The sequence below is a fragment of the Hylobates moloch genome, unplaced genomic scaffold (assembly GCF_009828535.3).
Source record: "Hylobates moloch isolate HMO894 unplaced genomic scaffold, HMol_V3 SCAFFOLD_1, whole genome shotgun sequence".
NCBI classification, from domain to species: Eukaryota; Metazoa; Chordata; class Mammalia; order Primates; family Hylobatidae; genus Hylobates; species Hylobates moloch.
The window spans coordinates 204,894,993-204,967,081 of record NW_026652276.1 but is presented as its reverse complement, the minus strand read 5'-3'; the positions used below and the strand labels follow the sequence as shown (position 1 = coordinate 204,967,081).

Below are 72,089 nucleotides of genomic sequence, written 5' to 3'. Positions count from 1 at the left end.
AATTGCATCATCTAATGCTAGCAATTGGGCTTTTCTGTGGGAGGAGTTTCTGGCTTGTAACTTCAACTTATGTCTGGAAAGTCCCATTTCCCCTTAGAGCTCTCTACTCACTGTTGCCATCCACATGTTAGTCTCAGAGTCAGGGCATATGGTTCTCCCTTTAGATATTCTGGTTCAGTATGCACCATCGTCTCTTCCCTTTGATACCCCTTAACACAAGTGAAATGAGGCCAGGATATTTAAATAAGACTTTGCCAGGGAGTAACAAAAGGGAAATTAATCCACGAAGTAACTTGAAACTATTTAATTTGCAATACAGGATACCACATGCTCTTTGAGCTCAAGGCTTTATTTCCATGTAAAGGGGCTGACTGGTAGCCCACATTCAAGAACTAAAGTCTCAATCTTTGCCTCCCTAAAAGTCTAGCCTAGAGAGGAAAAGGCCAAGTGTGGGGGCCAGAAATTCCTTCTCCAGCCTGACCAAGGCCAATCTTCTTCGTCCCAGTTTCCTGCGTAAACCCTGGTCTCTTTAGGGATTAACATTAACCATGTTTATCCCTTTCAAGGGAGATTCCATCCCCTAAGCACTGGAGTGTGGCTTTACACTCTCCTTTCATGAGGGCATCCAGATTGGAAAAGAGGTAAATTCATATAATAATTTTAAAACAGGCTATGGAGTGAAATCCTGGATTCAAATCTTTACTCTGCCAAGTAACAACTGTGATTTGGGGCAAGTTACTAAATCTCTCTGTGTGTTAGTGTCCTCTTTTGTAAAATAGCAATAATAGAACTTACCTCGGATGGGGTCATGGTGAGGATGAAGTGAGATAATAGACATCAAACACTCGAAACAGTGCTTGAGGCATAGCAAGGACTCATCATTCTAACTAGCTGTAATGCAGAGATGCGGCTGCCATCCACGCACAGAACGCACACAGGTGATCAGGAGCTCTGTTCTGTTGCAAGAATACTGAGCATGAAAGACAGAGTCAGAATATATCTGTTAACTTGAGAAGGAAAATGAAGGCAGAGCATTGCAGAACCTTGAAGGACAGATAAGGTGATCCCCACACTGCTCTGCAAACATGCATCTGGGAATGACGGCTCCCAGTTCCTTCATCCCCATCCCCTTGTCTCATTCCCACTTAAAATGGAAAGCTAAGGACCTTCCCTGCTTTACCAGGATCTTTTGAAGTGCAGATTTTATTCTAATCTTTAGTGGAGCTGTAGGGCTTCAGTCATTCATCTGCTCCCTTTATTATGCTACAGCATTTCTGATCAAACAGAATTTGAGAAGACAGAATCTGTCCTGTCAAACAGTAAACAAAGAAACTCTCATAATAGCCCAGTGTTGTCACATGGCCTCCAGGCTTAGGTGTCCTGGAATGCTCCAGATTTGTAGAAAGGCACTAAGCCATCTTGAATGTAGAAAAGGGACAATGTAGGACAAATTTGTTAAATATATCTTTGTCTTATAGAGTCATGATTATACAGATGATTAAGGTTTTTTTAAAATGCTTTCATAGTATAGCCTGGTAGAGAGGTCAGCAAACTTTCTGTAAAGGGCCAAATGGTAAATATTTTAGGATCTGGGAGCCATACGGACTCTGTCTCAACTACTTCACTCTGCCACTGTAGGAGAAAGTAGTCACAGAAAATAGTTTGAATGGATGTTACAATAATATGTTACTTCAAAAGCAGGAGCCAGTTGGATTTGGCCCAAGGTCCATAATTTGCCAAACACTGGCCCAACATACTGTTTCTTATACTTGCATTATATCCATAATACTTTCATGGTTTTTGCCAAATCTACAAACATATGTAATCTTATTTATTATAAAATTTAAGTTCACTCTATTTTTAAATACATTTTAAAATAAAAAATATAATTATTATTAATATAAAACATAAGCTAGTTTACTTTTAATAAAAAGATAACTTTAAAAACTACATAAAAAGAAACCACACAATTAAAATGCTAATTAAAATTTGAAGAATATTAAATGCTTACAATATAATTATAGAATAATTTTATAATATAATATAATATGATTAATATAATTATTATAGAACAATATTACAGAAGAATATTAAGTGCTTATATTATAATATGATAGAACCATATTGGGAGGATGGGAGTAGGAAAGTATACAGATGATACACAGGAGATGAGAGAGCTAAATCCTCATCTTTTATGATATACAAAATAATAGAAAATGAATGAATAGTTTCTAAAATGAAAAAATAAGAAATAGCACTATAAGCATATTATAATAGAAAAACAGAGGTAAATACCTGAAGAAACTTCTGAAATAATTTAAAATGATCGACCCTGAAAGTGGGAATTAGAAGGCAGCAGTTGAGAAGTCTAGCAAGTTACCATATTTTCAATCTTCTAGAACTATCTGACTTTTAAAACTCTGATAAGTATAAAAATGAAATTTTAAAAAGCCAAGGGTGTTGAAAAAAGTGTTTCCTTTCAAAGAAGGAACATTTTTGAATATATAGTTGACTTGAAGAGATCTACCATAATTTTTTAATTATTGATTTTTCTGTTAGGTATTAAACAAAATTCCTCAAAAAAATTTTTGAAGAAGAAATAAGATTTATCACTTCAAGCAAAGCTGCTTAACAAAGCTAGTCCCATATTGGACCTTGCTCAACCCCCATGCTGTTCTCTGTACCTTAGCTACGGTGACGTTCTTTAAATCCCTCCTACTTGTGTTATCTCTACCACTGTCAGAAGCATTAGAACCAGAGTGACTCCATCTTGAATAGGGCTGGGTAAAATGAGGCTGACACCTCCTAAGTTGCCCTCCCAGGAGGTTAAGCATTCTTAGTCACAGGATGAGATAGGAGGTTGGCACAAGATATCGGTCACAAAGATCCTGCTGATAAAACAGGATGGTGTAAAGAAGCTAGCCAAAACTCATCAAAACCAAGATGCCTACGAAAGCGACTGCTGGTCATCCTCACTACTCATTATATGCTAATTATAATGCATTAGCCTTCTCAAAAATACTCCCACCAGCACCATGACAGTTTATAAAGGCCATAGCTATGTCCAGAAATTACTCTATATAATCTAAAAGGAGAAGGAACCTTCAGTTCCAGGAAATCCTCTTCCTTTTCTTGGAAAACTCATGAATAATCCACCCCTTTTTTAGCATATAACCAAGGAATAACTATAAGTGTGGTGAACCCTGAATACCTGAGACAGGTCTCAGTTAATTCAGAGGTCTGTTTTGCTAAGGTTGAGGAGGCAGGCCAGTGACAGCCTCTAGAGTTCCTGACGACAGGTGCCCAAGATGACCAAAGCACAACTTGGTTCTATACATTTTAGGGAGACATGAGACATCAATCAACATATGTAAGATGAACACTGGTTTGGTCCAGAAAGGCGGGACAACTCAAAGCTGGAAGAGGGCTTCCAAGTCACAGGTAGTTAAGAGACAAATGGTTGCATTCTTTTTGAGTTTCTGATTAGCCGCTCCAAAAGAGGCAATCAGATATGCATTTATATCAGTGAGCTGAGGGATGACTTTGAACAGAATGGGAGTCAGGTTTACCCTATGCAGTTCCCAGCTTGACTTTTCCCTTTAGCTTAGTGATTTGGGGGCCCCAAGATGTATTTTCTTTTCACAGTATACTCAGCCAAGCAGCCCATACCGCTGATTTCCCTATGGAGTAAACATTCTTTTGTTTCTTTATTTCTCTAATAAACTTGCTTTTACTTTACTCTATGAACTTGCCCCGAAATCTTTTTTGTGCGAGGTCCAAGAAATGTTCAACTGTTTTCAGGAAAGTCAGAGGCAGGGATTACTTCCTCAAGACATGGAGTAAAAGTGAGTGATTCTAAGTTTTAAGGTTTAGCTTTCTCCAAATCTTCCAAACATTTCCAGATATCACCTTCCAGATGTCAGGATTCCTTTCTTTCTTCGTCAATATCCCACATTTCATGAGACCTAGCTATAATATAAATTTAATAATTTAAAATATATACACAATTCTTAAAATAAAAAGTGTTTATGCTACTTCAATTTCGGGATCATGGCAGACGGGAGGCAGGACTAGATTGAAGCTCCAGACACAGCAGCATGCGGAGACCATTAGCAAGATTAACCAAGAAAAAAAGAGAGAAAATCCAAATAACCTCACTAAGAAATGAAACAGGAGATGTTACAACTGACACCACTGAAATGCAAAAGATCATTTAAGGCTACTACGAACACCTTTATTGACATAAACTAGAAAATCTAGATGAGATAGATAAACTCCTGGAAAAATACAACCCTCTTAGCTTAAATCAGGAAGAATTAGATACCCTGAACAGACCAAAAACAAGCAGCAAGATTGAAACGGTAATTTAAAAATTACCAACAAAAAAAAAGTCCAGGACCAGATAGATTCACAGCAGAATTCTACCAGACATTCAAAGAAGAATTGGTACCAATCCTTTTGACGCTATTCCACAAGACAGAGAAAGACGGAATCCTCCCTAATTCATTCTATGAAGCCAGCATCACCCTAATACCAAAACCAGGAAAAGAGACAACCAAAAAAGAAAACTACAGACTGATATCCTTGATGAACATAGATGCTAAAATTCTTAACAAAATACTAGCTGACCGAATCCAACAACATATCAAAAAGATAATCCACCATCATCAAGTGGGTTTCATACCAGGGATGCAGGGATGATTTAACTCAAACAAATCAGGAAGAAAGAAACAAACAATCCCATTGAAAAGTAGGCTAAGGGCGTGAATAGACAGTTCTCAAAAGAAGATATACAAGTGGCTGACAAACATATGAAAAAATGCTCGATATCACTAATGATCAGGGAAATGCAAATCAAAACCACAGTGATACCACCTGACTCCTGCAAGAATAGCCATAATCAAAAAATCGAAAAATAGTAGATGTTGGCATGGATGCAGTGATCAGGAAACACTTCCACACTGCTGGTGGGAATGTAAACTAGTACAGCCACTATGGAAAACTGTGTGGAGATTCCTTAAAGAACTTAAAGTAGAACGACCATTTGATCCAGCAATCCCACTACTGGGTATCTATCCAGAGGAAAAGAAGTCATTATTCGAAAAAGATACTTCCACACACATGTTTATAGCAGCACAATTCACAGTTGCAAAATCGTGGAACGAACCCAGAAGCCCATTAACAAATGAGTGGATAAAGAAACTGGTATATATACATGATAGAATACTACTCAGCCATAAAAAGGAATGAATTAACAGCAATTGCAATGACCTGGATGAGATTAGAGACTATTATTCTAAGTGAAGTAACTCAGGAATGGAAAACCAAACATCATATGTTCTCACTGATATATGGGAGCTAAGCTATGAGGATGCAAAGGCATAAGAATGATACAATGGACTTTGCAGATTTGGAGGGAAGAATGGCAGGGGGGGTGAGGGATAAGACTACAAATATTGTGCATTGTATACTTCTCAGGTGATGGTTGCACCAAAATCTCACAAATAATCACTAAAGAACTTGCTCATGTAACCAAATACCACCTGCACCCCAATAACTTATGGAAAAATAAAAAAAAAAATTAATTCTAAAAAAAAAATAAATAAACATAACACCAAAGCCAGAAACTACACAGGAAAAGGTCGATCATGGCTCTGAGCTAGTGTATCACTTTCCAAGTTTTACCTTCTATGTAGGGCATAAGTTCTGGAAGCCACACTTTTTTTTTTCCACTGAATTTTTTCCCAATTTTTAAGTGCTTAAATATCTGCCTATTCAAAGAAATAATAAGTAATTGTAAAAACACCCCAAATCTTGTCGAAAAAAAGTCTAGAAACACAGGGAATATGGTGTATTTTTAATATCATACTTTAGATTAACTATTGGATTTATTGCTTTAGAGACACGCGAGATGGTATATGGAAGTTGAAGGAAAATATATTGAGCATATTCTATCAAAATGTTATGAATACATTGTTTGAAAATAAATTAGTGCTATGTTTCTGACTTTTTAAACACTCTATGAAGTGCTGTTTTTAACTATAAAAAAATCAAACAAGGTCAGTTGTGGTGGCTCACACTTGTAATCCCAACACTTTGGGAGGCCAAGGTGAGCAGATCCCTTGAGGCCATGAGTTTGGGAAAAGCCTGGGCAACATGGCAAAAATCTGTCTCTCCAAAAATACAAAACTTAGAAGACGTGGTGGCACGTGCCTGTAATCCCAGCTACTCAGGAGGCTGAGGCATGAGAATTGCTTGAGCCAAAAGGTGGAGGCTGCAGTGAGCTGAGACCATGCCACTGCACTCCAGCCTAGGTCTACAGAGTGAGACCCTGTCTCAAAAAAAAAAAGGAACGACCTAAACGGTCAATAAAGAATTGTTAATAAATAAATTATTCATAATGAAATAAATAAATAAATACATTCCTGGAGAAGTGTTATAAATAATTGTTCTAGAAAGACTGTAGGTAACTCTTTTTTTTTAAGTTGAATTGATCTGTGATATGATTGGACTGAAGCCATGGACCCCAAAGAGCAAGGCTCCATTGAAGCAAACAGTCCCTACAACTTTACATGATATAAGCAAATCAAGAATCTTTACAGAATTTTTAAAAATCTGTGTCCTCAAGGGAACTTTTCCTTTAAAATGTAACAGTGTACCAAAGGAAATTGCAAAGCAATTTGTAAATATTACTCTATTTGTGGTGAACTAAATAAAATTATATATGTTTATTTATATGCTTAAAATGTAGTCCAAAAGAATTTTTTAATTTACTTATGTACTTCCACCCTGCTTACATTTTTTTCAGTATCTACTATTTTTATACTTAATTTTTAAATTAATGTTAAATCAAATTTAAGTTAGTCATATACAAGCACCAAATGATAAATTGTTTTTATAACAGCATAAACTTACGTGTTTTAATATCTACTCCATATTTCTACTAAATAAAATTTTAAGCCATAGCACACAACCAGAGAAGCCCAACAATTCAATCTTTTCCTTATCTGAGTTTTGTATTAATAGACTCTTTCTTATCTACAGAGAGTGCCAGACGCATTAAAAAACAGCTAAGATTAGAATCGCAAAACATTAGTGTTTGTAAAGAACAACACTCAGCAATTATTAAGTGTTTAGTATTTACCATTCGTTGTTCTAAGAATTTTTAAATTGTAAGTTATTTTGTCCCTAAAAACCTTATTGTTATCTCAGTTTTACAGTTAAAGAAACTGAGAAACACAGTTTGAAAAACATAACCAAGGTCACAACTCCACAGTGGTGGAGCTAAGGTTTGAACCAAGCAGATAGAGTACTATTAACCACTCACTTACTATTAATCACTCACCACAGCACTCATTCCAGGGTAATTTTTAGAGAGTTTAAATAATGGACTGAAATCATAATAGAGTCTATTTTATAGGGGTAGTTCTTGGTATTTGATGGTTTTTGGTTTTAATCATATTGAGTCAAAGTCTGCTTCCCTGTGATTTATACCAACTGGTCTTAGTATTTCCATCTAGAAAAAATATAACAAGTCAGAGAATCAGTAGACAATGAGTTGAAAAAAAAACCTTAACAGTTACATTGTCCAAATATCAAGTGCTTCCTCATCTAAATGGAATTTGAGGAGAGCTATCATATCTCTTGTACTATTCCTGTACTATTTCCCGAGCTTCTTTTTTCTAATTTTTTTTTGAGACAGAGTCTCATCTGTCACCCAGGCTAGAGTGCAGTGGCACAATCTCGGCTCACTGCAACCTCTGCCTGCTGGGTTCAAGCAATTCTCCTGCCTCAGCCTCCCAAGTAGCTGGGATTACAGGCATGCGCCACCATGCCTGACTAATTTTTTGTATTTTTAGTAGAGACAGGGTTTCACCATGCTGGCCAGGCTGGTCTCGAACTCCTGACCTTGTGACCCACCCACCTCGGCCTCCCAAAGTGCTGGGATTACAGGTGTGAGCCACTGTGCCCAGCCACTCTCTTTTCTAATTTTTTCAATCTGGCTTTTTGGGAACCAGATTGGGAACCACAGTTAAGATGTACTTCGGGAACCACAGCAGTTTGTCAAAGTTTCTCTTGAGTTTTGATATGCAGAATTGAATATAACATTTTAGAATAAAATTTGTATACCACAGAATGAGAGATATATTATATGTGATATATAATGTAATTAAATTATAATATGCTAATAATACGGCTTGAAGAAGACATCCCTGCTCTGCCCACATGTGTATATCTCATACTAATCTTGGACTATTGCATTATGACACAGTTGTCCTAATGAGGCCACAGTGTATTGTAATGCCAACCACATGAGTAGAAACTGAGGTATCACTGTAATGAAGTAGTTGCTCTCAGTGCCAGTTATCCATGGAAAAGATAAATCCTGGGAATCGAATTATAACTTGGCAGAGAGTCTACAATGAAAAAAAGAAAAGAATCATGTTCTTCACTCTACTCTGAGCCTTCAGAAGTGTTTGGAGGGCTCTTGGGTGATGGGGAAAATAGACACTGCACAAGGAGGCAGACCAGGTAGTTAACAAGGAGATATAACCCTCTCACTGTGCAGGGGTCACACCCACAGTGGACCCAGAGGACAGCTAGGGTTCTGTTATTAAGAAAAGCCATTCCCAGAGGCCAATTGTATATGTTGCTCCTTATATAGAAATTCTCTCCAGTTTCCTGAAGGCTTTAAATTATAGTCAGAAGACTATCCTATCTGCTTAAATTATGGCTGTGCCAGAGTAAGAATATACAGAGTGCAATTTGTTGGTGCCGGTGAAGTTTCTTAAAAGGTAAGAGAAGAACTGTGAGGTCCAGCTGCCCTTCCCTATTTGGAGACTCTCTGTCCATGACCAAGCCTGGAGAATCGGAAAATTATTCTATTAACGGAGCTGGCAAGTTTCCTTGTAGCGTGCTAATACTTTTAGCTTTTCAACAATCATATTACATCTTATAATTACAGTAAACTTTAAATCAACTAAAATGCTCAAGACTTTTTCAGATAACTGTACATATACCATACTTTTCAAATTTTATATATAATATATATATATGTTTTTTTGTTTGTTTGTTTGTTTTTGAGACGGAGTCTCACTCTGTCACCCAGGCTGGAGTGCAGTGGCGCAATCTCGACTCACTGCAAGCTCCGCCTCCCTGGTTCACGCCATTCTCCTGCCTCAGCCTCCTGAGTAGCTGGGACTACAGGCACCCGCCACCATGCCCGGCTAATTTTTTGTATTTTTAGTAGAGACGGAGTTTCACCGTGTTAGCTGGGATGGTCTCGATCTCCTGACCTCATGATCCACCCGCCTTGGCCTCCCAAAGTGCTGGGATTACAGACGTGAGCCACTGTACCCAGCCTTGAATTATATTTTTAACCTAAATATGAGACTTCACAGTTTTCAGTTACATAGGGTTTGTTTTTGCCCTAATATCCCAGCATGTCAAGATCATATAGTCAAACTCCATTTGAATTGTTTTAGTACTAGTGAGCCCTCCCAGCCTTGGCCATATTCAAGTTGGACAAACATGTGTTATTAATAGATAAGGCCAAGGGTATAACCTTGCTTTATTTATTTGCCCAGCCTTGAAACTTGAATTTGCTTACTATTAACTAGTACATATTTCATCATCAGGTACTCAAGGATATCATAGGAGGCTTGTCAAATGCCTTGCAGCACTTAAAATACACTATATTTATATCATCCCTGGATAACCTAGTGATTTTCCTTGCAAAATAAAAACAAATAATTGGTTAATTTAGCTGTTATCAAATCTATCTTATGGTTTTTGTAATCAACTTACTCTTTTTTAAAATACCAAACTATCTGCTTAATACTTGTTTTATACTTTTTGCCAAGAATCTATTTCAGCATTAATAGAATTCATATTTCCAATTTTTAAAAAATGTGAAAAGCATTATTCCATCAATCCATTTTCTCCTTATGAAAGATAAAAAAACAGCAACATACCAGGTATCTCTTCCACTAACTTCTCCTTTTGCTGGTTCTAGGTATTAGGCAACAGAAGCAGAACAATAGAGATGTAAAGCCAATTATCAGAGATGGGCTTCCTCTGTTCCAATAGTTTTCAAATCTGAGTGACCATCAGAACTAAGTGGGGAGTGTTTTTTCTTAATTGTTGGCTGGCTTATTTTCGTATACATTCCTTGGACCCATCCCCCAGTATTCTGACACAACAGGTAAGAGGAAACCAGAAACCCCCAGGTAGTTCTGTTTAAGAGCCAGGTTTGGGGAATACCATGCTCATATCTATAATCTTTTCTTGGATATGATGGAACAAATTATTTTGACAAAAAAATAATTATTACTGTATTTCATAGATTCCAAGACACTTTTTATGCATTTTAATATTTTCTAAATGGGGAAATATTTTACAATTGGTAATGTTAACAGTTTAATTGACAGCATCTTCTTTTGCTGTGCTTAAAATAATGGTTCATCTTACAGTTGATGGCATATTTGATACAATGACATGGTTGGTACAAGTTGTCAATTAATCTCACTATGTTTTATAGTCACAAACTTATCTTTAACCTTCAATCACGTAGCAGATAAATACATGCCTTTGGTCACAAGGTGGAATTAGTTGAGAATGCTTAGGAGACACCACACATTTCCTTAGGACTGCTAGAAAAATCAGCAATCATCTTTATGTTGCAAGAAAAGCCAAGAATATCTAGGTCTTTTTGGTAACAAAAATTGAGGGGGAAAAAAAGAAGACTTATTAGGAGTTATAGGCAATTCTAAGCTCTCAGCTTAATGTGGCCAAGAGAAAGCTTTTAGGAGTAATAACTCGCCTGTAATCTCAGCACTTTGGGAGGCTGAGGCAGGCAGATCACAAGGTCAGGAGTTCGAGACAAGCCTGGCCAACATGGTGAAACCCCGTCTCTACTAAAAATACAAAAATTAGTGGGGTGTGGTGGCGGGCACCTTTAATCCCAGCTACTTGGGAGGCTGAGGCAGGATAATCACTTGAAACCAGAAGGCAGAGGTTGCAGTGAGCCGAGATTGCATCACGGCACTCCAGCCTGGGCGACAGAGGGAGACACCATCTCAAAAAAATATTATTAATCAATTAGAGAGAATGACACTGCATTGGTACATAGGAGCCTTTTATTTCCTTGCTTTCAGGAAAGCTTCCTTGAGGTGGAGGTAAAGCTGGAAATGAAACTAATAAATAGGGGTCAGACTGTGATCCATGCCAGCACATAGGGGTAGGCTGCATCATGAACCATGTGTGACATAGTCATAGCAGGAAAAGAATTCAGGACTACCAATTTGGCCCAATTAATTGTAAAAAAGAAGAAAATGAAGAAGAGTTGCAAAGCTGCTTTGTTTCCTGCTCAGGAAGAGGAACCCAGGAGCATGGCTCTGAGTCCAGTGTTCTTCACATTATGTTACATCTCTTGACATCTAAGCAGAGTGTACAATTTCCATGAACCTTAGAAGTCAACACTTTAAAAAATATGTTTAAATTATTTCAATAATCTATGAAACTTAATTATCTTCCAGATACATGATGCTAACTACATTTCAGTGACTAGGCTGCTTCTTTTTTCTTTGTAAAGAAGTCCAGAATTTTTCAACAAAAATATGCTTTATCTTGGGAAAAATATTTGACCTTAAGCATTTATCCATTTTATTTCTTGACAAGTATTCAAAAAGAAACAAAAGCAAAACAAAAATCAATAAAAGTCACTTTCTCAAGACCATAGTCAGACCTTGCTGTCACCTTGCTTTAAGAATCATTAAAATTTAAGACTGCTTAGTCTGTATTAGCAGAAAATAAAAACTTTAGAGAAATCTTTTGCCATAGATTTCAGATACTTACATAAGCAAAAAGATACAGTATAAGTGATGAAAAAGAACATTTTTCTCAGCTTTTACTTCCTGTGGTTAGTGTTATTTAAAACCAGTTGATTAAGATGATACTGAAGAACAATGGTCTTATCAGTAAGTGGCACTGGTTAAATTGGATATCCATATAGGAAAATAAATTAATTTTGACCCCATCTTCCATGATAAAAAAAAGTTCTAGGTATATTCCAGATGTAAACATGAGAGGTAAAACAATAAAGCTTCTTGAGAATAGCATAGTGATATGGTTTGGCTGTGTCCCCACCCAAATCTCATCTTGAATTCCCATGTTTTGTGGCAGGGACCTAATTGAGTCCCTTCACAATTGAGTAAGGGGGCAGTAATTGAGTCATGGGGTCAGGTGGGAGGTAATTGAGTCATGGGGGCAGGTCTGTCCTGTGCTGTTCTTGTGGTAGTGAATAAGTCACAACGAGATCTGATGGTTTTATAAGGAGGAGTTTCCCTGCATAAGGTCTCTCTCTCTCTTTGCCTGCTACCATCCATGTAAGATGTGACTTGCTCCTCCTTGCCTTCCACCATGATTGTGAGGCCTCCTCAGCCATGTGAAACTGTAAATCCATTAAATCTCTTTCTTTTGTAAATTGCCCAGTCTCAGGTATGTCTTTATCAGAAACATGAAAATGGACTAATACATAGTTATCTTCTAGATAGTATTAATGGCTTTGGTTTAAACAAAGATTTCTTAAGCAGGACATAAATATACTGTCCTTACAGAAAAACGCTGTTAAATCAGGCAACACTGACATTAAGAACTTCTCTTTCTTTCTTTTTAGGAAAAAAGAGGGGGATCTTCCTGTGTTGCCTAGGCTGATCTTAAACTCCTGGCCTTAAGTGATCCTCCTGCCTCAGACCCCAAGTAGCTGGAATACAAGCATGTAGCACTGCATATGGCAGAACTTTTGTTCTTTAACATAGACTGTTAAGAGATAAAAAGGCAAGCTGCCAGAATGGGAGAAAATGTTGACTAGACATTTAAGTTGGACTACTGTTGCTATAGGCATTCTTGAACCTCTTCTTTGGTGCACATTCTATACATTTCTCTTAGGTATAACCTAGGAATGGTTTATTATATAAATCACATATGTGTGTGTGTGTGTATTTGTATGCAATCAAATATTAAACAGCAGTGAAGATGAACTACCATCAAAACAGCATGAGTGAACCTCACAAAAATAATGTCAAAGGGGGAAAGGCAGGCACAAAAGGGTGTATACTATTATGATTTTATTTATATAAATTTATAAAACAAAAAATCTAAGGTAATAGAAGTCAGACAGTGATTACCTTTGATGGGGAGGGTGACAACTGGGAAAGAATACAAAAAGATTTCAATGTAAAACTGCTTGACACTACAGATGTGTAATCTGTATACTTTATGTATGCTATACTTCAATAAGACTATTGTTATAAAAAGAATAAAATAAAAACATTATAGTAATAATCATGAAGTGTAGAACTGATTGTGAATTAATAGAGTTGTGAACTGGAAATGATCCAAAATAATCAATAAATTTTAGCTAAAACAATTACTGAAGGTGACTCTACACATTTCTGGTGACAGAGGATATTTATTAGTATATTAATCTTATACCAGATAAAATTTGTTTTATTTTGAAGTAATTAATGTTTATGAGGTGGTATTTTAATTTTTAAATTTATTATTATTATTTTTCTTTTTTGAGATAGGGTCTCATTCTATCACCCAGGCTGGAGTGCAGTGGTGCAATCATGGATCACTGCAACCTTGACTTCCCAGGCTCAAGTGATCCTCCCACCTCAGCCTCCTGAATAGCTGGGACCACAAGTGTGTGCCACCATACCTGGCCAATTTTTTTTTATTTTTTCTGAAGATTGAGTCTTGCCATGTTGCCCAGGCTAGTCTCAAACTTCTGGGCTTAAGTGATCCTCCCACCTTGGCATCACAAAGTGCTGGTATTACAGGTATGAGCCACTGCACCTGGCCTATCATTCTTATTTTTATTTAGTTTGCTTCTATAACATAAATTAATCTGGAGCAATTTGATGAACTGCAAATTTTCTTCAGACTTGCTTTTTTCCTGGTTAATTCTCTAATATTAGGCTTTCAATAGAAATTACATTCTGTAGTTTTCTCTGATCATAAAGATAAAAAATTCAGTAGTTCATATGTTTAACAGACTATGGAACCTTTTAATCTCATTTTTCTAGGGAATACATACTTGCTATGTCTGTGTATTTCTGTCCTCGCAAAATTCATATGTTGAAATCCTAATCCCTAAGGTGAAAGTGGGCTTTTGGGGCACTTCTCTCATGAACAAAATTAATGTCTTTATAAAAGAGCTCCCAGAGTGCTGCCTTGCCCCCTTCTTCCATGTCCTCCATGTGAGGACACAACTAGAAGGTGCTGTCTATGAACCAAAAGAGGACACTCTCTGCAGGATAGCGTAGTGATATGGTTCGGCTGTGTCCCCACCCAAATCTCAAAGCACCTTGATCTTGGACTTCCCAGCCTCCAAAACTGAGACATAAATTTCTGTTGTTTAAAAGCTATGCCAATTTATGGTATGTTGTTACAGCAGCCTGAATAGACCAAAACAGCACTACTATATCTACTTGATTTTGACAGACAGAGAAAGAAAACAAAAATCTTCAAAATAGAAGTACTAGAGACATGGAGACCAGGTAGGAGGCTGTGGCAGTCAGCCAGGCCAGATAGCATGGTGACTCACACTAGGTTAGCAGCAGCGGAGGTGGTGAGAAGTGGTCAGATTCTGGACATATTTTGAAGGCAGAGCCAACAGTACTTCTGATAAATTGAACATGTGGTGTCAGAGAGATGTCAGGAGTGACTACAATGACTCAGGCCTGAGCAATCAGAGGAGTTGCCATCAACTATGTGGGGAGAACAAGTATGGGAATAGAAGGAGGATCGGGACATCAGGGCTCCAGAAAGCCTACAAGGAACCTAGCTTTGTGGAATGCTCTATTGATCTCAGACCAAAGAAGGGATCGATGAATAAATTATCAAATTAGAAATGATCACTGAGAAAGACACACATCTGTCATCAAGACTGTTCCTCCTGTGGAGTAATTTTCTCAGGGGTTAGAATGTGGTTAGCAGCTTCCTAAATATGGATGACATCCTCATCAAAATTTAGAAGGTGGGTTGCACCTTTTTCTACCCTCTGGAGACTGAGGCCTAAGGAGAATGAGTATCTTATCTAATAGTAGTCAATAGTAATTTCCAGGTATCCTACTAATCCTAGAATAAACACATCTTTGATCTTTAAACACTTATTGTTTATCAAATAGGAATAGCAAGCTAGACACAGGAAATTTGATTTGAAAAAATTCTTAGCAATGATAAAGCAGAAGTTATACATAAACTAAGTTGGAAATTATCAGTTGCAATATTCCCAGTAATAATAATAAATTCAGCAATTAGTAATTCAGCAGTAATCATTAGTATTATGAAATACTTCTTCTATGCAAGGCATCACATTAAGTTCTTTTACGCTTTATCTCATGTAAACTTCGTCACAATTTCCTGATTTTACAGATGAAAAAACCTTAGAAATGGGTTCACAGCTCAGAAGTGTGCATCCAGATCTTAAATATACATCTGTCTGATTCCACAAATCCATGCTAGCTAGTTACACTGCAAGAATAAGTTTAACAATTTAGAATTAGGTATGTATCTATCTCTTCTTCTCATATTGCTTCATTTTGATATATATCTTCATTGGACGGACTTAGGAGTTTCCATAAACACATCTTAAAATAGAAAGCGTTAATTTGAGTTGGCATGGTCACTTTTCCAGTATCATGTGACAGCTACCAAAGGGCTGCTTTATCTTGAGCAGAGCCTCCTCATGACAGAATAGTGTAGAGGAGGGGGACTTTCTGGGAGACCTTGAGGTCCTATTCCAGAAAGTGACATTCTTTCATTCTTAACTTATTTTCTCATCTATTATTCATTATCTTAACTTGTCCTTACAATAATTACATGTGTTAGACTTTTATTAGCAATCTCATGTTAGTGAAGAAAATTGTTGCCATAAATATTGAGGTGATTTGCCTAGAGTCTGAGAGCATGTTGGTTCCATCTCTGGAACTAGAACAGTTAGATTTATTTTTTAAGTGAGCTGTGCATTATTTTTCTCCTTAAAAGCAAATTTATTAAGTTTTATTTTATATGTAATAAAATTCATCCATTCTAAATGTATAATTCAATGAGTTTTGTTACATGTGTATGGCTGTGTGACCATCACTACAATTAAGAAACAAAACAGCTCCTTCTTACCCTCTATAGTCAATTTCCCCTCCTGACTCCCAGCACCTGGAAACCACTCATCCACTTTCTGTCACTAGAGTTATGTCTTTTCTAGAATTTCATATAAATACAATCCCATATTCTATAATTTTTTGTGTCTGCCTTCCTTTGATTGCCATAATGCTTTGGATATTTACCCATATTATTACATGTATCAGAAGTTTGTTCTTTCTTATTGCTGAAGAGTATTCCCTTGTGTGGATGTACCACAACTTGCTTATACATTCATCAGTTAATGGACATCTGGGTTGTTTAGAGTTGTTTTCTGTTATGCATAAAGCATAACATAACATAAATTAATATGAACATTCACAACAAGTCTTTGTGGGGATATGTTTTTCGACTTTTTCCTTAGTAAATGCCTGGGAGTGGAAAGGCTGGATTGTATGGTAGATATAATGTTTAACTTCATAAGAAACTGCCAGGTTTCTAAAGTGGTGGTAGCATTTTAAATTCCCACCAACAGTGTGTGAGAGCTCTGGTTGTTCTATACTTTCACCATCATTTTGTATTTTGGCCATTATGGACAAGTTACTTAATGCCCTCTAGGCCTGGTTTCCTCATCTTTAAATTGCAGCTAATAATAGCACCAACCTCATAGGATGGTTGTGAGGATTAAATAAGTTAAATATATTCATATGTCACACCACTGCATTTCAGTCAACGAAAGACTGCAAATACGAGAAGTTTCCATAAAATTATAATGGAGCATATATAGAAACCTGATATATGGCACTTGATATTGGCATTGCAGACCAAGGTGTGGAAAAGACTGATATTCAGAAGTGGTGTTGGAACATTTGGTTTTTTATATTAAAAAAATGTAAATACAAATATGAGCCGGGTGCAAAGGCTCATACCTGTAATCTTAGAGCTTTGGAAGGTGGAGGCAAAAAGATCCCTTGAGGCCAGGAGTTTAAGACCCATCTGGTAGAAAGAGCAAGTCCCTGTCTCTACAAAAAAGTAAAGAACAATTAGCCAGGGGTGGTGGCACACACCTGTATTCCTAGCTACTTGGGAGGCTAAGGCAGGAGGATCACTTGAGCCCAGGAGTTCGAGACTTCAGTGAGCTATGACTGTGCCACTGCACACCAACCTGGGTGACATAGCAAGACCTTGTCTCTAAATAAGTAAAAGCAAATATACATATCATCTAGGTTTGTGTAAGTACATCCTATGAAGTTCACACAATGACAAAATCTCCTAATGATGCATTTCTCAAAATGTATTCCTGTTGTTGAGTGACTCATGACTGTATGTGCAACATTTAGAACAATGTCTGGGGCTTGGTAAATGTTTAATAAAGATTAGCTGGGTTTTTTTGTTATTGTTGTTACTGTTATTATTATCTTAATTCAAAAAGGAGTTGAAAACTTTTGCTATGTGGTCACACTGTAAATAATCTTCCTAGAGATGTGAGACTTGTTGCAACTCTTTTATAACACTAGTGGGGAGAGTGTAATAAAGAACGGTTTGGGAGCATGTCCACTTCTTCCATCCCGACATACCACAGATACCAAATCCACTGGCAACAAGCAAGATGGTGGTTTACCTGTTTTCCATATGAAGAAGGGGGAAACTCATTTAACGATTCACACACAAAGGCAATACAATATTGGGATTGGAGTTTAAGATAAAAGACAGAGAAGGAGGAGAAAACCACTTCAAGATAGATGCTCCAAGGACAAGAGAGGAAGGAAGACTTAGGGAGTAGAAGCAAGTCAGTCAGTCATGGACAGCTCTGGGAATGATGGTTAGAATGAGGGGAAGACAGGTAGGATGGTAAGGATTTCACAAGCAAGATCTAGGATCTAGACCCAACTAAAGAGAAGATCAAATTGGCGCTAGAGAATTAAATCAGATTTGAGAAGGGGTAACCTGGTAGTTTTCGTAGGCTGAAGATAGAATCTTTCTATAGTTTCTCCACACTGAGAATTATAAACTCCATTATACCCCCAAGAAAGCCAGTAAATATTTCTACAGACAAAATAGTAAAACCCTCATGATGGATACATCACATCTACATCAGGGAAAGAATGTGAGTCCAAGTCTTTGGCAAATAACTTCCCACTCTTACCCTTGGCATGGTAGTCTCTAAGCATCATAGTCTGTATGATCTTAAGCCACGTACCTACCCACTTCGACCTTCCTACCTTGACTCCTAGGCCAATCAAATCTCTTCCTCCATCTTTCTAGATCTATTTCTGATGGATTTTTCTATCCCACTCTCCCCATCCTCATCACTTCTACATTCAGCCTCAGTCTCTCTCTCTACCTGCTGCTTATCCTGACACACGGCTTTTGATCTCTGCTTTTTCCTCTTCACCTACACTGGCCCATCTTCATCCCACCCTATTATCTGAGCCTCTTCAGTCTAAGGAAAGGCACAAGGCATACATTTAGCATCCTTGTTTGCTGAATTGTATTATCATCACTGTGAAAAACACCGACTGCACTGCCAAGTCCCCCTGTGCTCATCTCCTTGACTTTGTTGAGCTAACAGGGCTTGGCTTCACATCAAGCTCAGTTCTTGTTTTGGTCTTCTCTGGCACTCCCCCTCTCTCTCTGTGATCTTAAGTCGAATAGATGTTTTACTGCTTGCTTGGAGGCAGATAAAAAATGTCCTACTTCATGGGAGAGTTGTGACGACTAATTAAAAGCTCCTGAGGTCTTTTGAGAACTTGCTTGGTTCTTAGGAAACCTAAGTTCTTGACAGCCGGGCTGCACAGGTTCCTTGTAAACATGTCTAGGTTTTAGGTGCAACTTCCTCAAGGTAGGAATGGACTAAAATGAAACTGCAGTGTGACCAGCCATCACTTCAAATGCAACCCTAATGCAAGTATCCGTTTGTATAGCACCACTTTTTGTGTTCAAAGTGATTCAGATATAAATATTTTCTTTATTCTGATTTCCTCATTTAGAGGCTTTCATGTGGGAGACCCAGTGGCTACTACATGCAAGAGTATGTAGTAATACTTTTTTTATGGTAAAGAAAGTAATCTAGGAGAGAGGTTTCAGGCCAAAGTGTCTCTTATGTTACTTGGCTGAATGAAATCCCTTGCTAATTTATATCTACAAATATGCCTTTGAAGTGACAATAATCTAGCTCAAAATATATGGTATAAACAAAATGTGGGTGGGGGATACTAAAAGAAGCAGATGATGCCACCCAGAAAGTCCATCTGTGTGACTTTCAACGTAACTATCTTAAGCAGGAAAATAGTTCTGCCACCACTGTGGCAGGAAGCCTCAGACACTGTTTTAGGATCAGAATCAGAAAGGAGTCCAGGGGATTTACAGGGCTGTGGACAACAGCACCCTTAGCCCTAATCTTCCTGAGAGTAGTAGAGTGGTGAGCAAGCCCCATTTTCTGCTCTGTCCCGGTTTACTCTACCATGCTACTTTACAGAATCAACCTAAATAAATAAAAACGGCAGAAATCAACACTCCCTTTCTATAACCTTAAGCCAGATGGATAATTTTATAGGAAAAGATATGATGGAGGAAATTCAAAAATATAAACAACAGATAAATCAAGCTGGATCTAGCTGGAGTCATTTCCCCCAGGCGGAACAGGCTCCTCCATTGATTGTAGCCTGACAGAATTCCTCAGAAAAGGAACAGCAGGTGTTTGTATGGACCCCAGAAAAGTACTATGCCCCAATGCTATGAGCCTCTTTTAAAAGAATTTGTTTTATTATTTGGTGTTCTTTTTCTTTCTCTCCTCTCTGTGTTTTGTTTCCTGATGATAAAGTGAAACCCAAGGCAGTTACAATACACTTTCATGCTACACAGAGGTATCGGGGTACTACTGGGTTGGTGCAAAGTTACTGTGATTTTGGCCATTACTTTCAATGGCCAAAAGTATTTTACTCAGGCCTGACAATAGCTCACTAGTCCCTCAAATTCCTTCTCCCAGACAAGCAGGGTCCTACCCCCCTGGGCTCTAGCTGAAGCTGTTTCCTCAATCCCAGGTCGAGTGGAGGCATGTGTTACTTGCACTCAGACTGAGGTACGTGCAGCCAGCAGGGCAGGATGATCTGAGAAGCAGCTTCATGGAAAGAAGCCAATCGGATGTGAGCAGATCATCCACGGGAGGCATCAACCTGAGGGGCAGAGCATGAAGTTCATTGAATACAATTGAAAATCAGTCACCAGGTGAAATTTAAAACACAGCAGAGAGGAAAAAATTTGATTTCAGTCCCAACTCTCTTACTGCTATCTGTGTAATTGTGGCTATGTCACTTAGCATATCTAAGCCTCAATTTCCTCATCATGGACATAATGACAGCTTCTATCTCAAGTATTATGAGGAACAGATGTGAGGATACATGCAAAGCACTTATTAGAATACTTGGCATAAAGTAGAGGTTCCTTATATTTCATCTACTAGAATTACTACTATTATTGTTGTTGTTACTCACCCTTAACAAAGAGGAGAGGGCATTCATGTATTTAGTGTGGCAAGGAGGGATTAAAGAAATCCTACGTGGGCAAACACAAGATGCCTAGCACATGTTGACCCCAACTGCTCTCCCATATTAAAAATGAGAAAACAGAGGCAAAAAGAGATTAAATGAAATTATCGGCCAAGCACAGTGGCTCACTCCTGTAATCCCGACACTTTGGGAGGCCGAGGCACAAGGGTCACTTGAGGTTAGGAGTTTGAGACCAGCCTGGGCAACATATCGCTACCAAACATACAAAGAGTTACCTGGGTATGGTGGCACGTGCCTGTGGTCTCAGCTCCTCCACATAGCCTGAGGTGGGAAGATTCTTTGAGCTCAGGAGGCAGAGGTTGCAGTGAGCCGAGATCATGCTACTATACTCCAGCCTGGGTAAAGATTGAGATCCCATCTCAAAAAATAAATAAAATAAAATAATTCCATGATGATTGACTTTTTAAAATTAGTATTTTGAGACATGTGATGAAGGAATTAGAAGATTCTTTATGTAGCCGGCTGATGCTTTCAAAGATGATTTCCTATTTAGCAAGTCCTTTTTGAAATTTAAAATCCATCAACATCTTTGGAATGTTGATAAGTTTCTGTTACATGTAAACCTCACTGGACACTTTGTGAACAAACAGAGCACCTGTGGTCAGAGTGGCACATCTTGGAGTTTCACAGTTTTAGGGGAGGAAGTATCTTTATGCAGTGTGATCTGACTCACTGCTTTCTATGGTCCTGCTTGCCTATAGCAAAGTGTCAACCAATGCTAGGACTTTGAATCATTGCCTTTTGAATATGTTTTCTCAGAAAATGAAAGCAGAATATGAACTTTTTTTTTTTTACAAATCCATGATATATAAATATGCAGACAACCCTCAGCATAACTCTTTTTAAAGTACTTCTGCTCAGACAACCCTTAAATTGAAACATGGGCTCTTAATCCTTCCTTTGCTGACATCAACAACCTCCCCTTGCTGAAGATGAAACTCAGTGATGTGAAGCCAATGCAAATTAAAGGACACCAATCTAATTCAGATAGTCTTGAAATATTTTTTTGTTCCGTTGTCACAAGCCCATTGTGTCATCTGTGAGCTTGAACTGATTCTATTTGCTACAACATGCTGTTGTGAGCCCAGCTTTTTAGAATGTGTTACCATCAAAACAGAAAGTCTACAGGAAAGTGAACATACTGCCATGTCAAAAACCATTCTCCAATTTCAGATCTAATTCAAAATAAGGAAGAGGCTGGGGGTGGTGGCTCATACCTGTAATCCCAGCACTTTGGGAGGCCGAGGCGTGTGGATCACTTGTCGGGAGTTCAGGACCAGCCGGGCCAATATGGTGAAGCCCCATATCTACTAAAAATACAAAAATTAGCTGGGCGTGGTGGTGTATGCCTCTAATCCCAGCTACTTGGGATGCTAAGGCAGGAGAATCACTTGAATCTGGGAGACAGAGGTTGCAGTGAGCCAAGATCATGCCATGGCACTCCAGCCTGGTCAACAAGAGTGAAACTCCATCTCCAAAAAAAAAAAAAAAGAAGAAGAAAAAGATAAGGAAGAGATGCTTTCTCATTGAAATTTATCTTTTAGCTAAACCAAAATTTATTTTTATTTACATGCTATGGATTTCTTTTTTTCTTCCCCCAATTTTTTTTTTTTTTGAGACGGAGTCTCGCTCTGTCACCCAGGCTGGAGTGCAGTGGCACGATCTCGGCTCACTGCAAGCTCCGCCTCCTGGGTTCACGCCATTCTCCTGCCTCAGCCTCTCCGAGTAGCTGGGACTACAGGCGCCCGCCACCACGCCTGGCTAATTTTTTTTTTGTATTTTTAGTAGAGACGGGGTTTCACCGTGGTCTCGATCTCCTGACCTCCTGATCCGCCCACCTCGGCCTCCCAAAGTGCTGGGATTACAGGCGTGAGCCACCGCGCCCGGCCTCTCTTCCCCCAATTTTTAAGCATATTGCCTGAAATTATTTTTCCGTGCTAAAATTGATGGAAAAGGCATAATTCTTTATAAACGGCATTTTGATCCAATGCAATAAAATAAGCTGTGTACATAATTTTTCTTATAATCTTATATAAATATCTACTGGAAGAAAATCGATAGGCTTCATCAGATTCCCAAAGCCTCCATGATGTCAAAAAGGTTAAGGATAATACCATGAAAATCTGATTATCTTGAGGGAAGGTCTATCTTTGTAACTTGCCTTCTCCCCACAGCATCTAGGAGAGTGACTGCACTTAATACCCAAGGATGTTGGTGATGATAGTCATGGTTTTTTCATTTCCTAAAGGATATTGATCATGAGACAGAGTTAGCTGAGTAAACAGAAACATATATGAATTTTAATTTTAAAACTGAGTTCAAAACTGTATTCCTTATAAAGTGAAGGAAGAAAACCTCTTTATTTAGTATCTTATGAATTGGAAAAGGAAGACCAGACTGGGAGGATGTAGAACAAAAATGTATTTCCTTTGTTTGCTACCACAAAATTACAAAATAGAATATGTTTCTTTACTTGTAGTGCATGCATTTGTATACTGGATTCATCAAAGTTAAAGTCTTTATTAATTAAAATAAACATTCTAAGGGTACTGATTTTGTTATGGACTGAACTGTGTCCTTTCAAAATTCATATGTTGAAGTTCTTAAACCCTAGTGCCTTACTATAATTATAATTATTATTATTATTATTATTATTATTATTATTTGTAGAGATAGGATCTCACTGTGTTGTCTAGGCTGGGCTTGAACTACTGGCCTTGTGCAATCCTTGATAGGAGGCCTGGAGCAATCCTCCTATCTTGTCCTCCCAAACTCTGGGATAACAAGCATTAGCCACTGCACCCACACTTAAACTCTAGTATCTTAGAATGTGACCTTATTTGAAGACACGATCTTTAAGAGGTAATTAAGTGAAAATGAGGTCTTTGGAGTGTTCTTTAATCCAACATGACTGGTGTCCTTATAAGGGGAAGAAACATGGTCACAGACAGAAACGTATGGAAGACACAAAGAGAAGATAGTCACCTATAAGCCAAGGGAAGAGGCCTGAAACACATTTTTCCCTCATGACTCTCAGAAGAAATCAATTCTGCTAATACCTTGATCCCAGACTTCCAGCCTCCACTGTAAGAAAACCATAAGAAAATTAATTTCTGTTGTTTAAGCCACCTAGTCTGTGGCACTTTGTTATAGCATCACTAGCAAACTAATAGAGATACATAGAATAAATCCCAGGAGACTCCAGGTAAAGAAAGTGAACCCAGACTAAAGGACTTGAGGAAACACTGAGCTGGGGCATAGAAGAAGATATGACTTATTAATTCCTATGACCACGACTCTAGAAAAAAGAGAAACCTCTCTTAAAATACAGAGCTAGCTCTGAGGTTCCAAGTTTTCAGTGCCTTCACCATTCATCAAAGCTATTAGATATACTATCCAAAACGATCTATAGATTCGAAGAAATCCCTATCAAAATACCGATGTCATTTTTCACATAAATAGAAGAAACAATCTTAAAATGTGGGTGAAAAAAGAAAAAAGAGCCCAAATAGCCAAAACAATCCTGAGCAAAAGGAAGAAAGCCGGAGTCATCACACTACCTGACTTCAAAATATACTACAAAGTTATAGTAACCAAAAGAGAGAGCATGGTATTGGTATAAAAACAGACACATAGACCAACAAAACAGGACAGAGAACCCAGAAATAAATCCATGTTTCTATGGCCAACTGATTTTTGACAAAGGTGCCAAGAACATATATTGGGGAAAAGACACCCTTTTCAATAAATGGTGTGGGGAGAACTGGATATTCATATGCAGAAGAACGAGAATGTACCCCTATCTCTCAACATATACAAAAATCAATTCAAGATCTATTAAAGACTCAAACATAAGACCCCAAACCATAAAAATACTAGCATAAAACATAGGGGAAATGCTTCACTACATCGGCCTGGGTAGAGAATTTATGGCTAAGACCTCAAAAGCACAAGCAACAAAAGCAGAAATAGACAAATGGGACTATGTTAAATGAAAGGCTTCTGTACAGCAAAGTCAACAACCAACAGAGTGAAGAGATAACCTGCTGAGTGAGAGAAAATATTTGTAAACTGTTCATCTGACTAGGGACTAATATCCAGAATATATAAGGAACTCAAACAACTCAACAGTAAAAAACCAAATAATCCAATTTTTAAAATGGGTACTCCAACCTTGGTTTGCATCTTGACCCTAGCCCTTGTTTTCTAGTGGGTTATTTTGGGAAAGTTGGTCAGAGCAAGGTCTCAATTTCTTCAGATAATAACAGTGTCACCATCACAGGGTATTATGGAGATTAAATGAGAAAATGCCTATAATTTCTTAACACAGGCCTGGCCCAGAGCAAGTAATCAAAAAATATGAGCTAAAATAAAAATAACAACAATACAAGCATATGGTGCTTACTATGTACCAAGTACTGATCAAAGAGCTTACACATATCAATTCATTTCATTCTCACACAGATGAAGAAACAAAGGCACGGACAAGTTATGTAACCTTCTCAAGCTTACAGAGCCAATGAACGATGGGTCTAGAACTCAAACTCAGGTAGTCTGGCTCTAGAAACCATGTTTTCAAACTATTGGACATACTATCTCTCTCTATTATTATCCATTGTTAAAGACACAGCCCTTATCTTTTTCTTGAGCTTTGAAATCATATGGCTTTGAAACAAAAATTGTCAAGATACCCTCCAGGCACCTCAAATACAACATGCTCAAAACCTAATCCCCCAAACCTGCTTCTCCACCTGTGCTCCTTTCTCAAGACTCGATGACATTGTCCTAGCAAGGAACTTGGTGTCAGATTGAGGTTAGGAGGCAAGACTTTACTCCAGACCAGATTGAAGATTGGCTGAAACATGAAAGAGACACGAAAAGCAATTCTCCATAAGACACCCTGGCCATCATCATGAAAGTTTTTCATTGCCATGGCAACACCTGGAAGTTCCCTTCTCTTTCCATGGCAATAGCTCAGAAGTTACCACCCCTTTTCTAGAAATTTCTGAATAACCTGCTCTCAGTTTGCATATAATTATAAGTGGGTGTATATATGACAGCAGAACTGCCCCTCTGCAGCTACTGTCAAGCCCTGTTCTGCAGCAGCAGTCATGAAGCTCTAACACTGCCACCTCAGTAAAGCTGTTTTCTTCTGCCTCTGGGTCACTCTTGAATTCTTTCCTGAGCAAAGCCAAGAACCTTCCCAGGCTAAGCCCCAATTTGGGGGCTTATCTGCCCTGCAAAAAATTAGGTTCCTTGCTTTCCCTTGACCCTCCCACATCCAATCATCCAAGTATTGATTTCTAATTCTATCCTTTTCTCTCTATCCCTAATACTTTCCTAATTCAAGACTTTATCCTCCCTGGCCTAGATAATGGCAATAGCCTTCTAACTAGTTTTCCTGCCTCCAGACTCAAAGACCCAATTTCTCCACAATGTATTTTCTCTGCAGATTTAAAATACAAATCTGACCATTTCAATCCAGGCTAAAGGATTAATTACTGCTTCACTAACATCACCCAGAAGACACTTCATATCTGACACCTACCTTTCCAGCCCCAACTCCCATCTTCCACCACATCCCCCTTCCTTCTTGCATTTCAGCAATCCCCAGAGGCTCTCACACTCTCTCCATCTCTCTCACACACACATACATACACCCACACATGTGCACACATGCACACACACATGCACATACACCATGCTGTTTCACAAATACTATATTGGAGTCTACATTTTAAAATTATCAGCATACCTACCAAGAATATATAAAACAATCACAGGGAATATGTAATCACTTAATTTCCTACCCTACCATTTCCCTCACTGACAAAATAACCACGAAATTAATTTACTTGTAGAAAAAAAGTTTGAATCAGTTTTATAAGCACATTTTTAAAATTATCTTTCAAGGACACAGAAGAACTTGCAGAAAATCACAAAACAGCAGCATTATGCATATAGTGTTTTTAGCATTGTAATACCAGATTTATCTGAAATATAAGCTGACTGATTTCCTTCAGGATATGCACTGTGACTAGCTATTACTTCTGTTTGCTGAAACAAAAAGGCTTCAAGGACACAGAAATGTTACTGTTGAAGAAGCACAGGGAACTTGATGCCATTATCTTACTGCCCCCTGCTGCCATTATTGTATGTTATAAACGAGGCCCAGGAAATTTTAAAGTGATGCAAACTTCTAATAACCTAAGCTTCCTCTTTTCTCAATTGCCAGTGTCTCCTTTAATCCATAAAAGCCATATTGAAAGTATATAAATAATTAACAGACGGCCCTTGATAACCTATTCCCTATAATACAGCACTGAGAAAAAAAAATTATTTTTTTTGCTTCAACCTTTAAGTTCCAGGGTATATATGCAGGATGTGCAGGTTTGTTGCATAGGTAAATGTGTGCCATGGTCATTTGCTGCACAGATCAATCCATCACCTGGGTATTAAGCCCAGCATCCATTAGCTATTCTTCCTAATGCTCTCCCCCTACACAGGCCCCAGTATCTGTTGCTTTCCCAGCGTGCCCATGTGTTCTCATTGTTCAGTTCCCATTTGTAAGTAAGAACATGTGGTGTTTGGTTTTCTGTTACTGTGTTAGTTTGCTGAGGATAACAGCTTCCAGCTCCATCCATGTCCCTGCAAAGGACATAATCTCATTCCTTTTTATAGCTGCATAGTATTCCATGGTGTATATGTACCACATTTTCTTTATCTAGTCTATCATTGATAGGCATTTAGGTTGATTACGTCTTTGCTATTGTGAATAAGGCTGCAATGAACATACATGTTCATGTGTCTTTATAATAGAATGATTTATATTCCTTTGGGTATATACCCAGTAATGGGATTGCTGGGTCAAATATTATTTCTGTTTCTAGATCTTTGAGGAATAGCCACATTGTCTTTCACAGTGGTTGAACTAATTTGCACACTCCCCAACAGTGTAAACGTGTTCCTTTTTCTCCGCAACCTCACCAGCATCTGTTGTTTCTTGACTTTTTAATAATTGCCATTCTGACTGGTGTGAGATGGTATCTCATTGTGGTTTTGATTTTCATTTCTCTAATGATCAGTGATGTTGAGCTTTTTTTCATTTGTTTGTTGGCCACATGAATGTCTTCTTTCGAGAAATACCTGTTCACATCCTTTGCCCACTTCTTAATGGGGTTGTTTGTTTTTTTCTTGTGTATTTGTGTAAGTTCCTTGTAGACTATGGCTATTAGACCTTTGTCAGATGGTCAGATTACAAAAATTTTTTCCCATTCTACTAGGTTGTTCCTTTGATGATAGTTTCTTTTGCTGTTCAGAAGCTCTTTGGTTTAATTAGATCCCATTTGTCAATATTGTTAAAATGGCCATATCGCCCAAAGTAATTTATAGATGCAATGCTATTCCATTAAACTATCATTGATATTTGTCACAGAATTAGAAAAAACTATTTTAAAATTCGCAAGGAATGGAAAAAGACCCCAAACAGGCAAGACAATCCTAAGCAAAAAGAGCAAAGCTGGAGGCAATACCCTATCTAATTTCAAACTATACAACAAGGCTACAGTAACCAAAGTAGCATTGTACTGGTACAAAATAAACACATAGATCAATGGAACAGAATAGAGAACTCAGAAATAAGACCACACATCTGCACCCATCTGATCTTCACAAACCTGACAAAAATAAGCAATGGGGAAAGGATTCCCTATTTCATAAATGGTGCTGGGAGAACTGGGTAGCCATATGCAGAAAATTGAAACTGGACCCCCTTCCTTATACTTTATACAAAAATTAACTTAAGATGAATTAACGACTTACATGTAAAACCCAAAACTATAAAAACCCTAGAAGAAAATCTAGACAATACCATTCAGGGCATAGGCAAGGGCAAAGATTTCATGACGAAAACACCAAAAGCAATTGCAACAAAAGAAAAATTATTCATGATGGACAGATACCCATGGTCAGAAGCTATTCTGAAGCCTAGGGTGAAAAGGAATAGGAACTAGTTCCCTTGTGTTATAATGTTACTTGACTTCACATCCTTGCAGGAGCAGTATTTTATAATGGTGGAATGCACAGGCCTGGGAGTCAAAGCCACCCACTCCGATCTTCTTTCAGCCTCTAGGACTTATTAGCTGTCTGACCCAGGGCAAGTCACTTATCTAACGTGTAGTTATTTCAACTGGAAAAAAAATAATTAAATGAGGAATTGTATGTAAAGCATACGATTGTTGTGTAATAAACAGAAGCTCTTCTTATTTATGAAGAATTGTGAAGTGGTGATTAACAATTTCAGTCAGACTAATTGTCAGCATCACGTGGAAACAGAACATCACTAAAAGTATTTGTCACTAAAGTCAACTCTAACTATTCAGGGATTAAGGTTTCCTACAGGATACAAAAATTATATATTTATTTTTGGCTGTTCAGCCCTCAAAAACATTTGTATAATACATATTACAGTTTTAATCGTTTTTCCTACTTTTACAAAGTGATAAGCACAGTATATTAAACCCAGAAATGTCTTTACCTCCAGTCTTTAATTAAAACCTAGTAGTGCCACATGTGGTGGGTCACACCTGTGGTCACACCTGCACTTTCAGCCACTAAGGAGGCTGAGGCGGGAGGATCAGTTGAACTCAGGAGTTCAAGGTTACAATGAGCTATCACCATGCTAGTGCATCCCAGCCTAAGCAACAGAGTCAAATGGCAAGATAACTTGTCTCTTAAAAACTAAAAATTTTTAAAAAGTCAAAAATTTAAAACCTAGCAGAGAAAAATAAAATCATTTATAATGATATAGCCTAAAAATTACATAATTGTATATTTATCCTTGTCCTTATATCTGTTATCTAGGATTAGCAAATTAGAATAAAAGAAGTGATACGTGATACATAATAAAAATTATGTATTCCACCTACTACTTTGAGGTTTATTATTAAATATATCCTGTATTGAAAAGATTAGAAACCAAATAAATGAGCAAAGTTATATTAGCATAATGTTTTAAACATTTATAGAGTCTAATTACAGATGTAATGCATCAGTGATAATATAAAGATCTTCAATGGAGGTCCCAATATTTTTCTGATAATTGACATGTACATCTAATATAGTATTTTTAAAAAATGGCACATAGTGCTTAAATTAGATAATTTGTAGTTTTCAGTCAAATTAAAGATGTTATAAATACATTTTACTTAGTATACTGTCTTATAAAATAAAAATATTAAGTCAATTTTATATTTCAAATATAAACCTTAAATCATCTAATAGAGGAAAAATTTTGGAAAATAGATACATTCTCCAAATAAATAATCATCGCTATGTATTGAGCACCTATCATTCTTATAACAAGCACTGTACTAGCTAACTTTTGTTTACTTTCTCTAGTCTTCTAAACAATTGACCTTCTATTTGAGGAAATAAACTCAGAGAGGTTAAGTAAGTTTCCCAAAGTCAGCAGCTTACAGATTGCTAAACTGGGATTAGCTTGCTCTCACCCCTATATCCTGCTACCAAGAATTGGGCTTCCCATGAAACACTAACAGCTCATGAACTTTTGAATTTTATTTAAATGATATTTCTTATAAAAAAGTAATTTGCCAAAACTTTGTATAGCCTTATGCCCTTATAAAAGCAATGAGAGTCAGCAGATAGATGAATTTGTAATTCCTTGTAACTGATGTACTTTAAAAATATAATGATAATTATCATAGACAAATGCCACATATAAAATATAAAGGGAGGAAAAAATATTCTTTTTAATGCTAATCTTTGGTTCTTCTTTTCATACTATAATCTATTGGTATCTAAAAAGCCATATCTTAAATTTTAGAAATGGCAGCAGTCTACTAAAATCGAATTTAAGTATAAATGAGAAAAAAAAGTTTACTCTGAAAAAAAATAAAAGATACCCATAATAAACTATAAAAAAAAGTCAACATTACTGATTAGAAACCAAGTTAAAACAATATGTCATTTTCACCTATCAGGTGAACAATGACTGCAGAATTGTATAAAGACCAGTGTTGTTCATCTCTATTAGTGAGATCATTAATTGGAACAAAATTTTTTGAAAGATAATTTTGCAATATACATCTAAATTAAAATGTATGTACCCTTCACATCAGCAATGCCATTTCATCCTGGCAAAAGTATGCCGAGGTATATATGTACATGATATTAACTATAAAATTTTTGGTAGAGAAAAAAGTTTCCATAAAATAAATATTCACTAACAAGAACTTTCTTTTAAAATTGTCATATAGTGGTATCATGGCATGATGTGATCAGTACAAAAATGTACTGATATGGACAAACACCCAACATATATTGCTATATGGAAAGCAAGTTATCAAAAATTATGGCACCAGAGCCCAATGTGTTATTTGTGTATATATACATACACATTTGCTTCCATATTATTAGCAAATTTCCAGAATTATATACAAAAAAGTGAAACCAGGAGTTGCTACTCGTAGTAGGAAGAGAGAAGTAAACTTTTAGTTTTCCACTTAGTATTATTTCATAATGAGCAGCAATGACTTATAAGAATAAAAAAAAATTTTACAACTCAAAATTGATTAAAGACTTAAATGTTAAGACCTGAAACTATAAAACTACTGGAAGAAAATATTGAGAAAACACTTCAGGCATTGGTCAAGGCAAAGATTTTATGGGTAAAACTATAAAAGTACAGGTAACAGACACTTTCGGAGGCCGAGGCGGGCAGATCATGAGGTCAGGAGATCGAGACCACTATGAAACCCCGTCTCTACTAAAAATACAAAAAATTAGCTGGGCGTGGTGGCGGGCGCCTGTAGTCCCAGCTACTCGGAGAGGCTGAGGCAGGAGAATGGCGTGAACCTGGGAGGCGGAGCTTGCAGTGAGCCGAGATTGCGCCACTGCACTCCAGCCTGGGCGACAGAGCGAGACTCCGTCTCAAAAAAAATAAAAAAATAAAAAAGTACAGGTAACAGAAACAAAAATAGGCAAATGGGACTATAACAAACTAAAAAGCTTCTGTATGGCAAAGGAAAAGTAATGAACAGAGTAAAGCAAACATCTGTAGAATGGGAGAAAATATTTGCAAACTATGCATCTGACAATTGACTAATATATAAAATATACAAGGAACTCAAACAATTCAACAGCAAAAAACAACCTAATCAAAAAATTGCTGAAGGATCTAAGTAGACATCTCTCAAAACATACAAGTGACCAAGAGGCCTATGAAAAAAATACTCATCTTTACTAATCACCAGGGAAACGCAAATCAAAACCACAATAAGATATCCTTCACCCCAGTTAGAATTGCTATTATCAAAAGACAAAAAATAGCAAACACTGGCCAGGATGTGGGAAAAGGGAACTCTTGGTGAGATGGAAATTAGCTCAGCCATTATGAAAAACAGTATGGAGATTTCTTAGAAAACTAAAAATAGAACTATCCTAGTGATATGGTTTGGCTGTGGGCCCACTCAAATCTCATCTGGATTTGTAGCTCCCATAATTCCCACATGTTGTGGGAGGGATCGAGTGGGAGATAATTGAATCACGGTGATAGATTTCCCCCGTACTGTTCTCATAGTAGTGAATAAGTCTCTCAAGATCTGATGATTTTATAAGGGATTTCCCCTTTCCTTTGTCTCTCATTGTCTCTTGCTGCTGCCATGTAAGAAGTGGCTTTTGCCTTTCACCATGATTGTGAGGCCTCCCCAGCCATGTGGAACTAAGAGTCCATTAAACTTCTTTTCCTTTATAAATTACCTAGTCTTGGACATGTCTTAATCAGCAGCATGAAAATGGACTAATACACATAGGATACAGCAATCCCACTATTTATCCAAAGGAAAAAAAGTCAGTATATCAAAGAGATATCTGCATCCCGTGTTTACTGCAGCACTATTCACAATGGCCAAGGTATGGAGTCAGTCTAAATGTCCATCAACAGATGAATGGATTAAAAAAATGTGGTATATATACACAATGGAATACTACTCAGTGATAAGAAAAATGGAGTCATGTTGTTTGTTGCAGCAACTTGGATGGAACTACAGGCCATTATCTTATGTGAAATAAGGCAAGCACAGAAAGACAAGTATCTCATGTTCTCACTCATATGTGGGAGCTAAAAAAAGTTGAAATCATAGAGAGTGGAATTATTGTTATGATTATTAGAGGGTAGGAAGGATGGGAGGAGAGAGGGATAGGGAGAGGCCAGATAATGGGTACAAAACAGCTAGAGGGGAGGAATAAATTCTAGTGTTCTATAGCACTGGGGGTTACTATAACTAGCAATAACATTGTATATGTTCAAAAAGCTAGAAGAGAGAATCTTACATGTTCCCAACACAAAGAAATGTTTGAGGTGCTGGTTATCCTTATTACCATGATCATTACACACTGTATGCATGTATCAAAATATCACTCTCTACCCCATAAATATGTACAATTAGTACATGTCAACTGAAGTTAAAAGAGAAAAAAATAAAAAAGATTTTAAGCTAACATAATGTAAAAGACTATACAAGTGGTTCAATTTTAAAAACTTCCACCTTAAAAATGCATAATTATTTTTAATTTTTAAAAAATGCATAATAATAATTTGAATTATTTTTATTGCTTTTTAGAGCTCAGTCTCATTTCAGATACTAAACAAAGCTTAAACATAAAGAAATGAGATCTGTAACAAGTAAAATATTTTCCTTTTTTTTCACGGAAAATGTAATGCCTTAAAAAAATTAAGATCCTAATGACTTGTGCCATAATTGGAAAGTACCTAGCCGAATGAATTTGGAATATGTGGTTTCATCTCTTTTTGTTTCTAGGGAGGCATGGGGAAAGGAAGGAGGCAGTAGTAATATTTGTACAGGTCAGACTAGGTAAGGAATTTAGGTACAACTGCTTGTGCTTTAAAAGAGAGTCGAAGGTTAACTGTATACACTGAAGATATTCCTTTCAATCCTGTGCAAATTAGAGTCTTCAATGGCACCAGAGAAAGCAAAAAATACTAATTCTTTTCCCTTATCTCTTCCCTCCTTTTGTTTTCTTCTTTTCCACCCAAACTTTTTCCTTCTCCCTCTTTCTCTTGATTCTGAGCAGAGGAGAAATAGAAATATCCAAGCACTCTAAATGTTATCGATGGCTTGTATTGAAAGAGTTTTCACTTTCGAGTTCTTAAACTCTCTATATCAAGTTTTATTTTATCAAAATATCAGTATCTTGTGCAGAATGATAGTGTTGAAACAATCCTGGCAGTTTTGCAAGTGAAACAGATAATATGAGTTTCTGTACTCTAAACTGGAGAATTTACGTAAGCTATTGATTCCTGAAATACAAATCCCTGAACTCATGATTGAGAATTCATACAATATAGCAGTGTTTGTCAAGTTCAAAGGAAATCGTCATTTCCTAGGTATAGTTATTCAGAAAGAACTTTCCAAAAATGATCTTTCAACAAGAGCTGTTCTTTTCAAAGATTTAATTAGTTGAAAAAGCACACTTTAAGATGGACATATTGTTTATTTCAGCTAACCTGTGCAATTATAAACTCACCACAGAAGAAATGATAAGAAACAAAATACTAACAATGAACATTGTGGCAGATAGTGTGGAGGGTGAGGCATTGTAGAAAATTTGAGATTCTTCTGTCTCCTTGGGAGGTTTTAGAAAGGCATCTATACAGACACCATCAGCAATACACACATCAACGGCATCAGTGTCTTTTACATCAGCTTTCTCCTTACAACTCAAGGTGCTATAACAGCTGCAATAAAATTTTTCAGAAAATTGCTCCAGGTCTTCAGGTGTCGGTTTTCCACGTACTGTGAACTTTCCACCTTTCTCAAGTTGAATAGCAAAATTATCTGGGTTGAGGTGAAGGTAGTCACTTGAATTCCAGTCTTTCCTTATACACACTCCTTGCTCCTGGCAAAGCACTTGGCTACACATTTTGGCTGCTAGTGTGACATTGATTATGTAAGGATTCAGTATAGTCTCCATGTAATTGTCTAGGAGCAAGCAAGATTTCTGTAAAATTATAAGACAGTCAGAATATCAAAGGACAAGTTAGTTCAAATGTGAATTAATTTAGTGTATTAAGCAATTTTTTTACAGAAGAATGCAAAACCAGAGGTAGCAAGAAGTAGAAGATAATTTCTTTTTTACCTTAACCAACAAGATTATTCCAACTGCTTTTTGTAAGACTTACAAGTTTCACATGCCACTTCATTCCACTGAATAATTGACTAATTGAGGCTTAGTATTCCTTACCCGTGCTATTCCTTTGTAATTCATAACATAATCAGGGGATAGAATGCTACAGCTGTTACAGTGTGTTAGAGTATGTTCTCTAGGATATTTGCCCTGATTGGAGTCCCAGTTCCATTGGTGACTAGCTGTAGGAACTTGGGAATTTCTTAAGCTTTCTAAGTCTTAGTTTCCTATCTGGGTGGCTTGGGGCAAATTGATTAACTTGATTATGCTTCAGCTTTATCATCTGGAAAATAAGGATAATTATGATGCCTACCTCATAAAGTTGTTATAAAAATAGATAAAAAAGAAAAATACATATAAATGTGCTTAAAACAGGGGCCTACCATATCTTCAGTTGACCCTCAATAAATTATAAATAAATGTAAGAAGCACTACATTTGTCAGACAATTTTTTTTTTTCCTGAGACAAAGTCTCACTCTGTTGCCCAGGCTGGAATACAGTGGTGCAGTCTTGGCTCGCTGCACCTTTGATCTCCTGGGTTCAAGCAATCCTCCTGCCTCAGCCCCCTGAGTAGCTGGAACTGTAGGCACATGCCACTAGATCTGTCTAATTTTGGTTTTCTTTTGTGGTAGAAGTGAGGCCTTACTATGTTGCCCAGGCTGGTCTTGAACTCTTGGGCTCAAGCAATCTTCCCACCCCATCCTTCCACAGTGTCGGGATTACAGGCATGATCCACCACGAATCGCCTGCCAGACAAGTCTAAATAGCATGGAAAAGGATGGCTTATAAATTGCTGGCTCGAATACATTAAACGGGTTCAACTGACTATACTTTCTATTAAATGTTATATATAGTCAAGTTATGGGTAAGTAATGACAACTCTTTTACAAATTTGGCAGAGTATGAGTGATGACTAACTAAAATGATTCATCTTCATCTTGAGACTGGTATGTCCTAAACCCTGGACACTGTCCTTTGAGAAATATTGAAGTTGATCTTTTTTTTCATAATCAACAGCTCCATTGAGTGAGGTAGTTGTGCTAATCCTTTATCAGGCCAAAGGAAGTGGTAGTGGTAGATATGCAGGCATGTGAAGGAATCTTGGCAGCTTCCATCTGAATATATTTCTTTTCATCTTCCTTGAGATGATGTCATCTATTGTTGGCAGAATAACTGATTCCCAAAAATGTCTGCATCCTAATTCCCCGGAACCTGTCACAATGTGAACTTACATGGCAAAAGAGACTTTGCAGATGTGATTAAGGAATGGATCTTAAGAAGGGGAGATTATCCTGAATTATCAAGATGGACTCAATGTAATTACATGAGTCCTTGAAAGTATAGAAACTTTTCAAGCTGGGTTAGAAAGATGAAGTGAAGGAAGGAGAGATTCAAAGTGTAAGAGAGATTCAACCCACCTTGGCTGACTTTCAAGATAGAAGAGGGCCATGAGCTAAGGAATGTACTGGCCTCTAAAAGCTGGAAATAGCCATTTGCCAGTAGCTAGCCAGATAATGGGGATCTCATTGCTACAAGCACGAGAAAGTGAATTTGCCAACAACCGAAATGAGCAAGTATCTTCTCCTAGAAAGGAATTCAGCCCTGCTGTCACTTTGATTTTATTCCATTGAAACCCATATTGGACTTCTGATCTAAGAACTACAAGATAACAAATTTCTTCTGTTTTTTTAACCCACTAAGTCTGTTGTAATTTTTATGAAAGCAATAGAAAACTAATACACCATCCATCTTCTTAATAATCCAGTATTTTTGAATGGTGTTTAGAATGAAATTCAACTTCTTCTCTTGACTTGTGCACAGTGTGACATTGTATAACCCTTTCTTCCTCTTGTACAACCTTCCCACATCCATTCTACCTTAGATATAGTAGCTATTTCACTAGCACGGCAGGTTCATTTCAAACTGCATTTACTGTTCCCACTGCTTGGAATGGTCTTTCCTCTAATTTTTAACACAATTAACTTCATCTTTTCATTCAGATGGCAGCTTTAAATTAGACAATGCCCTTCTCTGATACCTTCCTTGTTAAACTCTCCATATCTCTGTTTTAATTCTCTGTATAGCACTTACCATATCAAATATGTCTCTTACTTGTGTACTTTTTAAGTACTCATAAGTTCCAAGAGTACATAGACTTTGTCAATATTCTTCAACACTATGTCCCCAATATAAGGGACATGAGAATTTATACCAAGTTCAAATAACATTGCAGTTGCTTTCTCAACTCCACAGAGACAAGGGTTACACAAAGAGTAGTAAAAGGATGAGAATGGCTTGAGAATCATTAACCTGCATACTTTGTAGTCTACGGAAATACATTAAAATTGGCTCTGTAATAGGTAAGACCTGGTTCTTATCATTTGTATATATATCCATAGTGTAAATACTCCTGCCATGGCCAGTTTCAAGCTACCTCCCAAACATTACTGAATGCAGATCTGGGAATCAAGTACACCACCATTACACATTATGGTACCATGGTGTGAAGTAGCACATTATTACATAGTATTTCCATTTATAAAGATGCAAAAGATGTAAATAATCTCAAGAGCATGGATCATGGTAAAATGAGGTAAAATAATTGGTATATTGAAATGTGTCACCTGTTTTTAACATAATTTTTTATTGTAAGTGTTTATCATTTAATTTTCAATAATGGCAGTGATTAACAACTGGTTCACAAAATCCCTGAATATTTAACAGTTAGGTCTCAGCTGGGAGCAGTAGGGCTGGCTCTGTCACACCACCAGATCTAGTAAAATGGAATGAAAAGAAATGGCTCATTTGCATTTGTTTTATGTCAATTCCAGTAACTGCGAGTAAACTTGCAATTATCGGTTTCTTAAGTTGTCAATGAATCAGAGAAAACATGACAAGTAATCCATGACTATCGATTACAAATGGCATAGAAAAAAGGGGAAGTAATGATAGATCTATTATTTAAAATGATCAGAAGTTGAGAAAGCTAGCAGAAATATATACAACAGAGTCTATAGGGAACAATTTTGGGACAATGCCATTAAGGAGAAAATAATCATATAAAAGTTGAAGAACTGTCTCTGGTATGGATAATATTGAAGATGATTTGAGAGACATAGTAGTAGAATTTGAATCTAAGCTTAAAGTGCCATTAAAAAACAAGTGTGACACTTAAATAGTATGTCATGTCATCCTGTTCACTGAGGAGTGCCTAATTCACTCCTCCTCAGAGTAAGAGTGGAGCTTTCAGTTTTTTAAAAAAGAAAAGAAAATAGTATGGAGCGTTTATAAATATTTATAAGTTTTAAGTAATAGGACATTTGAGAAGGGAGTTTATGGATTTGGGGAAACAACTAATAAAAATTAAGAATTTACTAAAGAAAATTATCATTTTACTATGATTTTCTGACACATAAAATACTTTACCAAGGGCCATATACCTTCTTCTGAACTTATATTTTCTGTTATTTCTTTATATTAGAGATCAAATTAAAGACAAAAGAGTTACGCAAAATAGGCAGATTACCTTTAAAAATTCTCATAAATGTAACTGCTGTTGAGTATTTTTAAATAAAGACTGTCATGTCTATTCTATCCAAAGAACAAGAGACTAATATAATGCTTCTCAAAGGCTTTCTTAGACTACTGGAGTATAGACTATTTGCTGAGGTCCTAAGGTAGGACGCCTGGGCCATGAGTTTCATCTGGCATTCTTCATGGCATGTTCATCACTGGTATTTCCACAACCACCAGAGAAGAAAAAATTCAGCTTCAACTCAGCAACGTCCATACAACAGCTTTCCTATTGAGTCAAGAAGGTTGATGAGGTGGGGGATAAAGATCTGATATAGAGAATTAAACAAGAATAAAGGAACAAGGACCTATCTTCTGACACAAAACATCATGCCATAAAATTGAGATTGCAGTCCTGTTTTTGCTACTTAATAGTCATGTAGCCTAGAGAAATTCAATTATTCACTAAATTTCTATTTCCCCACTGGAAAATGGGTATACTGTGTTCTGCCTTACAACCACCACACAAATGTATTTTGATTCAGCCAGTATTAATTGAGCACCTATTACTACATTCCAAGCAGAGTACTACTTATTTTCTTATTTAATACCAAAACAATCCCCAAAAACATTAAACATAGAAATATTTTCATCTATTTTCTACCAATTCAACTTACCATACTTCGCATTATACTGAGGCTTCCCCATATTACAATTCCAGAAGCACCCAGAGCAACAGTTTCACCAAGTGTATACACAAGTTCATCCTGGAAAATGTGAGAGAAAGAGCAGATAAAAATGAAATGAAAGTGCTATACATAGGACAGTAACACCAAAGCTAAGCATGCTGACCCAATAATAATAATTTTAATACTTCCCCACTATTTCTATCTCTTACACAGCCATTGCCTTACTATAAAACAAATAAGATACTATTATTGTTTCAATCACTTCTATTGAAAAGAGAGCAGGCCTAAGAAAGAAAAAAAAAAGAAACTGAGTTCATACACTGTCTATACTACCTAATTCTCCCTGCTTACTAAGAGATAAAGAGATTACATTAAAGATTAAGCATATTCTTGTTTTGCATTCATATAATAATGTAGAACTACTTGTGTACACATTCCTGACTAATATTAAAAGCTAGATTTCACTCCCTTCAAAAATAATATTAAATTTCAATCAACATCTTTTGTGAATTTCATTTCCTAGCCCTCATACCCTGATTTACTTACTCGAGAAAGGAATTTCAAAACTTGATCAGTAAAAACTATGCGAGCATATACAAAAACCGGAAGTGGACTTTTTGCATCAGGTATTTTGGAAACTCTGATGGCTTCCCGAACTCGATTGCGCACATAGAGTGTAGCAGCTACAGGAGACTGCTGAGTGTTCAAATAAATGGATGGGTAAAGGGCAGTGCTTTCATTCCACAGCCAGCTGAGATCATCATTTCTTTTTATTTCTACATTGAAGCAACTTCCATTGTAACCGGGTTTCTTATAGTGATGGTTGTAACAATCCGGAAAAAGATAATAACCCCACAAGTGATTTGGCCGAAGTAATTTTCCCAATTTTATAGTCTCTACCATGAAATCCTTCCCTGCCTTTTCAAATTCTTGTTTTGCTTTCTCAGTGGCCTCTGCGAGACTAAGTTGTACATTTTGTTGCTGAACCAATTCAATAGACCTATTCTTGTAAACATCTTTAGGTTTCCAGTTTCTTGCCCAAGTGGGTCTCCATTCTTCCCAGTCAATAACAGCCATTCCCAAATTGTCTACTGGCATATAAAATGTAATGTCTTGCTTAGCTTTGTCCAGATGGTCTTGTAAGGAAATCTTCTGGGGGATTCCTCCATTCACAGTTACTCCTGTGATTGAATCTATGTAAGGATAGTAGCCAAGTCTATCAACATAAAATATTGTAACACCTTGCCCAGTGACGTTTATTCGGGGGCTTCCTATTAAAGAGAAGAGGCTCATATCTAGTGGCTCATCAAATTTTCCAAGACAAAATTCACTTGGGGCATTCCAGGCCCAGAGGAAAGGCACATTTGGAATAACAGGAGGTGCTCTGAAATTCAGAGTCAAGGAACGTGGAATCAGAAGGAAGGTGAAAACTATCTGGGATACGCCATTTGATTTAACAAAGCTTCTGAAAAAGATGTGCTTGAATTTTAGCACTCCCATTGTAAAGAGTAATGACTATGAAAACATTTATTTCTTCCTACACACTTTGGTTTACCCAATATTTGATGCAAAGTATGAGCACAGATGAAAGGGAATGGAATGAATTCACTTTGATGGATAAAGAGGTATAATGATTAAGTTACATTTAAATATTATTATTCTTGTTTCATGTTTCAGGATTGTTTTGCAAGTTGCATCACCTATAACTGAAAAATAAATACAGAATACATTGTTATGATGCATTTCATAATAAAGAATTAAGCGTATTCTTGTTTTGCATTCATATAATAATGTAGCTTTACCAAGTTCTCAACTTTAAGTGCAGGGGGTTTAATTTCATTTTAGAAGATGGAGGACCTACTCCTGTGTTTGAATCTATGAAATTATTTCCTCTCATGTATGATACAAATTCTATACTGTTAACATTTTTCTCATCTTCCCAAATCACTACTGGGCCTACAGAGAGGAGAATGTAGCTATTTTCCTTTTGCCTTTCTGGTTGTACAGGATGCTGTACCAAGCAATGCCTCAGCAAAAACCCATTGAAGGAAAATAAATTCCAAGTTGACCCTCTCATTCTGTTTCTTGCTTCTTGAAAGACCACTTTCTAGCAGTCTGCCATATACTGAAAACAACCTTTCATAGAATTGTGAAATTTCATCTTTCTCTTTCTTTTTTTTTTTTCTTTTTTCACTTTTTTTTTTTTAAAAGGGGAACAAACTCACTTCTGCCAGAAGTAGTAAATCAACAGTTTGGTTGAATTTATTGAATCAACCAAAAACTTCTACCAAACAAGTTGGAAGGCTCCTTGGTATGCTGCTCAATCACATCTTACAATAATGTACTCCCATGTCTAAAGTTAATAAAACATTTTACCACTTTGTATTTTCTACTAAAAGGATCAGTTCTAGCCTAACTTAAGAAAAGCAATATATAGATTTTCCCCTTTTTATAGCGTCTGATAAGTAAGTTTGTGTTGTCATTCTGATTGTGACAAAGCTAAGTGTTATAGCACATACTTTAGCTGTATTAAACCACAAAAGTGATACAATAAAATAGTCTGGGCAAAGGTCAAGAAATTAAGCTATGTATATACTCAGCATTTAGTATTTGCAAAAATTACCTGCAAGAAGATATATTTAAATGTTCTGTGATTCTAGAAGGGAATTGGAAACTTTCTTTCTAATTAGATTAGTAGTATACTGCTATATGAAATTATAACAGGAATTATACTGTTCTTCCCAGGAAAATGTGTCCTTACCATAGCAAATTATCCAGTCATTCCCATTGCTGAAAAACAAATGACTCTAAAGAGATCACCATAGTCAGAATAAAATAAAATCATAAGGACTATTATAGTCTCAAGTTTTGAAGATAATGAATTTCCCTCATGTTTAGAACATATAAAGTAGCTAAATATTTAAATATTTATAAACTTCTTTATTCAGGACCTAGATAATCTTCACCTAAAATAATACTAGGGGGAAAAACTAATTGCTTTTAAATATCAACCATCAATACTAACGCCTGAACTGCAGGGACAGGGAAAAGGAAATGGAATAAAGGATTAGCTTTCCCTGTATCTCAGGGAAGGAGTAAGCTAACCTTATTGAAATTAACATTTAAATCTATTTCCACATGTTCATTTTATGTAAAAAAAAAGATGGGGGCTGGGCATGATAGCTCATGCCTTTAATCCCAGCACTTTGGAAGGCCAAGGCAGGTGGATCACCTGAGGTCAGGAGTTTGAGACCAGCCTGACCAACGTGGTGAAACCTCATTTCCACTAAAATTACAAAAATTGGCCAAGCATGGTGGTAGGTTTCTGTAATCCCAGCTACTCAGGAGGCTGAGGCAGGAGAATCACTTGAACCCGGGAGGCGGAGGTTGCAGTGAGCCGAGATAGTACCACTGTACTTCAGCCTTGGTGACAGAATGAGACTCTGTCTCAAAAAAGAAAGAAAAAGAAAAAGAAAAACATGGGGCAGAATGAGCCTATTGAGAACTTCTCTACCATAGAAGTCTTCAAAAAAGAATGGACACTTCTGTGCTTGAAATTTTACTCAATGAAATATCTTTTCCTCAGCATAAATCTAAGGCAAAGCCTTGGAACAGAGAATTGGCACAAAATTGAGGATAGACCTAGAAGTTAGCATCAAGAATAACATCTTCTTTTTGTTTGAAGTATCTAATAGAGAACTTTACCTGTTTATAGAGAAAAGCTGACATTGGCCTAGACAAAGAATTTATGACTAAGACCACAAAAGCAAATGCAACAAAAACAAAAATGGAACAAACTGGACTTTATTAAACTAAAAAGCATCTGCACAGCAAAAGAGATCATCAACGGAGTAAACAGACAACCTATAGAATGGGACAAAATGTTTGCAAATTGTGCCTCTGACAAAGGATTAATACCCAGAATCTATGAGGAACTCAAACAAAATTGAAGAAGAAAACAAACAACCCAATTAAAAAGTGGGCAAAGGACACTAGCAGACATTTTTCAAAAGAAGACATACAAGAGGCCAATAAATGTATGAGAAAATGCTCAACATCACTAACTACAAGAGAAATGCACGTCAAAACCACAATGAGATATCATCTTACACCAGTCAGAATGGCTATTAATAAAAAGTCAAAAAAATGTTGTCATGGATGCAGAAAAAAAGGACACACTTATACACTTCTGGTGGAAATGTAAATTAGTACAACCTCTATGGAAAACAGCACGGAGATTTCCCAAAAGACTAAAAATAGAACTACCAATCATCCTCGCAATGCCACTACTGGCTATCTACTCAAAGGAAAAGAAATCGTTATATAAAAAAGACGCTTCACTCAAATCTTCACTGTAGCACCATTCACAAGAGCAAAGTCATAGAATCAACCTAAGTGTTCCTCATTGGTGGATCGGAAAAAGAAAATTTGGTATATATACACTACGGAATACTATGCAGCCATAAAAAATAATAAAATCATGCCATTTGAAGCAACATGGATAGAGCTGGAGGTCATTGTCCTAAATGAAATAACTCAGACACAGAAAAATACTGCATGTTCTCACTTTTAAGTGAGAACTAAACGATGAGTACTCATGGACATAAACATGGAAACAGTAGACACTGGGGTCTCTGAAAGGGAGCAGGTTGGGAGGGGGATGAGGATTGAAAAATTACCTATTGGGTACATTGGTCACAATCTGGGTGATGGGTACACTAGAAGCCCAAACCCTACCATTATGCAATATATTCATGTTACACACTTGAACATGTAACCCTTAATCTAAAATAAAATTAAATTTAAATGTCTTTTAATGAAAAAGATACTATTACAAAATAAAAAATAAATACATAGGTACCCTAATAGAGAACCTCATCTTCCTAGAAAATCTTAACTAATTTAACTCCAGGTAATAATGCCTGACCTTATCTCGCCACTAGTATTCCTAAGCTCTATATTCAATTTATACCTATTAAATTTGCATTTTTAAGTGTCTTCCTTGCTCATTGTGTAGATAATTGCTTCTTAAAGCACTTCTGCTAAGTCTTTGCTATCCCCCAAACCCAAACAATGGCACTTACCCAGAAGTCTGCTTTCAAAATCCAGCCACCCAATGTCTCTTCAGTAGTATCAAGGCAAGAAGTTGGCTGGTCTCAATGTCTTCCTAGAGCATTGGCTAGTCATTAGCATCCCTTTAAAAAAAAAAAAGATTATTTTCTCTCAAAATAGATTTAGAAACTTAAAATTCTGAATATATCTAAAATTCTACTTAAACTCTTATTCCTGTTGTAAAGGCATTTTATCACTGGAACACATGCTAGCTAAATCCCTTGAACTAGCAATCCCTTGTCTAAGGATAAGTTCAAAATGATTTTGTAATAAAAATTATGTAGCTACGTGTAGATATTCACACATGTAGTATTCACCACAATGTATTGTAGCATCTATGAAATAAGAAAAAATAAAAAGCAAGTTCAATACCCAATTGATAAGAAATACCAATGATAAGAAATTCTTAAATACGGTATTTCATCCTGAAAGAATGTATGCAGATATCAGAACTAGTTACAAAGATAATGATGCAACATGTAAATATGTTTGCCTAAAATACAAAGTGAAATAAAATACAAAAATACACACAGTTGAAGTATACAAAAACATGTAAGTGCATGCTTAAGGAATTAAAAATATTCAAAAATATGAAAGAACATTTGTATTTTCTGAGTGTCCATTATATATTTCTGATCTTCTAATTTTCTTTCATCCAAGTATCATACCGTTTCTCAAATAAAAAGTGGAAACGAATACAATTTTAATGTTAGAAAATAGTTTGCCAGAACAAACTTGAATCTCAGCTTTCCTTCAGTGAGGAAAGACAAATAACCATAAACCTCTCCACACATTACCTACCAGGATGCTTGTACAGGGGATTCTTGTTCTTGTACGAGGAAGAAGAGTTGATGATTGGGAAATTTTTTTTCAAATAAATTTTACTGAGTATATTTAAGGTATACAACATGATGTTATGGGAAGATTAGGATTTTTGAGGTAAGGAGAGGAGAGTATCAGACAGGAAAAAAAAAAAAGAGCCAAATTTCTTGGCTTAGTCCTCAGCTCTTCTTTTCCACAACAAATGCTTTATTTCCATGACAAATGCTTTCTCTCTAGAGAATCATAACAGGTACAGAAGTCAGTCAAGACACTGCCTTCAGAATCTACCTTTTGGAGTTCCCATTTCCTGTGAGTTTATATATATATTATCTCAATGGAATTAAAAACTGAATTTAGATACAATCCTCTTACCATTAAAATTGTTATAGATTTTGAATATAAATGATTATCATAAATATTTTTTAAAATTCAGAAATATGGACAAATATTGAAAAAGGCAAGACTATAACTTTGTTGAAAGCAAACCATAACATTACCAAAGGGGGAGGAGCAAAGACAGTCCCAAATCTAAGTCATTCACAAGGCACCTCCTCAGTCTCCATTTCTCTACAGACCTCACTCAAAGCTACTAAACTTTGTTACAATACTGAAAATGGCCTCCCTCCTCAGGAAGCCTCAGGATACTGAGATAATTTTAGTGTTCTAAATTACTTCTGTACATACTGTGGGAATCATTCTTTAACATGAAAAATGAAAAGCAAATTTCCACATGAGCGGTAGGCCCCAAGTTGATTGCCCTCGTATCCTCATCACATTTGGTAGGGTGTGTGGCATTTCCAAGGTACATAGTTCATAAGTCCAACCCAAAGGCTGACTAATACCTCCAGTTACGAGTAACAGTGACTCCAAGCTAAGAATTTTAAAGAAACCTTTAAGAGACCAGCGTAATATCCCCGAAAGCACATTTTTTCTCCTAAAGCAAAAATATTTACAAGTATTTTCACGAATGAAAGGAGCTTTTGTGTAAGATTTTTTTCTAGGAAACTTCTTAAACTATTGTATTTTATAAATAAATTGACCAGAAATAGATAACTTGATTCAACAAGATAAGTTAATCCCATTTTAGGTGGCATTTCATCAACTCTTTTTTCCTTCCCCTTTATTATTATTGTCATAATTATTCCTCTCCTTTGGTTCTTTCCAGCCTCATCTTAACTTTCTCAGTGTCACCCAGATATGTTTTGAACAAGCCAGAGATTCTTGAAGCTAAGGAAACTGCTTAAAATGTGGCACATCACAGAACTTTTTATCTTTTTTTACAAAACAGTACCTGCTTTTTCCTACTAAGCTATGCAGTAGAAAGAACAAAAGGCAACTTACTTTTAAAGTAAAACTGAAAAGTTTTCCTTTAAGATGTGACTAGGTCAGAAGTCACTCCAATCTATTAGCTCTGCAATATTTAACCTGTTGGGTGAGAAAAGACAGCCCTTTGCCCAGTCAATTAAAGGAAGATTTAATATTTTGAAATATTACTGTGTGAACCTGTGTGTGTGTGTGTGTGTGTGTGGTGTTTTAATCTCAACAAATTCAATCTTTGAGACACAATCTCAGTCTGTTGCCAAGGCTGGAGTGCAGTGGCACAATCTTAGCTCACTACAACCTCCAACTCCCAAGCTCAAGTGATCCTCCCACTTCAGCCTCCCAAGTAGTTGGGACTACAGGCACGCACCACCAAACCTGGCTAATTTTAAAAATTTTTTATAGAGATGGGGTTTTGTCATGACATCCAGGCTGGTCTGGAACTCCTGGGCTCAAGTGATCTCGCCACGTCGGCCTCCCAAAGTGCTGGGATTACAGGTTTGAGCCATGCACCTGGACTTATTGCTCAGCATTTGGTTAAATTAATAACATATTTCTGTAGTGTAATACAAATGAAGCATATACTTTATGGAACTGTTTTCAAGAAAGTACAGCATTTATTATAAAAGAAAAATAATTTCTTTGAAAATTAATAAAATAAATTAAAATTAACATTTTCAAAATGATAAAGCAGGTTTGACATGTTTTATGATAGAAAAATACTACTTTTATGAGTTTTGAAAGGAAAATAAATCTTGGGACCGCAAAATCACTAAGCCAAGGGAAACATCAACCTAGAAACTATGTCAGGCAAACCTGCTTCCCATTTTATTCCTAAATAAGCTAGCTACAAAGTTAAAAAAGCTACACACCTACCTAACAATTTGCCCACAAGGAAATGCCTCCTGGACAAAGGATAGACAGAACTCAAAGTCATCCCACTGAGGCTCACCTGAGACATGCATATCTGATTGCTTCCTCTACCTTATTATTTATATAAAAATGCAGATTCACTGAACCAGACTAAATTTTGTATTCAGTGGAAAGCTGGTCAAGGACTCAAAAGAATGCAACCTTTTGTCTCTTATCTACTTACAATTTGGAAGCCCCCCACCTCAAGTTGTCCTGCCCTGCTGGACAAAACCAATGTGTACATCTTACACATACTGATTGATGTCTCATGTCTCTCTAAAATGCATAAAAGCAAGCTGTACCCTAACCAACTTGGGGACATTTGTCAGGACCTCATGAAGCTGTGTGACAGGCACATCCTTAACCTTGGCAAAATAAGCTTTCTAAATGTATTAAGACATATCTCAGATACCTTTTGGTTTACAATTTGGTGACCAATGGAAGGGACTCTGCATGGAGGTGGCCCCTGACCTTTGAAAAAATCTCCAACTGGGCTTGGTACCAGCTTGAGCTTTTATGGCACAAACCAACAGGACAATTTGCTGAGGCCTGGAAGCTTCCCTCCCTCCAGAGAATCCCCAATCACCCAAAATTTGGTTGAGAGCTAACGTTTATTTTGCTGTACAATTCTTTTTCTGAGTTTTACTTGCTTACAACAAGGAAGGCAAGTTTTTCTGCTTTCATGACAATGGAAGGCAGGTAACTCCTCTCTGGAATTTGAGCTTGCTTCCAACAGGGAAGGCCATTTTGAATTTTTTCCTGCTTCTAGGCTGGTAGAGAGCTGTCTTCAGCCTGAGACCCACTCCTAGGTAAGTAGCTAAATTGGGATTTTGTCTTGGATAAAGTTATGATTAACAGTCAGCTGGTCTTAATTCTCCTTACCATTAGAGTGTTCAGTAATCATACTGTTGGGATTTTTTGTTGTTTGTTCTGGTCTTTCTCTCTGGTCCCAGAGTTGACCAACTCTACCTGACTTGGTCAAATCTGAATGAGAATTCCAAATTATGGGGAACAAGGCCTGTATGAATTAGCTAAAATTCCTGATAGCTGCAAAAGAAAGGGGGGAAAAAAACAGGTGCTTGGTTTCTGTGTTTGCTTCCTGTCTTAAAAAAACAACTGTTCTTTCATTTACTTTTCTTCACCCTATTCCTTCCTCCCCTTTCACCATCTTCAATACCAGGAAAAATCTTAAGAGGCTTCTAATGACTCAAACCCCCTAAAGAACTCATAACACAGGCACCTCTTGCCCCTTTTTGGGGTGTTCTGTTTTCTTTGCAGAGTTTCAAGAGTCATGGGCAGATTCTTCTTAGGTCTAAAGGTCTGCTCTCCTGTATTTGCATTACCTGACCTCTTTGGCTTTGGAGGGTACCAAAGATTACCTTGTACTGTGAGAGGATTTGACCTTGGCCTGTGTAATGGTGGACAAAAGCTAACAAAGTTAAAGCTGGCTGAGGACAGTTACAGGAAGTGTTCTTCACTGTTTTTTTTTCCTCCTAGGAAGCTGTTGTTTAGGATCCTAATTCTAATTCAGAGGTGCATTCTGAAGAATCTTCTTCATTGGCTTTCCTCCCAAAATGTTAAAAGATGAATACTTTTTGTCTAATTCAAACTTTTGTTTTTGTTTGTGTTTTTTTGAGACAGAGTCTTATGTATAAAACAAGGTAACAGTAATCTGGAAATAAGAGAGATGTAAAGAAAGTTATAGAAATAAAGAGGTATTTTTGGTAAGAAAGCTTAAAGAAAAATAATTTTATATGCAAAAGAATCTTGTATGGTAAATTTTTGTCCTAAAATAAAATGACTGGTTGTTAAAGAAAGAGGGATGTTCAGGACGACCATGCCCAAGCATGTCATAAATGGTCTGTGTAAGTCATAATAAGAGGGTTTATGAAAAGAAAAAAAAACTTTTATATGATCAAGTTGTCTATATTTAATATTTTTAAAACACCACTTATACACTAAATAATTGGTTAGAATAATGAGATTTTATTAAGGTATTGCTTTACTCTTAATAAAATTACAAGACTTTATAATTTTTTGTACACAAAGTTCAACTTTTACTGCGTCTCGTTGTTTTCAGGTTTCTCTCCCCTTTTAAAAGGACTGAAATTATGGCTCTGTCCTTCAATTTGTTTTCAGCTACTGTAAGTTTTTTCTTTAGGTCATAATTGTTTTGGCCTGATGCTAATAATGTTTTATCTTGAAGGTCTAAAGGAAATGTTTTCTTCCAACATAATATTCTGTGTTCTTGGCTTTAAATTGCTCAGGAAGCACTTCCTATGTCTAATTAATTCAAGTGCCATTCTAATTAGGTCTGACGTGAGGATTATCTAAATGAACTCCCCACAGGGAACAGCAGTCACATTGCAGAAGTTCTTTTCTTTTGCCTTTTGGTAACTGGGCCTAAGAAACAGATTTTACATTTTATCAAAATAATTTCTATGTCATTATTATTAAGTTTGGATTTGCTTAGGAAAAAAACTGAGATTAAATTTTTATTTAATTAAGGTTATTACATCTGTGTAACTTTCTGCATGTGCTTTTACAGTCCTTGTGTCATTGAGTAGGGCTTTGACTTCTGAGTCTAAAAAGTACCCCAAACCTTGCTAAATCTTAAACACCGACAGCAGTTAAAGCCTCATCTTCAGACCCAGTAGAAGATGCCAATCAAAATAAACTGTGTTCATGAGATACAGGGACAGAAACTAAAACTATTCAATTCAAGGACCAGGGACTATAGCAGAAGAGCTAGGCATGTGAGATCATAAGGGCTGATTTTGAGAAAAAATAAGTTCAGTTTCTCTATAAATTAACCATTAATGTTGAAGGCATGCTGAGGCAAGACCAGAATATGGACTCCTGTGTTAGATTAACAAGGTTTTCTTGGAGCATTAACCCACTTCTTAATAAAAGGTTATAAAAGTTATAAAAAGGCTTATGGAAATATATCTTATGGTCAAGATAATTAAAGTTTTATAGGTGGTTTATAAGATTTGAGAGACATATTTAATTGACTTCATTCTGTCTTTATTAAGGCTTATTGTTTGGTCTCCTCTCTCAAAGTCTCCTCTCTCAAAGATAAAGCTTTCTGCTTTCATTTTTTTAATCTTTGAGTTATCACATTGGCTAAATAAATGACTTACTTTACAATGACTGTGATCCTATTTTGTGATATCAAGTATTCTAAACATTTTATATTTGAGACACTTTCCAAAATCAAATTCTAATTTTGGTCCTCATGAATTTATTGATATTAGTTCCCTAAAGTTTATAAGAGATATTTGGTTTATTTGATATAATAAAATCATACAGGAAGTATTGTCAAATATGAAAAAATGTTTAACCTTCTTTGAATTATATTTATATAAATGTGTAATTAGTGTGTTCCAAAATTGTATGAAATTCCTGTGCTTCTAATACATCTTAGCATATGTTATCAGTAATAATTATGATTATTATGTGAAATTGTTGTATGCCACAGAAGTAACCAATTTTCTTGTAAATTGTGTATTTAACTATGACTGTTCTAAGATTTTTGTCATCTGCAGTTTTATTTTTATCCTTTTCAAAAGGTGGCATTATAACCAGCGAAGGATTCTGACAGGTGCACTTGAAGGCAGGTTTCTGATAACTTTGGAGATTGTGACACTAGAATAGCGGAAAAACTTCCAAGATTCTTAAGGAGAGCTGAAATGTTCATGAATATCAAGCAGAATAGGAGTTAACTGCATAGACTAAACCGCATGGAAGACTGAAATAAATCCTTGTATTACTTTTTGCTTAAAATGTTGCTGATCCTTTATCAGAGGTAAGAAAAACTTTTCTTTTGAAATATTTACAGCTTTTAATAATTGAGTAAAGTATACTCCTATAAACAAAATTTGGAGCATATTTCTCTCTACCTGATTTCTCCAAAATTTGGAAACTAGTTGCAAGTATGCTTAAGTTATAGCAATATAGTTATTTGCATAAGTGTAATAAGAATCTGTTTTCTTTTGTAACAGGACATAATTGTAGACACTAGTTATTTTACCAAGGTTTTTTACCAGAATGGAATTCTTTTAGATACAGACTCCTTTAAGGAATCAAAGTTGAATTAAAGAGGCAATAAAAGCCCCTTCAGAAAGCTGATCTTATATCTTGTCTACACAGTCCCTGCACAGGTTCCTGACCTGTGGTAAGTAAAGAACGTCACTTTCTGACAGTCCCAGGATCCCCAAGATTCCTTGGGACCTTGAGGTGAGGAATTCACTCCATTAATACAGGTATTTGCAGGCACAGGCTGAGCTTAAGGCATTAAAGACAAACCTGAGATTCCTTATGGAATAAAGTTTCAGCAAAGCCAATTTTTTAAAAAAGAAACAATTATTCTTGCTGATTTTATGCATATACTATGGCCAAGTATAATAAGACTAAAACTTATTTTGCAGCTGAATTTGTCCTTTGACTTGTCTTTAGTGAAAATAGGACTGGAGAAAGAGAAAATATGTTTCAAACTATCTCAGAGACCTTTGTTTTAAGCTACAGTTTAGAAAAAAGGTCTCTGAGGCAGTAAATAACTATAGTACATCTGTTGTTAGATTCCAGTCTTGCCAAATATTTTTCAATTTTTATTATTTGGACTGAACTTACAGTTTGGACTGAATTCTAAAATTTTTCCTGACTACCAGTCTACAAAATAATCTATTCAATTTTTTCTTCTATTCCTCTTTTTCCCGATTTTTCCTAATTTGAAATCACTAAAAATTAAGCTGTGCTTTTTTAAAGTCCTGCAAACTGAACTAGACAACTTAAACTTTAGAAGAAAATAACAGCAACCTATTTACATACGTAAACCACTTTCATACCAGCCTACTGACTCACAGACTTCAGAGTAATAGTGCCTATATCAATTTTCCAGTATTGCTCACTTCTTTGTTTGTTGTTGTTTTTCTCCCTTCCTCTCCCTATTTTCTTTCTGTAGAATGTGAGATTTCACAACCTGGTAAAAATGAGCTTTACTAATAATATGAGACCTACCTGTCTAGGAATAAACTGCCCTAGCCACAAGGGATGAGACAAAACCTGACGCCAGGGACCCATTTTCTTCTAAAATGCTTTTTCTGAAAGACTTTTAAAAGAAAAGAGGAGAATGTGAAAGGAAAATAAACCTTAGGACGCCCAAATCACTAAGCCAAGGAAAAAGTCAACCTGGAAACTATGTCAGGCAAACCTGCTTCCCATTTTATTCCTAAATGAGCTAGCTACAAAGATAAAAAGCTACATACTTCCCTCACAATTTGCCCACAAGGGAATTCCTCGTGAACAAAGGACAGACAGAACTCAAAGTCATCCCACTGAGGCTCACCTGAGACATGCATATCTGATTGCTTCCTCTGCCCTATTGTTTATGTAAAAATGCAGATTCACTGAGCCAGACTAAATTGTATATTCAATGGAAAGCTGATCAAGCACTCAAAAGAATGCCACCTTTTGTCTCTTATCTGCTTATGACCTGGTAGCTTCCACCTCAAGTTGTCCTGCCCTGCCAGACCAAACCAATATACATCTTACACATATTGATTAATGTCTCACATCTCCTTAAAATGTATAAAAGCAAGCTGTACCCCGACCAACTTAGGAACACATTGTCAGGACCTCCTGAGGCTGTGTCACAGGTGTGTCCATAGCCTTAGCAAAATAAACTTTCTAAATGTTTTGAGACCTGTCTCAGATATCGTTTGGTTTACAGAATCCTGTTTTCTAAGATGGGAAGAGAGAGGGGAGGGAGAAAAAGAAGAGCCAAATAAATAATGAAATCCTTCAACAGCAGTTCCCAAAATAAAATTTTATTTAATTACTCTTTTGAAACATAGAGATATAATTCACACATGTCCAATTTGTACAGTAAACTTGTCCTATTGTAATGGTGTAATTAGGAATTAATAAATGTAAGAGACTAGAAAATCACAATCATTAAACATGAATTGGAAATATTGAATCCTTCAGCATTGACTCAATATTTAACATGAATTGGAAATATTGTATTCTTCAGCATTGACTCAATATTTACATTGATGTGTTATTAGAAATATTAGTACTTTCACATTTTAAAAACGCATTATAGGTCCAAGCACCACCATGGCTCATGACTGTAATTCCAGAGATTTGAGATGCCAAGGCAGAAGGATCACTTGAGGCCAGGAGTTTGAGGCCAGTCTGGGGAACATAGGAAGACCCCTATCTTTAAAAAAATAGAAAATAAAAAAGTTAGCTGGGCGTGGTGGTATGAACCTGTAGTACCAGCTACTAGGGAGGTTATGGTTGGAGAATCATTCTAAGCCAGGAATTTAAAGCTGCAGTGAGCTGTGACTGCACCACCACACCCCAGCCTGGATGACAGTGAGGCCCCATCTCTGAAAATTTAAAAAAAAAAAAAAAGCATGATAAGTCAATATTAATTATGTTGTATTAAAAATAAAATAATTCATCTTATTCTTGGAAGATAATTCCTTTGGGGAAAAATGTGAATAACATTTTATGTCCAAAATATCTTTGTAGGTCTCAGAGCTTATTAAAGAATGCATATAATACACCTTTAATTTTAGGATTAGTTCATTGTTCAACTTTCAGAGCCACTCTCATCAACTGGTACTCAATTGATGCATGCTAAGTGAGTTAATTAGTAAATTATATAAATGAACTTGATATGCTTTAAATTTCACCAAACTCAAAATTATGACCAATGGTGACACTTTAAAATGAAGATGTTCAAACACAAACAAAATCCACCAATCAGAAGCCACAGTGCAGTCAAAAAGAAAAAAAACAAAAACAGAAGTAAGCAGTAATTACAGCAGTAAAAACAGATTCAATTCAGAAAAAAACAATTGCAATAGGGGAAACAAAACCTCAGTATAATACTGGGCTCAATTCCAAAAACAACAAGGAAAAGTGATAATCTGTAGCCAAAAGGCAGGGTGGGGATCAGCAGGATAGAAAATTACTAGGAGGAAAGATCTCAGGTAAGGCAGGTTCTGGTGAAAACAACCTAACAGTATTCTTACTGAAGGCTGGCCGGGGTGATCAGACATCTCCTGGGGGATGACAGAGGATGAGGAACCCCCAAGAGTAATCTGAAATAGAAGATGGGGAATTCTTGCTAAACTGACTTGCAGGTTCTTGCTAGAACTGGACTCTGAAAGGAAGGACACCCAAGCCCAGAGTTTGAAACTTAGACAAAAATAATGCACAAATGAGCCTGATTAGAGTTTGATTAGCAGAAAATCTTTGTCTCTCCTCTTGTGCATGCTAAATTAGTTAGTTAATTAACTAAACGAATTTGATGTCCTTTGAGTTTAAGTAAACTCAAAATTATGGCTGATGATGAAACTTAAAGTCAAAATATTCAAAGAAAAATCAAGCATGTCATCCAGAAGTCACAGAACACAAGCATTATTCAGAAGACTAGCATGTCTTTCGTAGGCAAGCATAAGGCTGACACACCCAGATATGACTGAAATGAAGTAATTGAATAAAGACTTGAGGCCGGGCACAGTGGCTCACACCTGTAATCCCAGCACTTTTGGAAGGCCGAGGCGGGCAGATCACGAGGTCAGGAGATAGAGACCATCCTGGCTAACATGGTGAAACCCCGTCTCTACTAAAAATACAAAAAATTAGCCGGGCGTGGTGGCAGGCACCTGTAGTCCCAGCTACTCAGGAGGCTGAGGCAAGAGGATGGCGTGAACCCGGGAGGTGGAGCTTGCAGTGAGCCGAGATTGCGCCACTGCACTCCAGCCTGGGCAAAAGAGCAAGACCCTGTCTCAAAAACAAAAAAAAAGACTTGAAGATAATCTAAATGCAAGATGCTAATTAAAAACATAATAGCTTTGCTGAGGATGCTCTCTGTCAAATGTCTCTTGTTAAACCCCAGGCTGAGATCAGTGATAATTGACATTCAGTCAATCCAACATCCCACTATTAAAAAAACCTGGGGCCAATCCCGGTTCTGTGATTACAGTGGTTCAACTGCCTAGCACTAAGGCAAAGGGCTCAGTACCAAGTTAGGCTAAAGTTTAACAAGGATGACAAACACCTTTATTACTACTGGTGCATTGCATAATGAAGTTCACAAAAGTATAATAACCATAATGAGGGTTATGGGCTTGCAATTAACAGTCTATTAGCAATAACCAGTGTTTCTCTTCTCTCGACCAGTCAGATGACTTTTGGGTTTTATTTCTATGATTTGTCAAAGTCATAGTTGCTAAATCTTCTACATATGGGATTGTATTAAAGATCCAAATAGCCTCTATAGTCAAACACAAACAGAAAACACCTTTGTCCAAAGGCAATAGGGACCCAGTCTCATCAATTGTAACTAAGCACATTAACCAATGCTGAAGATAAATGCCAATAAATATATATTAGCTCACCTTCAAAAGATAATGCAACAAGTATTTTTCCTCTTATCTATTTAAGGTATCTGATGCCTACAGAGATAATAAGCCTCTAAATGGAGCACTTAGGATGCAGACTGAATTTTTCCTTAGGACAGGTGACTTGTTTAAAAGTCTTATCAGAGTGTTAAGTGGCTTACTATTTATCTTCCTAAAAAGCTATGTCCTGAAGTCTGCCTTAAGAATACACATTTTGTACAGCCAGGCATGGTGGTATGTGTCTGTAGTCCCAGCTGCTTGGAAAGCTGAAGCCAGAGAATCACTTGAGGCCAGGAGTTTGAGACTGCACTGTGCCAATATCATGCCTGTGAACAGCCACTGTACTCTAGCCTGGGCAACACAGTGAGACTCCATCTCTTTAAGGAAAAAAAAAAAGCACATTTTGTGATAGCAAAACTATAACTGAAGTCTTAGGTAATCAAATATCTTCCCAGCACCAACTGCCACCATTCTTTCTAACTAATGTGGTATAGTACAAGATTAGAATATACTTGTGCCAAAAAACAACACTAGAAACATTTATTAATGTCTTTCTTGACAATGACTTTTTTTCTGTCTTCTCACATTCACTTTTTACCTTTTACTTTCTATCTTTACTGTCTTCCATCTGCCCACGGGAGGTGGAAGCTGATGAAAAACATATCTAAAAAGACTAAGGAACTCAGATCCAGAAAAGAATTGAGGCTTTATTTCCATTTGTAGTTCCATTATACAACAGCTGGAAGATACAAATTATTCAATCCTTAAGCATCACTTAGCTCTTTAAAAATACATCAGTAATTCCTAAATCTATCTAAATTCCAGGAATGCTGGGATAACGAGTAAAATGATACCTATGAAGTGTCTTTTTTTTTTTTTTTGAGATGGAGTCTCACTCTGTTGACTGGTGTGCAGTGGTGCGATCTCGGCTCACTGCAAGCTCCACCTCCCTGGTTCACGCCATTGTCCTGCCTCAGCCTCCTGAGTAGCTGGGACCACAGGCGCCTGCCACCACGCCCGGCTAATTTTTTGTATTTTTAGTAGAGACGGGATTTCGCCATGTTAGCCAGGATGGTCTTGGTCTCCTGACTTTGTGATCTGCCGGCCTCGGCCTCCCAAAGTGATGGAATTGCAGGCGTGAGCCACCGCACCTGGCCTGAAGTGTTTTTTTAAGAAGCTATGTAAATCTAAAGTGTAGTGTTATTTCCCCTGGACTACCAATATTATTAAATCTTGCTTATTATGGCTCATTTGCATTTATTCCAAACTATGAGAAAGATAACTGTAATAGGTGTGGAGAGGATTCCTTTTGACATTTTGGGAGCCATAAAAGCCAATGTATGCAATTAGATTAGGGATATCTCTATAAAAATATAGAGATTGTAAACCCCAAGCCTAAGAACATTAAAGAAATATTTGCCATGGATACTGATTTAGACAATACAGAGATGTCTGGGGGTAATAACAATAATCTAAGTCTTCTGTAAAGAATATGGTTAATAAGAAAGGCAAGGTGGGAGGAGGAAGAGTTATACATAGCAAAATTCATTTCAAATTGTAGAAACTCAGAGCAAGTTGTATTTACAATTGTCCCTTTATCTCCACCAATAAACTGAGTCACTGCTGGTGTTTTGCCTCCATAGAGATCACATGCTTCTCACTAAAAGGGAAATTGGAGAGCTAAAACCACATTTTTGCAGCAGAATTCAGTCAGCCCCTCCACTCTGAGACCATCTCTAGCTAAAATCTATTTAGAAAGAACATTACAGAGTGAAACCATTCCCATAAACTTTATAGAATTTATTGGGGAAGAAGGGAGGGGGAGAACTAAGATAAACCAAGCCTGCAGCACACTCAGCATTAAACATTAGGTTAGCTTGCTCTCTGACCCACTTCGTCACAGTGTTTCCCTGTTGCTCCAGAATCACATAGACTGTTATAAGACTGTAGTTCCCCCTAACTGCTCTACGTGACAACTTGAACATTACTAAATGTAGGTTTTCCCTTTGAGATGTTTTTTAAGTCCTGCATACCAGTGAAACTACTGATGCCAGCTGATCTGAGGGACTTCATGAGGAGCTAACTTGTCTCCTTTTACCAAAGAATACAATTTCCACATCCTAATTACTCCATCCCTCTTACCCTGACCAATCAATAACCCCAATCTTCCAGCCCGTTGTCCTCCACAATCCCCTTAAAAAACCTCATCCCAGAAATCCTTGAAGAGATGGATTTGAGAGTCTCCTTCCATCTCCTAACCTGGCTGCCCTGCAATCAATAAACTCTTTCTCTGGTGCAAACACTGCTGTCTCAATGTATTGCATGGTTACTGTGCAGCAGGCATCTGAACCTGTTAGTCTTACAACAAAACCACAACTAAATTTCACTTAAGTAGTCCAATTCATTTTAAGCACAATAGAGAGTAATTGAGAACACAGTAATACAAGAAAATAATATTAAGTAAGCCTATACCTAGCATTTTTTTCCAGACTGAAGGTCACAACCTATTAGTGAGTCATAAAGTAAATTTAATTGCTTGTAATAAGCCTTTAAGAAAACCCATAAAATAGACTATAATAGTGTAGAATAGGATAGGATAAAATAGGCTAGGATAGAATAAGAAGTACCAGAGTGTCATTGCATGAATAAGGGTGAGTATTGTTTTATGAACCTTTTCTATCAGTTATATATTTGTATGTGTATGTCTACTGAGTAACAGTATAAAATGTACTTTTTAACTGTGGAATGGATTAAATCACTTGAATACACAAAAACTTTGGAGGCTGACACACTTGGGTTTTAAATCCTAAGGGCAGCCACTTTCTAATTAACTAGCCTTAGCAAGTTACTTAATCTCTTTAATCTCTTCAGCAACAAGAAGAGAATTCTTATCTGTCTGAGAATTCCTTAAGCAATGTCTGTAAATACCTAAACGACTGGACTAAGTAATTTAGTTTTCTAGATTAGGATCAACAGGCCTAGAATCTGGTTTCTCAATGTAGTAGCAATGTGATGTTGCCCAAACTATTTCACTTCACTGTGCTTTAGTTTTGTGTGTAATTTTAACTGTAAAATATGGGCAATAAAGCAACTATCTCATAGGTCCCTTGTGAAATTTTGATGAAATAATGTATATAAAACACTTAGCACAATGCTTATGCAAGGATTCAGGACATGCTACCTCAAAATATGCCACTTTGGCATATTAGTTATTTTGAGTTGAGAGTGATTGAAGATGCAAGAAGGGCACTCTGCTTTCTTCCTTTCTGCCCAAAACAAGACATCAAATTCCCCATGTACAGGCACCCTCCCTGTATTAGGAAGAAGAGAACATTCTCTTTTTAAATCTTTAATTGACAAATAATAATTATACCTATTTATAGGGTACAGTGTGTATTTCAATACACGTATACAATGCATAATAAGCAAATAAGGATAATTCGCATATCTATCATCTAATTCATCATTTATATTATGAACAATCAAAATCTTCTATCTATTTGAAAGCATACAATAAATTCTTGTTAACTATAGTCACAGTAAATTGTTAACTATAGTGCTATAAAACACTAGAACTTATTCCTCCTGTCATGCTGTAATTTTGTATCCATTTACCTACCTCTGCCTATTCCCCCTCCCTCCTCTTCCCAGCTTCTAGTAATCACTATTCTACTCCCTGCTTCTGTAAGATCAATGTTTCCAGCTTCCACATATAAGTGAGAACATGCAATATTTGTCTTTCTGTGCTTAGCTTATTTCAATTAATGTCCTCCAGGCTCATCCATGTTGCAGCAAATGACAGGATTTCGTTCTTTTTATGGCTGAATTGTATTCCATTAGGTTTATATACCATATTTTTCTTTGTCCATTCATCCACTGATGGATGCTTAGCTTGATTCCATATCTTAGCTGTTGTGAGTAGTGTCACAATAAACATGAGAGTGCAGATATCTCTTTAACACACTGATTTCCTTTCCTTTGGATATATAGCCAGTAGTGGGAGTTCTGGGTAATATGATAGTTCCATTTTCTAGTTTTTCGAGGAAACTTCTACTGTTTTCCATAATGGCTATACTAATTTACATTCCCACCAACAAGACGTGAGTTCTCTTTTTTTCATATCCTCAGCAGCATTTGTTATTTTGTGTCTTTTTGATAATGTCCATTATAACTGGAGTGAGATGATATCTAATTGTGATTTTGATTTGGACTTCCCTGATGATTAGTTATGTTGAGCATTTTTAATATACAGTTATGCATCCCTTAATAACAAGGATATGTTCTTTAAAATGCATTTGTAGGTAATTTCCTCATTGTGGGAACATCATGGAGTATACGTATACAAACCTAGATGATATAGCCTATTACACACCTAAACCATATGGTATAACCTATTGTTCATAGAGTATAAATCTGTACAACATGTTATTGTACTGAATACTGTAGGGAATTGTAACACAATTGTAGGTATTCATGTATCTAAACATACCTAAACATAGAAAAAAAGTAATGTGCTGCACTATGACAGTATAATGACTATAACATCATTAGATCATAGGAATTTTGCAGCTCCACTATAATCTTATGGGACCACCATGGTATATATCTATATATATATATGGTCTATCATTGACCAAAACATTATTATACAGAGTATGACTGTACTTCTTGGCCATTTGTATGTCTTCTTTTGAGAAATGTCTATTCAGATTATTTGCCCACTTTTTAATCAAATGATGTATATATTTATTATTCATTGATGAGTTGTTTGAGTTCCTTGTGTATTTCAGATGTTAATCCCATGTTGGGTGAATAGTTTGCAAACCCTTTCTCATAAGAAGAGAACATTCTTATGAAGACTGGGAGTCAGTGCTCAAATGGATCTGTACAAACAATCCTATTAAAATAATTCTTATCTTCCATTCATTCCCCAATACATTTCCTAGTCATTTTCCACAAATTACTACTCCTAGAAGGTTAAACCCCTTTCCCATTTTGTCACTTCTCCACAATTTATCATTTTTGTTTTAAAAGTATGTAAGCTTTCTATCCTAATTGTTTCTTTGGGTTTTCATTTTTTTCTATGAAGGCTTCAATGTGCATGTAAAAATAATGAATAAAAATTGTTTGCTATTCTCAATAACACAGGAACAGAAAACAAAACACCCCATGTTCTCGCTCATAAGTGGGAGTTGAACAATGAGAACACATGGTCACAGGGAGGGGAACATCATACACCAGGGCCTGTCGGGGGTTGGGGGCAAGATGCGGGGAGAGCATTAGGAGAAATACCTAACGCATGCGAGGCTTAAAACCTAGATAACAGGTTGATAGGTGCAGCAAATGACCATGGCACATGTATATCTATGTAACAAACATACACTTTCTGCACATGTATCCTGGAACTTAAAGTAAAATTTAAAAAAAAAGAAAAAATAAATAATATTTTAAAAATTGTTTGCTATTCTCCTGTTAATCTGTGTTTTTGTCAGCCACAGAACTTCAGGAAGTAGAGGAAGTTTACTTTTCTTTCCCTACAGTTCTGGCAATGAGAATGGGATATCATTGGCTGGGACACCCTGCACACTTCAGAGGTTACCATTGAGATCTTGGGAGCACCCAGCAAAGTTAGCAAAAGATAAATATTTTTACCACATCAACCTCCTAATCTCTGCCTATAGAGTCTGGTCAAATGAAAATGGCAAGAGACTATCCCTGTCTTTCCCTTTTCAAATTCAGACTAGCAGGAGAAACAATTTGTGTGAACGAGTTATTTGGGTATAGATACTCATTATTTTTTTGCGTGTGACCAATCAAAGTTTAATTCCTTTAAGCTACATTTTGCCACAAGCAAAGAGATGGTAAATCAGTTTACTGGTCATCATTTTATACAAGTAAAGAAGGTGAGATTATGGTTCTGTATACTTTTTCTGGTCCATGTGCAGAGTAATGGTTCAAACCAGTTCTGTGGTTCCCAGTAGATTTGTAATGGTTCGGGTTCTCTTTATTCATCTTCATAGGCAGTTAGAAACAGATTCACACGAAGGTTATGAAATAGAGTATGGTTACTATCGCCTCAAGGAAAAGGCTTGGATCTAATGCAGATATGGGGGTAAGGAATCAGCTCAGATCTCCTGTGCTCTCCATGATGCAACTTCAAGAAAATAATTATCCTGCTCACTCCCACCTAAGGTAGCACAATGAAGTAGGTGAGGGTCTTCCGCATACTAGCTGAGTCCTCCTAGCCATAGATACCACTTGATGTGGCTGCCCCAATTTGGGATCGGACTGACCCCACAGCCGAGGAACCCAGAATGCAGCTGCCACTGCCATTTTCTACCTGGACTCCTTGTGATTTTTATCTGAAGTACTCTTGGTTTTAATTCATCCTTTTCCTCCCAGACATGGTCATTGTTTTCCTATGTCTCTGTCTTTTGTGTTATTTTTCATATGGAAGGGAATCACAGGGTAGCACACAGGCATATGTTCTATAGGCATGTTGTTAAAACTGGCTTTATAGACTGATGGGTTTACTGTCCTCATTGGGCTGGTGTTTGGACAAACTTTGCTGTGGGTCATCAATTTTTTTAAAAAGATGAGTTTCTCCTTTCATCGCTTTTTATGTTCTGAGATCTTGGCTTGTAACCAGTGAGGATATGCTCTTTGGTTTCTGCCAGCAGAGGGGTACAGGTTATGAGGGATGCATCAGGTGGCTACCATAAGGCTAGGAACCCTAGACATTGGAGGGTATGCTGAAAAATCAATTGGAAAAAAGCAGACTAATTGGAAAAAAGGCATGCAAATCTATTTAATGTGTATATACAGGAGACTTCAGAATGAAGTCCCAAAGATAGAGGGGAGATTGTCTATTTTTATGCTTCAGTTCAGCAAAGTATAAACAGCCATATGGAAATATGACTGGACAAAAAGGGTAGGATCTAATACTAATAGACTGAGGGAAAGAAATCCAGTCAGGCCTACCTGTCTAGATTCTTCTTGGCCTCTCTGTGCATGCATTCCTTCCTTCTAGGTATGGGACAGGAACCTCTCTGGAATGGGGGTCTTACAACTTACAGTCAAACAAGGTAGGTCACATAATTTCTTTATGGCCAGTTTTTATATAGAAAGGCAGAGGGAAAGTTAGAGTAATATTTTAGGTTTTATGGCTGACTTTTGGAAAAAGGGGTTCTGGTATCTATGACCTGCCCAGGGGAAAAGAAATTCTAGTTTTTTATGGCTAGCCTTGGAGGCAAATGGGACTGAGAGACAGGAGGCCAGAAGAAAGTCAGATAAAAACTTTTGCTTCTGAGGCCTTCATTATGGGGTATTACTTTCTACGCCCCAACAACAAGCAGCATTTTCATTGTCCAACCTTGCCAGCTTTCAGGGGAGTTTGTTTTATTGAGGGGTCAGTATGGCAGATGCATTTGAGAGTAAGAGTAGTGACTTAAGAACACCCTGACAATGACCCTGTGATGTAAGAATCCAGGAGTGGCCAACCCAGAGTTTCACTCCTTAGCTACAAAGGATATCTGAACCCCTGACCCATCCCTCGGAATATAGGCCATACAGGGGATCAAGGCCCTTTGTTTTGGGTTAGATGGAGCTTGCTAGGTGGCGGGTGCTAAGTAAAAATGTTATATAATCTGCATGCTTTTTACAAATGGGAGCGGTTCTCCTGTCCAGTTCTCCATGACCAGAACATCCTTGTATATAAGTTCCCCCAGCAAATCCTATGTCTCATTTGCTCTCAAGGTCCCAGTCTATAAGGAGTCTTTGTTGTCTCTACCCTTGTTGCTTTGCCAGTGCTGGGAAGTCCCATCCAGTATTACCTGTCCAATATCACGGATTACAGAGTCTGTAATTGGGTGCATCTCACTTGTGTAGGACACCAGAGACACTAATTTTCACAGACATTATTCTTACAATGTTTGTGAAATGAGAGTCTTTTCATGTGTGACAATGAGAGTCTTTGCTTCCTTAGGATATTTTTGGGAGTGGCTTTTTGGATCACAGGAGCTGTATCTTCTGCACCTCTTTGGGGATACCTCTTGAATTCATGATAAAAGTGTATTCTAAACCTGGAAAGTTACCTCCAAGTTTTTTCATGAAAAGATTTATTGGATTGAGTTGCTGTTAGAATGGATATATGCTTGGAGATCCTACTTGCAATGGCCAGATGATGAATCCATGGATTTGGAAAAACTTTTATATTTGAAAAGATTTTTAGAGAACTCTCATCCTAAACAAATGGTTTTTTGGTACCTATGGGGAGATGAAATTGGAAGTAGGACAAAAAAAAGAGCATTATGGCCAGGCTTAGGGATTCCCTCAAGATTAAGAATAGAAATCAGACTTAGAACAAAAGTTAAAAATCCACATCTACTGTACGTGTCCCTTTCCCCTTTACTCTCAATTCCAAACTATCCCTGACCTTCCAGAAGATATTTTGAATCTCCAGACCCTGACTTATGTTTCTCTCCTTCAAATCCAGCCCAGCCTCCTAAGCAAATTCCTTTAATTCCTGAAGCTCCTCTGACTTCTAAAACAAACAAACAAACAAAAATCCCTAAACACCTAGCTTCCTTCTTTAAATTCTTTTTCCCTGCAAGAACAGCAGAAAGCACTCTGGCCTAATCTCCAGGCCAGGGAATACAAGTTACTTATGTAAATGCTGACAGTCAGAAAATAACTTTGTCAGAGGCCCCAGGGATACACAGCAGGGCTCATTTCCATGTCCCTTATAATTCCATCTACTTTCTGGGTCGATATAATCAGACCCCATCAGCTGCAAGTCTTCCCATGAAATTCCTTTTGTGGATGTATCCTTAATACCACAACAAAGAATTCATGTCCTCTGGACAGCAGCAGATCTTTTAAAATAAAAAGCCCTTTTATACCACACCCCACCCCACCCCCAAAAGACACACCTTTCAGAAGATCCTATCAAACTTAGAAGTTAGAAAAGTTAGTGACAATATACAACTCCCCTCATAGGGATTTTGATTGGCTCTTCCTACCCAGGGTGATACTGTAGTTACCAGACAAGCCAGACAACCCTCTAGGAATAACTACCTCTCCCAGGTAACAAACACACATAAAGAAAACAGGTAGCCAGAACTTCTCCCAGGCCTTCCTGCAAATGACGAGGAAATGACTCAGCTGGCAGCTGATATTTAGGGCCTCATAAAAGTGATAGTAGAGACCTTTCCCACCAAGGTGCATTGGTCTAAGGTTGAAAAGTACACTCAGAAAGAAAGGGATGCCAAGGTTTTTGTGGAATGCTGTATACAGACTTTCCAAAGGCATGCTGCATTTAACCTCAAAGCCCTAGAACATAAAAATCTTATTATTTCCACCTTTATTGGAAATCCTCTGTCTAGAATAAGGAAGCAAATCCAAAGTAGCTTTCTTGTCTGGGCAGGACAGTCTCTTCAACATTGTGATTGAAGCTTCTACCCAATTCTTTGAAAAAAGGCTTGCAGAAAAACAGGAGGGGGAAAAAAATTAACATTAACTGTCCTTGCCTTGCAAATTTAGTCTTTATAAAAACACACCTGCGCAGGATTTGAAACATGGTGGACAACGTAGACCAACAAAGTACCAACACTGTAGAGGAGCCCCTGGATCTTATCAGGCTCAGCCTAGATGAGCGAATTTATGTGAAAATGAGGAATGACCGAGAGCTTCGAGGCAGATTACCTGCTTATGATCAACATTTAAATATGATCTTGGGAGATGTGGAAGAAACTGTGACTACTATAGAAATTGATGAAGAAACATATGAAGAGATATATAAATCAACGAAACGGAATATTCCAATGCTCTTTGTCCGGGGAGATGGCATTGTCCTGGTTGCCCCTCCACTGAGAGTTGGCTGAAACAAAGAATTTGTCCTGTATGGAAAACGAGAGACTTTGTACGGTGACCTCTCTAAAAGTACAGAACATTCACAAGAGAAACCTGCATACATTTTGATATTAAGAAATAATTCCGAGGATTCTTCCACTCCTGAAATGAGTTGATTTGCAGATAACTCACAAGTTCTTAAGCTAAATGGTATTTTCATTTTTCTCAAGCTCTTCCAATAAATACGACCACGAAGATGCAAACAAATAAAAAAATAAATAAAAAAAACACACCTAGGAGCCTAGGGGTAATTCAAATCCCACCCATTTTTCTTACCAACCACAGAGCTTCCCCTATTCATTTCAAGATGTTTGCAGGCACTATATACAAACCCAGACATTGAAAAAAACAATTGTCCTGCACTTAAAAGAAAGGAAAGCTTAAACAATCTCTCCAGACCCCAACTTCCTCAGAGGACCCATTTTCCTCTTTGTGAGAGAGGAAGTATATCCTCCATCCTTAAAATAGAAGATCAGGAACTGGATTTTTCAATTGATACTGATGTGACTTTCTCTACTACTGGCTTAAAGTATTCATCTCTAGCTATCATCTCTAATTCTATTCAGCTGTTGGAATTCCAGGGACGCCTGTTTCATTGCCTACATCTTAGGCCACCTCAATATTTGTAGGGCCTCTTAACATCCATCACGCCTTTCTAGTTTCTGACTTCTTACTGGCAAACCTTTTAGGCAGAGGTTTGTTATCTAAATTTAATGCCACCATAGAGTATAATTATAAAGATATTTTTTATTTTCTTACCTTCAGACCAAACCTCAAGCTTCCTACCTTCCCTAATGGAAACCCATATCAATTTAAAATCTTCTGAAGAGGATGCAGTCTTAAAAGATATCCCAATTAGTATCTGGGCCTCACATATAAATGAGATTGTATAGCTTGGATAGCTACTGAAGTGCACAGTCAATGGGCGTTACCTGGAAAAGTAATTAACCTTTCCTGTAAAGTAGCGCAATACTCTCTTTCAAGATGAAAAATAAGGAATTGAACCTATAATAGACTATTTTATAGCAGGGTTTTCTTACCTTCTTACCCTGCAATACCCTAATCTTGCCAATAATAAAAGTAAAATTTGATTTAGATGGGAACCAAATCCATAGATTTGTACAAGATCTAAGAGCCATAAATTCTTATAATGCGCCATCACCCCATAATTCCTAATCCAGCCACTATGCTGACCTCAATTCCTGCTGATGCAGTCTGGTTTATAGTAATTAACCTCTGGTCAGCTTTCTTTTTAATTCCATTACTCTGGGACTCAAAATTTGTCTTTGCATTTATGTTTAGAGGAAGACAATCAACATAGATGCATATCTCATAGATATAATTATGAGTTCCCTTCAATATTTTTCTAAGTCTGTAAAACCAATTTCGACCCTGTAGCTTTTACTCAGGCTTCACTCTTGTTCAATACATTAATAACCTTTTTCTTTATAGCCAAACTAAACAGGGTGCTCTTATAGACTCCCTCATTCTCCTGAAAGAACTAGTTGAATGAGGCCTTAAATCCTTCATATCTAAACGTCAGTGGATGCAAACAACTGTTACCTACTTAGGACATGAGATATCTCAGGGCACTAAAAACAGCACAAAATGCTTTGAATCAGCCTTGCCCATCTCTCTCCCAAAAACAAAAAGCAGCTGCATAAATTCCTAGGGACAGCTAGCTATTGTCATCAATGAGTTCTTACTTTTGCTGCCCATGCTAAATCCCTATGGACGCCCTCCTCCCGATGCTACTTCAGAGTTCATTTCCTAGCTCTTGGAGCCATTGAACTCCTGCAAAACCTTAAAATGAGCACTTCTCACATAGCCAGCTCTTGGCTTACCCAACTTTGGCAAACCTTTTCACCTATATTGCCATGAAAAGAATAGGATTGTTTTGGGTATTCAAAATAACCTCTTGCCTCTTGGATATGAGGACTAAGCTCTGATTTTTTATCTTACCCAAATTCCTACCTAAGAGATCCAGGGAGTCATGCCCTACAAACTATAAATTCTCATCAGATGAGTTTTATTGGACCCTATGTATTGTGGCTTACTTTTCAATCTGACTGGCATAGTATTATGAGACAAGGAAAAAAATATTTAACCCCAAGATCTATTTCCTTGCCATACCTTAAAAATGCCCTGCAGTGTCTCATGGGAAGAATCCACATCCTATAGAGAATCCCCTTCCCCTTTGTTTTCTTTCCTTCCTTCCCAGATCCAGGAGATAATCAACTAAGAGCCAGGCACACTAAGTCCTATTAAAAAACTATTTACAACCTGGTCTCTCTAAAATCTCCTATCTAAGAGCTTCCTCTGCACAATAAAACTTGGTCTCCATAATCCTTTATCTTTAACCTGAACATTCCTTTCTATCGATCCCAGGTCTTCAGACAACCTCAACCAATTGTCAGCCAGAAAACCTTTAAATTTACCTATAAGCTAGAAACCCCCACTTTGAGTTGTCCCACCTTTCTAAACCAAACCAATGTATTTCTTAAACGTATTTGACTAATGTCTCATGCCTTGCTAAAACACATAAAACCAAACTGTACCCCGACCACCTTGGATATATGTTCTCAGGACCTCCTAAGGGCTGTGTCACGGGCCATAATCACTCATATTTGGCTCAGAATAATTCTCTTCAAATATTTTACAGAGTTTGACTCTTTTCGTCAACAGGTATGTCCTATACTATATTTCTAGTAAACCAAAAAGTATCAGAGACAGGTCTCAATCAATTTAGAAGTTTATTTTGCCAAAGTTAAGGATATGCCCAGAAGAAATAAACATGGAGTCACAGAAAGAGTCTGTGGTCCGTGCCTTTTTCTAAAAATGAATTTGAGGGCCTCAGTATTTAAAGGAGAAAAGCAGGCTGGCGGGGACAGAAGGAGGGTATGATAATCCACATGTTGCAAGGGAAAAGAAGTAGGTAGGGGAATAGTCAATTATGTATTCATCCAGTGCTCAGTAAATTTGCACTTTACATAAGATAAGGTAAACACAGAGTAACTACCTGTGGAGTTAACATTTTATCTCTAGCTATCTGCTTAGGAACAGGAGAAAAGGCAGTTTCTTGCACAACTCACATTTCAACTTAATTTTTTTTTCCTTTTGGCATGATGAATTGGGGTTCTGAGTTTTTATTTTCCTTTCACCTTCTCAAGTCAATTAGACCCTATGGCATCAGGCATTTCCCCATTCCTGCATGAAGTAGTCACAGCTGGTGGCTTAATTGGCAAATTCAGTATTCTTACATTAGGTTCCCCTCTTTACCTCCATGTTCCCCATTCCCCCATTCTGTGTCCATTCTTTTATGACTTAATAAGACACAGCACCTCTCAACACAGTAGCAGACCACCTATACACAGGTCTTATTAACCAATCCCTCCATTGTAATGCCTTTTTTTTTTTTTGAGACAGAGTCTCATTCTGTCACCCAGGCTGGAGTGCAGTGGCGTGATCTCGGCTCACTGCAACCTCTCTCTCCCAGGTTCAAGAGACACCATGATAGTGGTGAAGAAATTAACAACTGAGGTTATTCCTCATTTTGGCATTTCTTTATAGATTGAATCAGACCAAGAAAGTCATTTTTTAGTAGAAATAAAATACTCACAAAATCTCTGGATTACTCATTAAAATTTCTTACTTCATACCATCCTCAATCATCAGGTCAAGTGGAACACAAAAATCTAGACATAAAAAGAACTTATAGGAAAAAATCCATCAAGCCAACTCTTTCAACCAGGAGATCAGGTATACATCAAGATTTTTAGAAAAAGCTTGTACTGTTACCTTGCTAGGAAGGACCTTATGAAGTACTGCTAACCACCTACACTGCTATCACACTTTCTGAATTCATGTGAGCCACATCAAGGTAGAGCCAGTCATCACTCTCAGGACAACTGGAAGACCATCCCTACAGGTGACCTCATAGTAAGGATTTCAGAGCCAAGGCTCTAGAAGCAAGATGACACCACAAAGCAAACAGCTTTCCTCAAGATCACAGACCAAAAAACTTTGCTTTCATCTATTTTCCCCCTTTAAGTTTCTCTCCTCCCTGGTGTGTGTGGGGGGAGTAGAGGGGAGATCTTTTTCAACAAAACCTCCCATTTATTGAGAAGCTGACTGGAGATTACTTGTCTCAATCTATCCTATTCCCTCTCTGATCCTCCACTATGGGCTTTCTTTCAAATGTTGCCTCTTTCATATTAACCTCACTCTTTTCTTCATAGGTTAAACACAAACCTGACACCACCCTTGCACCAGTTTCTCAAACCTTGGTCATGTCAACTAAACCATATAATTATTGCTTATGTCAACATCTGATAGCATGAACAAACCTGAATTAGTTTTTATTCCAGCCCATGGGGTACCAGGTGGACCAACTATGGAAGATAAATGAATGAAAGAGTATGGTATCCATGGTCAGAAAAACAATGTCACTCTACTTTTCCTTCTGGTGAGTTCATTGGGCAAGGAAAAACCTCTATGTAAGCTCAAGAATTGTCCCTTGCTCAAATAAAGACGTTGGAAGAAAAAAAACTTTTCCAATTAAAAACAAATATGGTACTGATCTCTTCCCAAGTAACAAGCCAAGACAATATTGCAATCAAACCCTGTAGTTTGACTCCATACACCACATCCTCAAACCCTTCATGGAGGTCATAATGAGGCAGGAGAATAGGGTCGGGAGACAGGGAGCCTGAGGACAAACTGTGGCTAACTTCTTGGAATTGGACCAAAAGGAAAACCCCACCTCTCCATGCCCAGGTGAAAAGGGGCAAAAGTTCCTGACCTCTACAAAACCCTCCTCCCCTACCTCACAAATGAGAAATGCCTCTGATTGGTTGTGGCCCAAGCCTCCACTTCAGCCTTTGATTGGTTGCAGGCTGAGCCTCCACTTCAGCCTCTGATTGGTCTCAAACCAAGCCTCCACTTCAGTCTCTGATTGGTCACAGGCCAATCCTTCATATGTGTAGGGTGTAACCAATTGGAGGCCTCTGAAGGGTACCTAGGGGTGTTACCAAATTCTTTTAGTTTAATTTAAAACCCTGAAGAACATTGCAGTTAGGCTCTTGAGCCATTTGCTCAAACTTGCTCCTACTCTGTGGAGGCTACTTTCACTTCAATAAATCTGTGCTTTTGTTGCTTTGTTCTTTTGTTGCTTTGTGCGTTTTGTTCAATTCTTTGTTCAACACTCCAAGAACCTGGAAAACTCACAGTCAAGACTTTCGATCCGGTAACAATAAGTGATTCTAGAACTACCTTTTATAACACAAACTTTTGCCAAATCACCAAATGTGTTGGCTGGTTCATAGGCCACTCTTGCAGAATCTGGGTGGGGTAGCTCAGCTGCTCTCCTGATTAGGCTCCTTAGCACCAGAAATTGTATATAAATAGATCAAAAATCTGGATTAACTTGGTCAGGTGACAAAATCAAGCCTTTTAGCTGCCAAAGCCAGATTGCAGGTCTCCTATGTCAAATGTTTCACGACATTTTCTGCTTTTACAAACTGACAGAGGCACGTGAAAATGAAGGTGTGGAGACATCAATATGACCAATAATGAAAGTTGTGGAACACACTACATCTGGGGAATTACAGTTTCCATTTTTTGTTCATGAACAACACTGATCATTTTATCTTGTATGGTTGATGAAAATGCTGCCTCTTTGTGAATCAGTTGGGACAAATATTGTCTGATTTATACCTCTGAACAAAAAAGATTAACATTCTCCATAAGATAATGAGGCTCAACCATTTGATTAGACTGACCTATTCCCAGAGTTGGGAGATTGGTTTAATGGGATATGGAGAAATGTGCTTACAGTTGCACTTTTCTGCTTATTTATTCTCATTCTGATCTATATATTCTTCTTTTGAAGATCTATCACTCAGCTGCTAAACTGATTCTTCTCTCCACAGCCACTAATTCAGATTTCATTGTGAGAAACTTATGGTAAAGTTTCAGATGGGGGAAATGAAAGAATTTAGAACATGCTACCCCAAAATATGCTACTTTGGCATGTTGATTATTTTTATTATTTTACTTTATTTTTTGAGACGGAGTCTTACTTTGTTGCCCAGACTGGAGTGCAGTGGTGCAATCTCGGCTCACCGCAACCTCCGCGTCTCGGATTCAAGCGATTCTCCTGCCTCAACCTCCCAGGTAGCTGGGATTACAGGCAGGCACCACTAGACCCAGCTAATTTTTGTATTCTTAGTAGAGTTGGGGTTTCGCCATGTTGGCCAGGCTTGTCTTGAACTCCTGACCTCAGGTGATCCACCCGCCTCGGCCTCCCAAAGTGCTGGGATTACAGGCGTGAACCACTGTGCCCAGCCCAGCATGTTGATTATTTTGGGCTGAAGGTGATCGAGCAACAGCAGAGGCAGGAAGCACTCTCTGACTTTCCTCTTTCTGCCTCAGGTATGACATAAAATTTTCC

The 72,089-nt window shown here is 37.2% G+C and overlaps 2 protein-coding genes across 5 annotated transcripts; one reads left to right on the top strand and one right to left on the bottom strand.

Annotated features, from left to right (window-relative positions):
• Positions 1-34,191: 34,191 nt before the first annotated feature.
• SPAM1 (sperm adhesion molecule 1) lies at positions 34,192-69,548 on the bottom strand. 4 transcript variants are annotated; one of them, XM_058435741.1, is made up of 6 exons: positions 69,437-69,482; positions 69,254-69,333; positions 44,228-44,338; positions 39,690-40,849; positions 39,132-39,221; positions 34,192-34,754 (listed from the first exon to the last, which is right to left on the bottom strand). In XM_058435741.1, the coding sequence occupies exons 4-6, from the start codon at positions 40,641-40,643 to the stop codon at positions 34,269-34,271; spliced, it is 1,530 nt and encodes a 509-aa protein (XP_058291724.1). In that variant the 5' UTR covers positions 40,644-40,849; positions 44,228-44,338; positions 69,254-69,333; positions 69,437-69,482; the 3' UTR covers positions 34,192-34,268. The 4 variants fall into 4 exon arrangements, with proteins under 4 accessions (XP_058291724.1, XP_058291725.1, XP_058291723.1 ...); XM_058435742.1 differs by lacking the exon at positions 69,254-69,333 and adding an exon at positions 54,356-54,424 and having other exon boundaries at positions 69,437-69,479; XM_058435740.1 differs by lacking the exons at positions 69,254-69,333; positions 69,437-69,482 and adding exons at positions 46,419-46,502; positions 48,192-48,322.
• On the top strand, positions 65,305-65,610 carry LOC116809667 (U6 snRNA-associated Sm-like protein LSm3). Its single transcript, XM_032753526.2, has one exon. The coding sequence runs from the start codon at positions 65,305-65,307 to the stop codon at positions 65,608-65,610; it is 306 nt and encodes a 101-aa protein (XP_032609417.1).
• Positions 69,549-72,089: the final 2,541 nt, after the last annotated feature.

Coding starts and splice junctions, on each gene's coding strand:
- SPAM1 (XM_032753525.2), bottom strand. CDS start 40,643: ATGGGAGTGCTAAAATTCAAGCACATCTTTTTCAGAAGCTTTGTTAAA. Junction 39,222..39,689: donor TTTTGAAATTCCTTTCTCGA/GTAAGTAAATCA, acceptor CACATTTTCCAG/GATGAACTTGTGTATACACT. Junction 34,755..39,131: donor TCAGTATAATGCGAAGTATG/GTAAGTTGAATT, acceptor ATAATTTTACAG/AAATCTTGCTTGCTCCTAGA.
- LOC116809667 (XM_032753526.2), top strand. CDS start 65,305: ATGGTGGACAACGTAGACCAACAAAGTACCAACACTGTAGAGGAGCCC.